The sequence below is a fragment of the Abrus precatorius genome, unplaced genomic scaffold (genome assembly GCF_003935025.1).
Source record: "Abrus precatorius isolate BTA unplaced genomic scaffold, Abrus_2018 Scaffold6, whole genome shotgun sequence".
Lineage (NCBI taxonomy): Eukaryota > Viridiplantae > Streptophyta > Magnoliopsida > Fabales > Fabaceae > Abrus > Abrus precatorius.
In genome coordinates, this window is record NW_020874406.1 from 4,385,115 (window position 1) to 4,457,203 (window position 72,089).

The window sequence follows — 72,089 nt, forward strand, 5'->3', positions numbered from 1 at the left end:
GACCGACGGTCAGACAGAGAGGACCATCCAGTCCTTGGAGGATCTACTAAGGGCTTGTGTGATTGAGCAGCAAGGGACTTGGGAAGAATGCTTGTCGTTGGTAGAGTTCACATACAACAACAATTTTCATACTAGCATTGGGATTGCACCATTTGAGGCCTTGTATGGGCAGAAGTACAAAACTCCTCTATGTTGGTATGAAACTGGAGAGGCAACTCTGTGTGCATCGGACATGATCCAGAAACAGAAAGAGCAAATCAAGATAATCAAAGAGAAGATGAAGGCTGCACGGGATAGGCAGAAGAGCTACTATGATAAGAAGAGGAAGCCTTTGGAGTTCCAGGTGGGTGATCATGTGTTTTTGAAGGTTTCACCTGTGCCTAGATTTGGGAGAGCTCTAGAATCTCGAAAGTTATCTCCTAAGTTCATTGGCCCTTCGAAGTGCTGAGTAGAACAGGTCTTGCAGCATACCAGATATCATTACCTTTGAATCTCTCAAATCTACATCCAGTGTTTCATGTATCTCAACTCAAGAAGTATGTGCCGGATCCTTCTCACGTGATTGACCTTGACTCAGTTCAAGTGAGGGAGGACTTGTCCTACTTACGACATATACACGGTGAGAATTGCGGACCACCATGTTAAGTTGTTGAGGGGCAAGAAAATCTCGTTGGTGAAGGTAATTTAGAGCTAAAGTGACGAGGGAGATGCCATATGGGAAATGAGAGTAAAATGAGAGAGTTGTATCTAGAGTTATTTGTGTAAATTTCATGTTTGGTTGAATTTCAGTGATGAAATTCCCTAAAAGAAGGGGAGAGTTCTAATGCTCGAGTTTTGTAATTTATTGATTATTAATATAAATACGTAAATTATTGTTTGAATGTTTATTTTATATATATATATATATATATATATATATATATATATATATATATACATGAATTGTCATATGTTTGTGTATTCGAATATGTGTTCGATGATGGTGGGAATACATGTGTGTGAATGTATGTGGATATCAATATTGGGCTGAGATTGGACATGTTTGACTTGTGGTTGGTCAGGATTGATTGAGAAGTAGGCTTAGTGTGTACTGTGAAGGCGTGAGACTGTTGCACTTTTGCTGTAGCGAGAGGTCCCTCGTTGCAGAGAGAGACCAACAGAGAGGGGTGCATTTCTGGGTGCAATCTCGCTATAGCGAGGTTCTGCAGAAACTAAAGAGCAATTTCCTCTGAGATTTTCGCTGTAGCGAGAGGGGGTATTGCTGTAGCGAGGTCCCCTGGTTGTATATCTCGTTATAGCGAGAGTGTCACTACAAGAAGAGTATTTGAAGGGTTTAGGGTTTGGAAAAGTCATTTCCCACTTCTCCCTTCGAGCCCTCTCTCTATTCTCTCGATTCCTAACCCATTCTTACTATTTAAATTGCCTCCAAAGCTGTTAGAGAGCTAGATTGAAGGTTGTAATCACGTTTGGAGTATTTGGAGGTAAGTGTGAGGGTTAGGTTTATGTTTTCCATCCTTTCTTGGTTCTTTTCGGTTTCTCATCAATTCCCTTCATGTATTTAGGCCGAGATACTGTGTAATGCCCCTAATTTTGTAATATTAATTATTGTTATTTATATAAATCTAAATATATATTCATGTGTGTATTTTCAGATATATGTTGTGAATATGTATATATATAAATGTGTGTATGCAAGACTGGTTGGGCTGAAATGGGTTAAGTGCCTAAGTGCAGGGCGTATTACTAGGCTGTTCTCGCTGCAGCGAGAGGGCCTTGGGAGAAGGACTGAAACTGTCACTTTCTCATTGTAGCAAGAAAGCGACAGTTTGGGGTGCATTTCTGGGTGCAGTGTCGCTGCAGCGAGGGGATCTCGCTGTAGCGAAAGTATCGCGACCAGAAAAGGATTTAAAGGGGGTTAGGGTTCAGGGAGAGTAATCTCCCTTTGAAATTCCTTGGATTCACTCATTCTCAAACCCTTTTCCATCGATTAAATTGCCTCCAAAGCCGTTTGGGAGATAGATTGAAGGTTAAATCCGTGTGGGGAACGCTTGGAGGTGAGTTTTAATGGTTAGGATTTCAGTTTTTCACCCCTTTTCTATGTTTTCGTGGTTTCCTTGGGTTCTCATGGAATTTCTCCATGTGTTTAGGACGAAATCTGTGAGGAGGAGCACTTCTTGGTGGATTTAGTGTGTGGGACGTCAACCTGAGGTAAGGGGGGACTCTACCCTATCTCAATGTATTGTAATTCTTGTGTATTTCAATGAATAATGCAATGTGGCTTAAATAAAGAGTAGGAATCGTGTGTTTGATGGAAATTGGTGTGCAATGTGATGTGTGCTGGAATAGTTAGGCCCCCGTGTGAGTGATTGTGTGTTATGGAATGCCTTTGATTGGTGAATTAATGATATTGTGAATGGATGAAGGCTGTGTGCCGTATATTGTGGATAAAAATGGATGGGCTGTGTGCCGTGCGCAAGCATGAATATTGCATGTATGAATGAAATGTATGTGAATGGGGCATGTAGCACCAATGTAATGTGCTGTGAATGGTTCAGCGATACATTGGGGGTATGGGAGATGAGGACGGTAGAAATACCTTGGGGAAAAGGGAGTGGTGGTGACACCGACTGTGGAACGAGTGCACCACGGGCCACACACTCTCTTCCTGACTAGACCTCTGACCATTACCTTTGCTGAGCGATCCGTGATTGCCCACGTGGTATCAGTGAGGCGGGAGTAACTGGCGACTATTCATGGTCTAAATCTGTGATCGTAGTGTTGCAGTGAATGTGGCTGGCGTGCATATGCATGAGTTTATGAATTATACTTATGGATGTGAAATGTTGCTTGTGATTGTGTTTGTTTAATGCATTGGAAATGTTCTGGAGGTGAGACTCTACGTTTATTGTGTGTTTTTTGGTAGTGTAGAGTACTCACCCTTACATTCATTTTTTAGGTAACCAAGACGATAAGCACCAGGCTCAGTGAAGGGACAGATGGACTACTATAGGACTTAGATTTTATTTTGAAAACATTGTAATTGAACTAGTCCTGTAGCGGGTATTTGATATTAACTTGTAACTCTTCACTTATTTCGAAATCTTTTATGAAAATTTGGTTATCCGATTTGCAAAATCATTATTTAATTTAAATTAAAATTAAGGTGTTACATACTGCGTGGGAGACATTTTCTACCTTTAGATTGGATTAGGTCGAGGTAAGGGGGGACACTACCCTATCTCGTTTTACTTAGAATTTGTTTATTGTGTTGGGTATTGTGATGTGATTAGAATAAAATGTGGGATGATGTGTATTTGATGAGAATGATTTGACTGTGACTGGATTTTGATGGAAATTTAGTGTATAACATAATGTGAATGAATATTGGACTTGTGTGTGATGAAATGTTTGAGTGTAGTGTGATTGAATGTTAGCATACGTGTCGTGTGTGAGTATGAATACTTTGACATGCTTGAGATGTGGGTGATTGAATGTGATTGTATGCCATTTGGTAATGATGAACAATGTGGAATGGCTGAATATGTGTGAAAATGACATGTCGATTGTGATATTGACTGTGTTTGAATATGTGGAAAGCTATGGATGGTTTAGGGATACACTGGAGGTATGAAAAATGGGGGCAATAGAAATATCTTGGGGAAGAAAGGGTGGTGGTGACACCAACAGTGAGCGTGGGTGTACTACAAGTCACAAACTCTCCTCTTGACTCAGCCTCTGACTAACACCTTTACTAAAGGGCCCGTGACTGCACACGTTGTAAATTATGGAATTTTGCAGCGTACTTTCCCACGGATAGGCTTCCTTGCTTCAGCTCAAGGAGCTCTTTAAATTTCTATTTCTTTAAATCTCTTAGCAAATAATTTCCTAGGAAACTTGCCTTGAATGTTTCCCACTGAATGTATCCTTCTTCCTATGGTAATGTCTTACTGGCAAACCTTGACCATTCTTCTGCGTCTTCACTTAGCATATATGATAAATGCAGATTTTACTAAGTTTTTATGTAGTTTTCTAGATTGTTTTTGATAGAAAATGTAATTTGGAATGTGAAAACTTCACAAAAATATATAAATGTTCAATAAAGTAAATTGTTGTCTTTAATAATTCAAATTGTGTGAATTTAATAGAATTTTGATGTAATTTAATAGACCCTTTCAACAAGCACAGGGGTGCTTCGAGCCCATGCACGGTCGTGCTTAAGGCCTTGCACGACCGTGCTCATCTGCAAGAAGCCCAATTATCAAGAGTCTTTAGTATTTTCAAACCCTATTAAAAGGAGATCTCAGGCATTGTAAAGGGGACCGTTTTTTGACATCCAGTGTTTGGCTTTCGGATACACTTCTCATCTCGTCTCTCTTGCACGAGATCCTTGGCACATGCTTGGCGAGACTTGGAGCTTGAAGCGATCGTACTTGAAGACCGGGAACATATCTCATACTCTAGTTTGCTATTTCTTTTGATTATGTCTTTGTTTATGATTGTTTTAGTTCTTTTCTTTAGCATGAGTAAGTAAGTCCATAGCTAGGGCTATGGGAACTATTGTTCATGAATTTATGAAATTTTGATGTTTGAATCTAAATTTGATTTCCGTTTTGTGATTAGATTTTATCCTATTGCGCTTCTTTCTTAATCCTAATTAATTATATCGCCAGGCAACCTTACCTCGGTTAATTAAGAGATCTATAGGGTAAAACGAGACAAAAGATTAGGTGGACCAAACCAATCTTTCTCTTCTAATCGTTATTAAATTAACAAGTTCGTAGGCTCCTAAAGCTTGCTTAAATTAATGTCTTGCATGACCATTGGGGATGTTGATTTAGAGAAAAAAATATTAATATTGCATGACCATTAGATATTAATAGTATTCGTATGAATGATTGGTAATCACAAGGAAATCGAATTTAGAGTTAGACAGAAGAATAACATAAGGGATTGAATGAGAAAACCCATATGCCTTAGGTTCCTCTCTGATAAGTTTAACCAAGATGTGCATTGTATTTCTTGCCCTTAGTTTTATAATTGATTTTATAAATTCTTGTTTTTAATTAATCTCGTATCTTTGAAGCTTAAACAATTGAATTAGGAAATTCTTAGTAATTGGAAATCAATCCTTGTGAGTGATATTTCAGGAACTTAATTTAAGAACCCTTTATTACTTCTCGATGGGTACACTTGCCCTCCGAACAGGGCGACTTCCAAGTTCTGGACCTTGAGGAATCAGGCTGGAGATTGGATTTATGAAGAAATTTTGCAGCTCCTCTTCTTCTACTCTTTCTCTCTCTTTTTCTTTTAGGAACATGTTCTGATTTGTTTTTGTTATAGATTGATGGATCCAATTTTGATATTGTAAATTGATTGTGGATCTGAATTTTAAGATCTTGATTGTATTGAACGTTTAATTCTTTCCTTAATGCAATTCTTGAACTAGCTATTCAATTGAATTGAACCTAGAGGATTTTCATCAATGGAAGTTGAGTTAATTTTTGAGATCTAAATTGAATGTCAAGGTTATGGATATCTTAGGAATAAGAATTTGTGATCTTGTGATCTCTTAATTTCTAATGCCTAATGCAATGTTTGACTGAATTACACCTAAGGAATTAAGGTTGTTTAGTTAGATATTAGGATCAATAAGACAAGGAATTGTCCTTTGATTAATCTAGTGAAATTGATTATCAATCAATTAAGGAACTTAGAGTTTAGATCTCATTCAGTTTTGCAATTGGTAAAGAGGTGAAATCAATCCCAACTTCATTCACATATAATTTCATTACTAAAATTTGGAGCTTTGTTTTGTTGTGATTTTCTTATGTCTACACTTTATTGCTTTTATTTGCAAATGCTCAAAACACTCCAAAATTCATTTAGCTCAACTAGTTATTGATTTGTGAAGTGGTAATTGATAGAATTAATCCTTCTTGCTATAGCGAGAACACCCTTGCATTACGCATTTAGTCTATATTTCAAACAATTCCAATCCAATCACACTATACGACTATCTTTACAATCATATTCACATCTATTCATATCATCATATACACCAATACACATTCAAACAATAACTCATGTATTTATACTAATAATCAATAATTTACAAAACTCAGGGCGTTATAGGATCAAATTCGATTACATGAGAGGGATTAGGAATGTATTTTCTCAGTTAATATACATGTAAAACTAGGTGCAAATTTAAAAGGTTTGGTGATAGGTAATTGAATAGGCCACAGAGCCAATTCTTTTCAAAATTTCAAAGTGTCCAAGGAATTTGGGTGATAGTTTTTTAGATCTCAAAACTCGACTGACTCTAGTAATGGGTGAAACCCTAAAAAACACATGATCACCAACTTGAAACTCTAAAGGCTTCCTCAGTTTATCTTAATAACTCTTCTGTAACATCCGTAATTTTGCTTTTATTATTATTGTAGCATTTTATGTGGTTTATTAATGCATATTGTCTAAAATTAAAAGGATTTAAATGGTGATTGATAAGTCTGTAATTAGGCCCTCTTTTACAGACCATATATTCATATTTGACCTTTATTTTATTTGGGTTTTACACTAATTTATAAATTAATTGTGTAGTTTGGTATAAAGAGGCCTCAAGTGAATTTTGGGTGCATTCTGCGCCCAAATTGATGGAAAATTAGAGATTCACAGCATTCAGTACGCCAGACCCATTCAATAAGCACGGGGGGGGGGGTGCTTTGAGCCCATGCACGATCGTGCTTAAGGCCTTGAATGACCGTGCTCATCTGCGGGAAGCCCATTTATGAAGAGTTTGTAGGGTTTTCAAATACTATAAAAGGGAAGATCTTAGGCATCATAAAAGGACCGTTTTTGACATCTTGTCTTTGGCTTTGGAATACACCTCTTATCTCGTCTCTCTTGCACGAGATCCTTGGCACATGCTTGGCGAGACTTGGAGCTTCGAGCGACCGTACTTGAAGACTGTGAACTCATCTCATTCTAGTTTACTTTTCTTTATGGCTTTTTTTATGATTGTTTTAGTTCTTTTCTTTAGCATGAGTAACTAAGCTCATAGCTAGGGCTATGGGAACTATTGTTCATGAATTTATGGGATTTTGATGTTTGAATCTAAATTTGATTTCTGTTTCATGATTTGATTTTATCCTATTGCACTTCTCTCTTAATCCTAATTAATTATATCGTCAGGCGACCGTACCTCGGTTAATTAATAGATCTATAGGGTAAAACAAGACAAAGGATTTGGTGGATCAAACTAATCTTTCTCTTCTAATCTTTATTAAATTAACAAGTTCATAGGTTCTTTAAGCTTTCTCAAATTGATGTCTTGCATGACCATTGGGGATGTTACTTTAGAGAAAAGAATATTAATATTTCATAACCATTGTGTATTAATAGTATTCGTATGAATGATTGGTAATCACAAGGAAATCAAATTTAGAGTTAAATAGAAAAATAACATAAAGGATTGAATGAGAAAACCTATATGCCCTAGGTTCTTCTCCGATAAGTTTAATCAAGGCGTGCAGTGTATTCCTTGCTCTTAGTTTTATAATTGATTTTATAAATTCTTTGTTTTAATTAATTTCGTATCCTTGAAGCTTAAACAATTGAATTAGAAAATTCTTAGTAATTGAAAATCAATCCTTATGGGACGATATTTTGGGAACTTAATTTAAGAACCCTTTATTACTTCTCGATGGGTACACTTGCCCTCCGAACAATGATAGTTGTAACGTCCAAAATTTTAAATGTCTGTTTTATGCTATTAATTGATTTTCTCGATTAATTTACATGAATAAGGTTAATAAGACATTAATTGAATATTTATTAGAATTCAAACTTATGTTAATTAGGTAGACTAGAATTAAAAATTTATAGTAGAATTTTCTCTTAGGAGAGAGACCAGTATAGTTTTAGTAATTTAAATTACCATAATAAAATATATTATTTGCCCTAGATCCAATGGTGGGGAAGCCATCCACCACACCTTGATCCAATGGTTCATAATCCACCTTATGGCTCATTTGAGACCACAAAATTTATGAACCAATCAAAATTTGTCAAGTAACTCCATTCATCATGACCACTTGGATATTTTGCTTTCCCTCATCTCTTTATAAAATTGATCACTTCTCTCCCTCATTCTCTTCTCCATCTTTCTCCTTTTCTTACCTCCATAAGCTTTTCTATCAAGCTCACCTACACTTGCAACTTAGAAACATCTTTGGAATGAAATTGGTGCTCAAAGGAGGTAGGGTCTATCTATGTTGATATGCTTATATGGATGTGTGTGCCTATCTATTTCATGTTTTAAATCTTTTAATACATGATATATGTGGTGTTTTTATGATGTATAGTTGGATTAATGGTGGTTTGGGTTAGTTTGAAGGTAGATCAAGTAGAAAAACAAAGAAAAGAAAGAAAATAGCAAGTCTGAAAACAGAATTTTCTAGGGTTTCCGTACAAATACACTATGTTGACCAATTATTTACATTTTAAATATTATTAAAATATTTTTAACTTAAACTAGACATCCAGAGCTTTCTATACATATAAATTATTAAGCAATTGGATTAGTATAGAATTAGTTATGAATTTTTGAAGTTTGGGTTAAGTTTCAAATTTTGATTTTGGGCAGGTATGCTTGCGTAAGACATAATTCGTTCCACATAACTTGGATTGAGGTGAAAAAAAATTTGTTAAAAATCTACAATATAATAGTTTATACCATAAACATTTCACAATCCAATTTTTTTGAGCAGTTCCCAGAATTTTTCCGAAGTTACCCCTAGTGCTATTGCGTAAGAAACAGAGCAACCTATAATAACCAACTTTAGAACCTTATAACTTGAATTCTATTTAACCAAATGAAATGAAAATTTTTGGATATTAAAATTTGATTTCTTAAATTTAAAATGACATGAATTTCACAGTTATACACTAAGAATTAGAATTTTGGTGGATTTTAACATTTTTGAGTGCTGTTCTGGCTAATTACAGGACAGGTCATAGTAGAAAGCAAAAATCTTGAGTTGTATTTGTCAAAACTGAATTGGACCAATTAGGTTAGAAAATAGACAAATAGGGCTTCAACATATAAAAAATTCAGGTCTATTGAAGTCATATAGCAATAAACGTAGTAAAAATAAAATAAGGCAAAATTTATCACTTTAAGGAAAGAATTATGAATTTAAAGGTTTTGTTTATTTATTTATTTATTTGCTATGATATGTGAATGATTGTTTGTTAGCTGGCACTATTCATTGAAAAGCAAATATGATCTGTTATTCTACACATATTTTGTAAGAATTATGGATAAATTGTAAAATTTCAAAGAGATATGTGAGATACAATATGAGAGTTATGAAAGTTTAAGATGATTAAAGTTATAAGAAAGTCCTAAATCACTTGGGCTAGCCCCGGATAAATAATTAAGGGGAATAAGTCGGTGAGAGTGTTGGGGAAAGTAAACTTGACAAATCCTGTATAGGAACGAGCTCGATCCTGATAAGCAGACTATTACACAGGAGTCGTATGGCCAAGAACTCCCATGGGACCAAGGATAGGAACATATATGAAAATTAAGTACCTTATTATGTGATTGAAAGTATTTTAATTAATATTAATGCATTTCAATGTTGCTTTTAATTAAAACTTTAAATACTATTATGTCACATGTATGATTCATGTTGAGTCCTTTAATTATTTATTTAATTTCTTGTATATGTGTATCATAATCATTATGATCTTGTATATTACAACTATTAGACATAAAATTTACTTTGGTTCGGGCCATGTTTTCAATAATCATAATGGAAAAATTTCCTTATTGGTTTAACAACCTTTTATTTAAATAAAAATCGAAGCAACTGAGAATGAAAGCGATGTCACATAGAAATACACAGCCCCACTGAGAAATTTTAAAATTCTCATCCTACTTAGTTTCCGTTTCATTCTCAGATATGCATGATGAACGCAACAACAATGATCTACATTGAGTTCCCGGATGTGCAGTGGGCCACGATAGTAGTTGTAGGACAACCTTGGTTCTAAATTGTTCGGTGAGAACTTGTTAGGACTGCACTTTGATGACATTGAGCCACTGATCTTTTTGTATGTAGTGGTCCTTATATGTATTCCTGATTATATGTAAATAACATGGTCTCCTATATATATAAATATGTATGGTTATCTTTCTGTAACATGTATGAGTTAAATTAATTACTATGTTTATCTAGATTATTCCATATTCAATTTTCTTTTATTTTTGTTATTATAACGTCTCGCTCTTTTATACATCCGATAAATACTACTAAATCAACACGAAATGAATGAGTGGAATAAACAAAATTCTTATTACTGTAATGCAACTACTGTATTTAGTAATTATGACTTAAGCATAAACTAAATTCAGCAGGGTGTTACAATAGTCGTAGGAAATCTCGCTCAGGTGTGATTGAACATTTTAGACCAGGTGATTTCAGAGCATTCTCGCTGAAGCGAATAAAGTTGCCCTAACTTTTCTTTTGCCAAGTGAGATAGAGCTCACTCAGGTGAGGAATGGTAGAAAAAATGAGTAGCTTTCTAAACTTTTTCTTGCTTAGGTGAGAATGACTTTGCTCAAGCAAGAATATTAGAAAAATGAAAAAATTCCTCTGTCTAGTTTTCTCATATAATCGAGAAGGGCTCGCCTAAGCGAGGATGTCATTGTTTAAGTGAGAGCGCGCAATATTTGAGGGGGGTATTTTAGGGATTTCAACTTAGAAAACTTGCATTACAATCCAAGAATGATATTGTGTGTGTTTCTTGTTCGTAGATATGTGTTGAGTGGAATTAGTTATTTTGGTGAAATATGATTTTTTTTTTCTTAATGACTTAAATGAGATGTTGTATTGAATATATATGTATGTATATTTTGGATTGAGTTTGGAGGTGTTTGACCTTCGGCATGATTGACTGATATATGGTATAAATAATGGACTTGAATAAAATAGGAAAAGAAAAGGATGAAAGATATGTTATCATCAAAGTGCAAGTTTAGGTTATGATGAGAAATGGAAAAGAGTATAGTCATAATGAGAAATGAAAAGTGATAAGAATAAGTATGGATAGTTTAGAGATATACTGGCGATGTGGAAGATGGAGATGATTTTAGAAATCTTGTGAAAATGAAGATGGTGGATGTTTTTCTTTGATTTACACATAACTAATGAGAGTAAAAGCATTATAGGCCTCACACTTATTCCCTAACCTAAACTCTAATCATACTTTTGCTAAAAGGAGCTGGGTAAGCACACGTTGTATTTGTGTTAATGAACAACTATCTATACTAAGGAAAACCTCAAGGGATCATAGGGTGAATGATTGAGATAAGGAATTCAGGAATGTTATAAGTGACAGTAGAATGAAATTATGAGATTAATGAATGTTAAATGTATATGAAATTGATGTGAAATGTTTGTCATTTTTGAATGTTTGGTGTGTTATTTATTATGTGTGACTTGACATTGTTATTACTCATGTTTAGTAATGAGAAAAAAGGCTCATCCTTACAAAATATTTCAAGGAAGCAAGACAACCACTCCCTAGAGAAACATTAGAGTAGAGGAAGGATTTATAATTAATAGGTTACATTTTGTATTTAGGGAGTGGCAGTGGTTTTGTTATTGCAAGTTTACTATAGATTATAATGATGAATTGGGTAATGTATTTACATACACTCAGCATGTACATATATTGAGGAATGGTTCAAATACCAGGTGCAGTGAAGTGCTTGTACACTTTTCTCGATAATGACCATATAGGAAGACCCACTCGGTTCACCTTCGAACGAGTGACTGGTACTAAGGTGGTGGCAAATATGGGTGATCTTTGCGAGGATGAGGATCTGTCCTCGGAGGAGTTAGTTGAGATAGAGGGTTGGCATGGAAAGGATGACTAGGATTGTCCTTAGTATTTTGGTGTGGAGATATCTGGTCATTAGGATTAAGTTATTTTGATTTTTGTAAATGATGTATATGAGCCCTAATTTATTTTGAAATTATTTGTAATTATTAAACTCTTATATACTAATGAAGCTGGTATACATGTATTTTATTTTAGTTTAAATTTAAATTTATTTATTTCTTATTTCTTTACTACTTGAATATTTTATAAGCTTGAGTAATAAGATGAAGGCTCAAAATTTTATTTAATTTTGCTTTATGAATATAAGAAAAATTATTATTTTTCTCTTTTCAATATAGAACTATTTCACAAATTGTATTAATAAAATAAGGATGTTACATCTTTTTTCTATCCTATGCAACCTCAATATTCTCTCTAATCATTTTGACTTGGTCGTTCTGCTGCTGAACCAAATCTGATGCATATAGAATTGCTTCTTTAGCTTTGTACCAACATAGGGGTGTTCTGCACTTCCTTCCATACAATGCCGTATATGGTACCATTCCAATACTAGCGTGATAACTGTTGTTGTAAGTAAATTCTACCAAAGGTAGACATTCGTCCTAAACTTCGTGCTGCTCCATCACGCAAGCTCGTAGTAAGTCCTCCAGAGATTAGATAGCTTGCTCCATTTACCTGACAGTTTGGGGATGATGAGTAGAATTCAGTTTCAACTTGGTTCCCAAGGCTCCTTGCCGACTTCCCCAAAACTTTGATGTGAACTTTAGGTCTCTGTTTGGCACAATGCTCATACGCTGATGTTCCGCTTTTGACTTTTGGCAGGTTAAGCACTTCTCAACATATTTGACTACTTCTTTCTTCATCCCATATCGCCAAAAACTCTTTCGTAAGTCTTGATACATCTTTGTTGCTCTTGGATGAAAACTCAACTTACTCTTATGTGCCTCATCTAGTATCATCTCTTTTAGCTATTCATTTTGAGGAATACACACTTGATGTAACATATGTTAGGTTTACATTTATAATTTTATTTTGATTTATAAACACTTTTAATATGCTTTATTTTTAGAGTTTTTACCATTTTCTACTTATTTGAATAAATTGGGCTTATTACAAATAAATGCTTTAATTTTATATTTTTGGTTATTTTAACCACTGACTACTCTTTCAGACATAACTTTTTCTATAGATTTCGTTTCTAGCTGATTTCACTTGAATTAGATTCTACACATCCAGGAATTCAAAATGCATATATGGATCGCTGGATTTGGAGTTGTTTTTTTTTATTTTTTTTATGATTTTTTGAAGTTTAAGTAGATTTGCTGAATATTGTTGCGAGATTGCATTTGGACCCTTTGTTATTAGATAATTGTATTTGGTCTTAAAGTTATAATTAAGGCTCAAATTTTGGCCATATAGTTTACCCTAATTAAAACCTATAAATAAACTAATAAGGTTATGAATTAGGTAAGATGTGTGATTAGACACTTTGAGTTTTTGAGATTTGCACGTAATAAAAATCCTTATTTTTTTACCTTCTCTCGAATTCTCTCATTCTCCTCTCATTCTTGCTTCAGTTAAGTGCTTCGATGGAAGGATAAACTTCCCGTTCAATCCATAGAATCTAGATGCTGTAAATCCAATTTGAGTTTTGAGGCAAATTGCTCCGAGTTTGTTATTTTTTTTCTCTAATCTTAGATTTATATATTGCGATTATGATTAACTTTTCTGTGGTTAGAATTCAAATTAGGACTCGATTGATACTTTGATTTGATAATTAATGCGGATTAGGTTAAATGATGATTTGATTTAATTCGTAACTTTATTCAATTAAGTTATTCGGTTGAATTAATAATTGAATCGGGTGATTGTTCAAGCGTTGATTAAAATCTTTAGGTACTATGATAATCATAGTTACACAAATTTGGTATTTTGTGGATTAATTTTCTTAAATTTTTTTACTTAATTTTATTTTGTTCATAATTCAATTTAATTAATTTATAGTTGTCGAACTCCTAAAATTTACTCAAATTTTTAAAGAACCTAAAACTGAATTTAATGAACCCGTAAGGTAGAAAACAAGTATTATTATCAAGATAAACACACCCAACGCATGGAAAATGAAAACTATATTAATGAACTAAAATACTTAGAAAGTTAAGATTACATCCAATCTCCTATGAAGTTCTAGCCACTCATAGTGTACCAAATAACAAGAAAATACATGGAAAGAGGATAGAAATTAGCCCTCTAATGGTGTAGTCACTCTCCCATGCTTCTTCTCTTGTTCTCCAATCTGAAAAGCCCACTTAGGTCTATGAATGAACTCCATTCTTGTGCATGAGCTCTTAAAATTTAGGGCATTTATTGAATTCTAGCTCAAGCGAGAACTTCATAGAGGTGCGTTCGAGCTCTAGTTGGTATTATGCTAGATATGACATGAATTAAGAACAGATTTAAGAACTTGAATAAAATGAGTTCATAGCCATGAGTGTCAAAGTTGTAGAGGCGTGGAAGAAGAAGATATGGAGGAACGGAGAGCAGAGAGCAGAGTAAGTCTTGACAGGTGGAAGAGGAGGAAAAACATACAATCTATCCCTAAGTATGCCTTAAAGAAGGATCTCCTTAGTATCCTAATGTTTAACATTATAAAAACTAGGATAAAATTCAAAGAAAACATAATTATCAATGGCAAACTTAGAAACACTTAACAATTTTTGGAAATAGAAGGCATATGAAGTAACTGATTAATGATAAATCATTTTGAAGAGTTAGAAATTTGAAACTTTGTTTTACCAGCATGAATAATTAACAATTCTATGCCATCACCAATTTTAACTGAATCTAAACATGTGTAAGGTGATTTGATAGTCATATTGCCATCATTATTGGTGATATGATGAGATGCTCCATTACCCAGGTACCACAAAGGATCAGCAGTGGTGGAATGAATAGCAAGACTTGGTGTGTGTGACAAAACAGAAGCTTGACCAAGATGTTAAGATACATTTGCTTAGGGTGTTCCCTGAATTTCCTAATTATACCTATGCCTACGATCAGTAGCCAAATGTCCACTCTTACCATAAATTTCATAATATGTCCTTTATTTACCCCAAGAATTATGTGGAGAAGGATTCTAGTTATTTCAACTACGACCTCTACCAATATAGCTTCACCTCCTCTTTGAGAATGAAGAACTCCTCTAGGAGTAAAGGTTCTACCTCTATTCGAATAGCCTCCTCTATCATCCCTATTGGAATGTTGGAAATTGGATGGCCCTGAAGCCACATTTGCATGAATCCACAATTTTCTTTATGTCAGTTAGATAGTCATTAATGGAGGGATCTTTCTTGGCCATTCTTAATTGTGATTTCAGCTTCTTGATCTTTGCACATGTTTGTAAAGTGTAATGAACTTCTAATCGATTCCAAATTTGATGAGCATGAATCAATCCTATGATGTAGTGGTTCGAGGAAAAATGAACAATGGAAGAATTGAAACAAAAGGGATTCCAATGAAAAGAATGAGAACCCAATAATTGTATTGATTGAAGGAGAAGATACAAGGGAATTTCTTACACAAACTGAATGCTAATCAATTATTTTTGTTATCCAGCTATATATAGTTGGTTCATAACTAATAATCCCAACTAACTCCTATTTTTTTGGGACTTAACATAAAATGTTACCTAACTCACTTACTAACAATATTTGTATAGAAAACTCATAATTCACTAATATCCTGCATCATCCTACCATCTTTGTCAAGATAGGTGAGGTCATGGAAACCAGCAGCTAGGCAATGATAAGTTGATCTTGTTATTCGTGATTAACATATTATGCATTGATTTTGCCTTTAGTCTCGTCATTTTGATTTTTGTATTCTGCTGAAAGATGCATTATCTTTGAGAAATTTGGTGAGTTTCAAGCCGCAGAATGTAGCAGTAACTTGTTATCTTCAGATAAGGAAATTATCATTATCTAATTTTAGGGTTAGTGGTGTTTGGAAGGTGTGTGGGGTGAAAGGGGTGGTGGTTGTGTTTGCGTAAGCCATGGCTAAACTTCTCAAGCTCTTGATACCATATTGGAGTTATTAGGTAACAACTGACAAAAAGTAATGCAAAAGAAGATTGTATTAATTTGTGTCTCCAAAAAGAATATACAATTTGCTATATATGAAGGAGGTTACATGATCAACTAATTGGATCACCTATAACTAACTGGCTTGACTAATTTGTACTCTTAAAAACAAAAGATCAAGACGTGAAGAATGTGTAGTTTATTCTTATTCTTAGGAATAAGAATTTTCCAAAAATGAAGAGAAATAAGAGGCTACTATCAATATGGAAAAACTAGGTAATAACTTACCTGACTTAAATTTTGAGGAAATAAAAGAAGCACACATTTACTTTATAACAGAAACTGATTCAAACAAAGAGGTAAATAATGAACATTCTAAATTATAAACAAAGTTGAAGTATTGAAAGATGAGAATTGTGAGTTGCAAAAAAAAAAAAAACTACTTAAAGAAGACAAAAACTTTAGTAAGAATTAATCATATGGTAAAGTTATTAAGCCTTAAAAGAAAATTGATGAACTAACTAAGGACATTTCCATCTTTGTTAGTGGAATTGATAATCTAAACAAGATTCAAAAACCCAAAGACACCTAGGTGATAAAACTATAATAGGATTTGTTACTAATATTTCACAATAGTTGGAATACTGTGATATTAACTATACTAGAGACATAATAAAGAGAAAAAGAATCGAAGAAAGATGTCATTTCATTGAAGCAAATCTTATATCATAGTCAAGCACAAAACACAACAACACTATAGTTCTATGAAAAGCAGAAGCATAATACATATCTATAAAGGATCTTATTCACGGCTTCTTTGAATAAAAATCAATTATAAGATTATGATATACAAAAATGAGATTCACATTGTGTCTAATAATACTATTACTGTTAACTTGTTAAAAAGTCTTATTCAGTATTCACATGTCAACGAAATTAAAGCAAAAGTTATTTAACCAAAGATAAAGCCATTAACTGAAGAAAGATTTAGTTTAATTAGAGATCATCTGAACATGATTTCTCTTAAATTGACATAGTATCAATTTAAGCATGCATCATCTGTATCCCCTAATCATCTGATCTTAGCTATATATCATTTGATATATGTGGCAATATTTGTGAGATAAATGTGTTTCAAAAATTCATACGTTTCTAAATTTTCAAATCTTTTTTATCTTTTCTTTATTACATCATTATTTGCAACGTTTCCTTTCTTTATATATATCTATATGAAAAAGATATCATGTAATGAGCAAAATTTTTATTTGCACAAATGATACTTTAAACTTGGAAGGAACATGAAGAAATTAATAATACTTTTGTATCTTTTGAGTTGTTCAGCTAGATCGGTCGCTTAAGACTTTTCATCTCCACCCGTTGAGAATAATTATGTCTTGTTCATGGGTTATCTATAATACACACACACACACACACACACCTGCTTATTACTCTATGCATTAAATTTTGAAATGTATAAAGTCATTTTTATATACGTGACTCCACCTACTTATTACTTTATGCATTAAAATTTAAAATGTACAACTTACGAATTGAAATTATATTTTATTGCATTCAAATTTGGAACCTATAAAGTCACTCCTATTGACTGTACTTACTTATTACTCTATGCATTAAAATTCGAAACGTATACTTACAAATTGAAATTATATTTTATTCATACTTATTATCTTTAAATTGTATTTAAAGAATGTTTATTAGAATTGATGGTTATATTATGTTACAAACGGCAATCTTAAATTACCATTTATTAAAATTAATTATAATACTTTTAATGATTTCTCAATTAAAATTATATCTGATTCATACTTATTATGAAATATATTTAAGAAGAATTTATTAGAATTGATGGTTATATTATGTCAAAAATTTAGAGTTACCTTTTAATTGAATTATTTTATTAATTAATTTAATATAATTTATATTTTAATATTTACTTCAAATACTAAAATATAATTTTAATAAAAAAATACATTTACATAATTATTAGTTTATATTATATATTGTTAAATCAAATTTCTAATGAAAAAATAAGGTTATATATTTAAATTATTTTATTAATTAGTTTAATATAATATATAGTTCAATATATATTTCAAAGACTAAAATTTACTTTAAAGTAAAAAATTTGTTAAATTGAATTTCTAATAAATTTTTTTACATATTTAAATTATTTTATTAATTAGTTTTATATATATATATATATATATATATATATATATGTATATATCAATATTAACTACAATACAGATGAAAAGACAACTTTTATTATACCAATTTCATATTTTCTAACTTTTCATAAATCTCCAAGTAGGACTTCATTTCTACCTATATAAGTCATATTTAGTTGTTTACACAAACTTTTGAAAACTTGCTCATGGTTTTTCTATTGTCATCTTTTTTTTTTTTTTGGTATTTTGCAATCCTGTCAACAATCAAGAATTACCTATCCACGTAAGTACATGTATTTTCAAATTTGATATTTTTTTTTGTTTCACTAAATTATGTTTTCCATGCTTTTGTAAGAGAACAACAAGTTCCAATGAAGATAAATAGACTTTTTTTAACGATCTAAATTCAACAACAGATGATTGGAAAATAAAAGTGCAAATATTACAGTTGTGGGATACACTATATATATGTCGCAAGAAAGAGTTAATTAGTACTAATACGGTACTAATTGATGAAAAAGTATTAGATTTGTATTTTTCTTCTCAAAAATTTATTATTTTTAATAAATTATAATTATGCTTTCTTTTATATGTTGTTCTATGATAACTAACTAACTTAATTTATATTTAAATTTTCTAATTGATTAATTTTTTCTATAGAACAATTACATACATGCTTCCATAGGATGGAGTATTTCTTACAGGTTTAATGATATATTAAAAGAAGGAAAAATATACTCCATAACAAATTTTTCAATGACAAACAATAAAGATAGATTTGTTGTGGTTGAAAATAATTCTTTCACATTGCAATTCTATGTCACAACTATTATTAAGGAATTAAATAATGATAACATAATTCCTTTCTATATCTTTGAGTTTGTGAACTTTGAAGATCTAAAAAGTCATTGTGAAAATAATGTCTCAATAGGTATTTTGCTGTAAAACTTTACTAAAATTTGCTATATAATTTGTATTTAATTTATCAATTAGTTTCTTAAAATTATTTATTTTATGAATAGATGTGATTAGAGTGGTCATGCACAGAAGTTCTGTTGAAGAAAAAACAACTGCTCAAGGCAAGGTTAATGCTATGACGCTTCAATTGGAAGACATGAGTTATAAACAACTATTTTAAAATTATTATTAATTAAAAAAGTATTATAATTTTGGTTAAATTATTTGCAGAGAAAATAGAGTGAAAGTAACATTGTGCAATAATTATATTGCACTATTCAAAGAAATAATAAAAGATAATTTATCTAAGGATTCAAAAATCAATGTTGCAATGTTCACATCTACTATTGTAAAAAGAATTTCAAGATATTTGTATTATTATATTTTTAAAAAAAATTATTTAAATAAATTATATATATATGCTTCATATTTAATTATAAAAAAAATGAGTATATGTATTATAGGTAATATTTCTATTTCCACATCAAGATCAACAAAGATCTATGTCAATATTGACATATTAGAAGTTACTCATTTTATAGATTCATTCAAGTATTGAAATTATTTAAAATCTCTCTGTTACGTTAATTATTGCTAATTCTTTACTTTGTATCTTAACCACGTTTTCAATTATTCATTATCACTTTGTTGTAGGAATTTTAATGATTTGCATATTGCTTATAATGTTGATAATACAAGATCTACGATTCTTTTTAAGTTAGAAAATTTCAAAAACATATCTAAAATTTTGACAATGGCAAAATCAAAGAGTGATATGGTAAATTTAATTTCACTTATACTTTGTTCTTCTTATTTAACTTTTAAACTAATTTTTCAATTAATTTTCAGTATGCCGTAATTGGTTGTATTGCAACTGTGAACGATATATTGCTTAAAAATTGTTGGTATTATATTTCTTGTCCCAATTGTAAGAAGAAAGTTTCTTTCACAACTACAAATTTTAAATATGAATTATGTTATAAAGACGTTGAGTACTCAATGACAAGGTAATTAATTTATCACTATGTATTTTAATTTTTAATTTTTCATATTAAAATAAATTAAATTATATATTATTACTTTAATTTATATACATTACAGATTTCGTCTTAAGCTTGATGTTAGAGATTCTACATATTCAACTATATTTGTCTTATTTGATGAAGTTGTTGAACAATTAGCACAAGTGAAGTTAAAAGATCTTATTGCAACATCTGAAATTGTAAGTAAATGTGTTAAGTTCTAACTTATTGAAAAATCTAATCAAATGATTTATTATATAAATAAAATATATTAAAACATATAACTATTTTTATGTGATAATTTTTTTAAAAGTGATGGTGAAGGATTAAAGTTGCCTCCACAACTTTTAAAGATTATTGCTACTTCACATATTTTTCAAATAAGAATGAGTATTTACTTTGAAAGTCGTGGAAGACAAAGTTTCACGGCAAATAAAATTGTGAAGCTGACAGTGAAGGTAATATAGAAAATTAAATTGGAGTTTCATTATTTTCATTTAATGTGTATAATATGATGATTAATAACTTTATTTTTATTGTCTAATATTTACAGATTGAGAAGGAAGAAGGTTTAGACAATATAAATGTAAAAAAATAAATGAAAATGATTTGGCAATAAGTTGTTCACCTATATTTTCAACCGTGGAAACACCAAATTTACCAAAAAGAAGTAAAAAATTAATGTATAAATTATAAACTTATAATGTATTGTTCAAATTTTTTAGATCATGCTATAATTTATATTTGATATTTTCTTTTAGGTTGCAACTTGAGAAAGACAAAGTAAAAAATGGTAAACATAAGGCAACAATAGAAGATTTAGAAGATTGAACTATTTTTATTACAATACTGTATAAATACTTTTAATATTGTGTAAAATCTAAAAAGCAAAATGTCATCAAACATTTAAGTCTTTTATAAAATAATTTTGTTATTTTATTATATATCTCTCTTATTTTATTATTATATATATTATGTATTGACTTTTCTCTTAAACAAATCTTATATGTCACTTAAACTTTATATTATATTAATATCTCTAATTTTAATTGATATAAAAATTAATTTTTATATTAAATACAATCATTCTTCTCTTTTAATTTCTATCTAAATCTTAATTGAAAATTTTTTAACTACTCTTTTTTTCTTTTCTTCTATTATTTTGATTTTTTAAAATAATTTAATAGGAATTGATATATAATAATTATGTACAACCTATTAATGTAATTAATGTAGATGATATGTTATATTATAATAATTATGATGATAAATTTATTTTTTTAAATTAAAAAATAAACAATATTTATACTTAATGATTTTGTTGCAATATTTCTTTTTATAAAATGTTATAATGAGGATGATAAATTCAAAATTCTCCAATTAAAACTAATTAATTATAATAATTAAAATAAATTAAACATTATTAAATATCATAACAATGAAAATGAGTATGATTTGATTCTTAAATTTTTAGGTAACTGTTCTATTTCTATATTTAATAATTTTATATCGTAATGAATGAATAAGTAAAGAAAATATAACATTTTAACTCTGAATTAAGTTCAAATATTATATTTAATTTCTATATATATCATTTGTTTCAAAAATTAATAAACATTTCTTTTTACGTACTTTTAAAATTTTATGAGTAGAAAGTCTAAATCTTCACAACTATCAAACGACTTTCAATCCGAGAAAGATAGAGATTAGTGTTTAAAATGTTATAAAAATATTTTTTATATTAACATATCAAATTATATTTATTTAGTGGAATTTCATATTCTATATGATTATTCAAAATTTTTATATTGGAATATAACTTCTAATGCTTTTAAAAATTTTTCTAAGAGCATTTAATTACAAACATAGAGAATATTGTTTTCTAATGGAAAAATTTAGTCATTTTATAGGCTTATAACTAGTTTTCAAGATATAAATCAAAATACAGGTATTACACATAAAAATATGAAATCAATACAAATATTTTTTTATTAATATAATTATTTATTATGTTATATTCTTAAAATTATATATTTTTTAATTTAAAAAAGAATATTTAAATCAGGTTCATTGAATATTGATTTTTTTTTTATGTAGAACCAGGTAATGTAGAAGAGAGACAAACACAAACACAGGGATATCACACAAAAAATATGTATCGCCCCAGATTTTGTAATATAGTTTGTTTATTAATATAGGTGTTTACGTGGACTTTGATGTGTTGTGTATTTATTATATATGTACATATATGTATGAAGTGAATGGATTGGATTGACTGGAATGGTAGATTGAATATATATATATATATATATATATATATATATGTGTGTGTGTGTGTGTGTGTGTGTGTGTGTGCGTGTGGGCATGTGTGTGTATACAGGCTAAGTGTGGATGTTGTTCTAGGGCATTCTCGCTGTAGCGAGAAGGCATTGGGAGAAATGGGTAAAATTGTTGCCTTTTTGGGTTGCACTTTTGGGTACAGTCTCGTTGTAACAAGATTCTGCAGAAAGCAGAGTGTAGTTTTCTCTAATATTTTTGCTGTAGCGACAGGGGGCGTCGCTGCAGCGAGGTCACTACAGCGAGAGTGTCGCGACCAAAAAGGGATTTAAAGGAGTTAGGGTTTGGGAAACTCATATTTCCCTTTTCCTTCTTCAAGATCCTTTCGATTCTCTCGACTCAAAACCTTATTTCATTGATTAAATTGCCTTCAAGCCGTTTGGGAGTAAGATTGAAGGTTGGACTCGTATGAGGAATGCTTGGAGGTGCGTTTTAATGGTTAGAGTTTCGGTTTTTCATCCCTATTCTCTGTTCTTTTGGATTTCCTTGATTCTCATGAGATTCCTTCATGTATTTAGGACTAAGTTCGTGTGAGGAACACTTCCTAGAGCTAAATTCGCGTGTGGGTCTTCAATCTGAGATAAGGGGGACTCTACCCTATCTCATTGTGTTTAATTTAGCGTTTATTTCGTTGAATGTTATGATGTGATTGAGATAGAGAATAGGAAATGTGTGATTTGATTAAAATTTTTGTGTGTATTATAGAGAATTGTGAATTGATTGTGGGGTTGACATACCCTTGATTGAGAATGTGTGTGAGCATGTTGAGGAATGACGATTGAATGATGTAAATGGATATGGATGACCTGTTGATATGTTGTGTGATGGAATAATAGCATATGTGCCGAGTATTGTAAATGAATGTGGGTCTCTGTGCCGTGTAATGTGAATAAATATGGGAAAGTATGCTCTGTGTGATATGCTATGAATGGTTCAACGATACACTAGAGGTGTGGAAGATGAAAACAGTAGAAATACCTTAGGGAAGAGAGAGTGGTGGTGACACCAACAGTGAGCGTGGGTGCACACAGGCCACACACTCTCCTCCTGATTAAACCTCTGACCACTACCTTTGTTGAACGACTCGTGACTGCCCACGCGGTATCCATAAGACGGCGGTAACCAACGACCATTCATCGTGTGAAACTGTGATCACAGTGCCACAGTGAGCATGGCTAGGTGCAGTAAGCGCACGTGTGCAAAATGTTAGTGCAGTGAATGCACCGATTATGTTTTGAATTGGAATAGATGATGAATGATGCTTGTGAATGAGACTGAGATGCTTGTATTGTGGATGCATGATTTAAATTATGTTAGTAAATGTGTAAAATTTGATGTGAGTCTCTACGTTTATGTGTATTAGATAGTGTAGAGTATTCACCCTTATATTTATTTTTCAGGTGGCCAAGACAATCACCAGACTTAATGAAGGAAGGGATGAACTGCTATAGGACTTAGATTGTATTTTGAAATTATAATGTAACTAAATTAGTCCTGTAACAGTCTTTGATATAAACTTGTAATCCTTTATTGTTTTGAATCGTTTATGAAACTCTGTGATGAGATCCTTTATTTAAATGAAAATTTTTATTACTCCCATCTTTCGAAATTATTACTTGAAAATTAATTTAAGGTGTTACAAAATACATCTAAAAACAATCATCAAATCTCAAATTCACCATATCTACGTTAAAATGATTAGAACACATCTATTTTTTAAATGGAGATATAATATTTTAATGTTTATATTAAAGTTATATTTATATATCTTTAAAATAATTACAGACCTAATAATAATATACTTATTTTTAATTCAATCTGCAAGTTTCCTTTTATAAAGCATTTTAAATTTATTTTATATTTTATTTAAATTAATATTTATTCTTTTAATACTTTTTTAAAATATTATTACATCATTAAATTTTTTTATAGATACATTTATTTTTATTGATTCTTAATTAAAATGATAAATGATAAACAAACCAAATTAAATATTTTCAAAAATTAAAAAAAAATTAATAGATTTATTATGTTAATTTTATGACCCAAACAACATATAGTAAAATGCATGAATAGTTATATAGTGAAATTTTATTAATAACTTTTTAAATTATAATTATAAATAGATAGTCTATCATGTAAATTTAATTCAATAGATATATACAAATGCATGAATAAAAAAATATTATATTTAATAATGTATTGTTTTAATTATTTGTTTCAAAATTTTATAATGATGAATAGTTTATGATATCATGAAACAATATAAGTTTTATTTTTACATTTTAATAATAAAATACTTTATGCTATTTAAAATTATTTTCTTAATTATATCATAAATTTTTTTTTAATCTATCAAACATTTAAATATATTTTAACTTTATAATATTTTAATTATACATATTTTAATTTTATAATATTATTCGAATATGTATGATATTGTTTGTAAATAAATTTGTTTATATAACAATAAAAAAATAATATATTTTAATTTGCATACATTACCATATAATTTTTTTATGTATTTATACTAAAATTTTTATTATTATCATTTTTAATAAAATTATGACAATAATAATTTATTCATTTATAAAATAAAATATTTGTTAATATCATCATTAAATTTTTTTAATTAATTTAAAAAATTTTAAAAAATTTGTAAGTAAGTTGGTATTTATTTATTTATCTTTTAAAATTTATTATAATTATTACCATATGAAATTTATTTATCATATATATATATTAAAAATTCACTTATTTATTTATTGGCCTTTTTAAGATACAACATATTATTAGTTTTATTATTATCTTAATAAATATTATCTTAATTTTATTAATTCTATTATTATTGCATTTACAAATAATTATTTAAAATTATTTCATATTTTAAAGTTAATTTAATTTTTTATTTTAATTAGAGAATAACTATAAAAATTTATTCATGCATGTATTAGTATTAATACTATAAATTATGGTGATATTTGCTTATTTATTTATTAATATATATTGATAGTACACGTATAGAGTTTATCATAAATACTCTTCTAATTAATATTATATCATACAAATCATAAATTAAAAATATGCTTACTTATTTATTAATATTTTTTTAAAAATTGTAGGTGATAATTCAGAATATATGAATTTAGGATACCCAAGTTACACCTATGAATATTGTGGTAGTTCTATGTGGTATGCAAAAACAGAAAATAAACCACGATAATCAAGAAAGCATAAGTTTTCTCTTTGTTGTCAACAAGGAAAAGTTTGATTACTAATCCTTCAAGAACCACCAGATGCTTTAAAAAATCTTCTTAGTTATGAAGGTGATCATCACTCAATGAAATTTAGACAAAATATTCGAGCATATAATTCTACTTTTACTTTTATATCGATGGGAGCAAAAATTGACAGTACAATCAATTTAAGACCAGGGCTGTATGTTTTTAGAATTAGTGGTCAAAATTATCACAGGATTGGAGCACTCATACCAAAAGAAGGTCAACAACTGAAATTCTCACAACTTTATATACATGATACAGAAAATGAAGTCCAAAGTAGATTACATTCCTTTAATAATGGAGAAAATCTTGACGACACTATTGTTCAAAGTTTGAAGGATATGTTGGACATGCATAATCCTATTGACCTGGTGTTTAGAATGACAAGAGATAAATTATCTTCATCTGATGATAAAAATATACGAATCAAGTTGTTTGGTATAATATCAAGAGAATCTCGACAGTATAACAAGTCGACCTCAGCTGAAATTGTTGCACGTATTGTTGGAGATTTTGGCCAATCTAATGGAAAGAGAGATATAATAATAGAGCATCAAACAAATGGGTTACGAAGAATATCAGAGTTGCATCCTTCTTTCATGTCAATGCAATATCCATTATTATTTCCATATGGTGAGCATGGATTTCAGTTGGATATTCAATATTCTTATAATGATGGAAAAAATAGAACAAAAAGAAACAATTTGACAATGATAGAATACTGTGCATAATGAATACAACAAAGAAACTTTAAAGCAAAGACTATTCTTTCTGCTGGTAAGTTATTCCAACAATATACTGTTGATGCATATACAACCATAGAAGAAGAGCGACTACGATGGATTAGGAAAAATCAAACAATTTTACGCATAGAGTTGTACAAAAATGCTTGTGATGCAGTTGTTCGTAGGGATACAATAGTTGTTGCTACTAGAAAAAGAATTGTATTGCTGTAACTCCTAAATTTAATTTTCTAAATAAATGAATTTTGTAAAATTCAGAATGATAAAAGTTTTCATTTAAATGGTTCCCAAATCGTGGTTCAATAAAATATTTCGAAATAGAGATAGATTACAATTTGTATCAATCATGGCTACAGAACTTAATTAATACATCAAATTTTCAAAATAAATTTCTAAGTTTCATAGCAGTTTCATCCATCCTTCACTGAGTCTGAGGCTGATCATCTTGGTCACCTGAAAAATGAATGTAAGGGTGAGTACTCTACACTATCTAACACACATACACATAACATAGAGACTCACCTTGCACATTCCACATGTATTCTCACATATTCTATTTAATTATAGTCAATCACACGCAACACTTTCAAGCATTTTATTTCACTTCACAACCGATGCACTCACAGCACCAAAATATTTTACACATATGTGCACTCATTGTAAATAGTCATGCTCACTGTGACACTGTAATCACAGTTTCACATCATGGATGATCGCTGGTTACCTCCACCTCACGGATACCGCTTGGTCAGTCATGAGTCACTCGGCAAAGGTGTTGGTCAAAGGTCTAGTCGGACAAGAGTGTATGACCTGTGGTGTACCCATGCTCACTGTTGGTGTCACCACCAATCTCTTTTCATCAAGGTATTTCTATCATCCCTATCTTCCATACTTCCAGTATATCGCTGAGCCATTCATAGCATATTCACAACCGCATTTAACATGCCTTATTCACACACATTTTAATTGCACACAATATTCATGTTCATACACGGTACACAAGCCCATATTCATTCACAGCACACGGCACACAGACCCACATTCAAATCACCTTATTAAATCACCAATCAATGGCATTTCACAATACACAACCACCCATAATAGGTTCAACTATCTCATCACACATCGCATTATATTCAAACACACAATAATTTCCATCATCACACATTTCTTACCATCTATCTCAGTCACATTGCAATATTTACCAAAATAAATAGTAAATCAAACACAATGAGATAGGGTAGAGTTCCCCTTACCTCAAATTAGAGACCCAACACGATATAACGGTAGAAAACGTTCTCCACACAAATTTCAACCTTAAAACACATGGGAAACTCTATGAGAAATCAAAGAAAACCCAACAAACAGAGAAAAGGGACAAAAACCGAAACTCTAACCATTAAAACTCACCTCCAAGCATTTTTCACACAAATCCAACCTTCAATCTTGCTACAAAAACCGAAACTCTAACCATTAAAACTCACCTCTGATTTCTGCATAATCTCGCTACAACGAGACTGTACCCAAAATTGCACTCCAAACTGTTGCTTTCTCGCTGCAGTGAGAGACCTCTCGCTACATCGAAAAGGTGACAGTTTCACGCCTTCTTCCTTAGGCCTTCTCGCTAAAGTGAGAATACCCTCCACCAAATACTTAGCCAAATTTTTATCAATCAAATCAGCTACAGTCTAACATTCTCAGCACACACACATATATATACTCTTATAATCATATATTTATCCACACACATCATCATTCAATATTCATCACGCACTCAAGTGTAAATTCCAACATCTATTCACACACACACACACACACATATATATATATAGAACAATAATCAATATTACAAATATTTGAGGTATTACAATTGCCTTCTTCATTCACAGGTGGTCCACGATATATGGTCCAAAACTATAAAGATGCAATGGCCATATGTAGAACGTTTAGGAATCCTGATATTTTTATGACTTTTACTGCTAATCCAAAGTGGCCTGAGATTCAGTATATGCTTGATCAAATTCAAGGACAACCAGCTAATGATAGGCCAGATGTTAAAACAAGAATTTTCAAGATGAAACTTGATCAACTAATGAAACACATAGTGGATGCATAGTACTTTGGTCAAGTTATATCAGGTAAAGAAAAGTATTACATAAATTTTTTAATTTATAACTTTAATCTATTCCTACTAATTACTTATTATATTTTTTCTTCTTTTAGCTATACATCATTGAGTTTCAAAAAAGAGGTCTACCACATGCTCATATCCTACTATGGCTTCACCAAAATAATAAGTATCCAATACCACAAGACATAGATAAATTAATATCAGCAAACTTGCCATCTCAAGTGGATAATCCAGTTGGATTCAATGTTATTTCACAATTCATGATACATGGACCATGTGGAACTACCATAAAAAATGCACCTTGCATGGTTGATGGCCTTTGCAACCGAAATTATCCTAAAAAGTTTACTAATGAAATGACCATAGATATGGATGATTTTCCTACTTATAGAACACGGGATGATGGCAGACATGTCAAAAAAGGAGATATCAACTTGGATAACAGGTATGTGATTCCATATAATTCAGATTTATTACTCACATTTCAGGCACATCTAAATATTGAATGGTACAATAAGTCTAAGGCTATAAAATATCTCTTCAAATATCTCCACAAAGGTCTAGATAGAGCAACCATGGTAATTGAAGAAAATATTTTTGTCTAAAATACAAACAAATCAATGCAGTAACACAAGGCGATATGATCAAAACTTATTTAGACTACAGGTATGTAATTTTATAAATAAATTTATTTAATTAACTATTTAGTTAAAATCATTATATATTCTTTCTTTATGTTAATTTCTCTGATACCATAAATTTATCTATTATTATATGTATTTATAACGAATTTATAATTATTAAGATTTAGAATATTTAAATTCACTATAAAATATATTGCATAAATAAATTTGCTATAAATTGCATTAGATTACAATTTATTAAAATTATTTATAATATTTTATATAACGTATTAGTTGAAATTATAATTGATTCATATTTATTAAATTATATTTAAAGAAAGTTTATTAGAATTTATGCTTATATAATCTTAATAACTGTAATAACAAACTATTATGAATGACAATTTAATAAATAATTATTAACATTATATATATATATATATATATAAATAATATTCTATAATTATAATTAAATAATATTATTAAACTATATATTTATTATTTATTGTATATTTATTAGGTGTACGAATTTTTATATAATTTTTATAAATAAGTAATGCTAAATAAATAATAGTAGTTGTTATACGTATAAATTTTTAGTCAACTTTATTAATTAAATTTCATTTTGACTTTGATATCAAGTGTTATATTATTTTTATTTTTATTTTTTAAACAATATTTAACATATTTTTTCCTTTCTTATATACTTAAACTTTTATGAATTTCATAAATATTATAACTATTGCTTATATTTTAGATATGTGTCAGCATATGAAGCAAGTTGAATAATTTTTAACTTTGACATACATTATAGGAGTCCAGCTGTTGAAGAATTTTTAACTTTGACATACATTATAGAAGTCCAGCTGTTATGAGATTGATCTTCCATTTACCAGGACAAAATTCAGTTATTCTACAAGATTCAGAACATTTGCCAACAGTTATCAGAAGAGAAGTAATAAAACAAATAATGTTTACAGAATGGATGAAAATGAATTCTATAAATTCTGAAGCACATATGCTTACATATTCTTACTATCCTACAAAATTTGTTTGGAATGATAGAAACAAAAAATGGAAACAAAGGCAGACTGAAAGAACAATTAGAAGAATTTATTATACTTACCCAACATTTGGCGAAGGATATTATTTAAAAATTTTGTTAAACATTATTCAAGGACCAAAATGTTATGAAGAAATCAAGATAGTTGATGGAGTGACACAAAACTTTCAAAGAAGCATGCTATGCTCTTTGTCTTCTAAATGATAATAAAGAGTGGAATGATGCACTAAATGAAGTAAGTCATTGGGCCTTACCTTCTCAGTTAAGAGAATTATTTGTTACAATTCTTCTTTTAGGTAAGGTTACAAATGTCAAGAAACCGTGGGATAACAATTAGCAGGCACTATCTAATGATATTCTTTATAAAAAAAAGAAGGTTATTTCATCACTTTGGTTTGGAACTCACGGAACAACATATCCAAACTTATTGCTCGATTAAAATTGACAAGATATTAATTAGAAATGGAAAGGTCCTCTCTGACTTCAATGTAATGCCTTTACCTAATAAATCAGCAATTAAAGTAATGGACAATAGACTGATTAGAGAGGAAATTGATTATAATATTAAAGAGTTGAAAGTGGAACACGAGAGATGCTACCCATTACTAAATAACCAACAAAGATAAATATACAATGAAGTTACTAATGTAGTCTCTGCTAATGTAGGTTGTTTGTACTTTGTATATGGCCACGGAGACACTGGAAAAACTTTTCTTTACAAGACTATCATTTCTAAATTAAGGAGTGAGAAAAGAATAGTATTTGCTGTTGTATCTTTAGGTACTTAACCATTTCCTTATACTTGATTTTATATTTTTAATTATATATTTCTCATATTTAACATTTTTTATTATATTTCTCATATTAATGATTTATTTTTATTGATAACTTTTGTACTTACACATGTAGTATTTTATTTTTATTTTTCAAATTTTAAAATTTACAAATATAAAAATTTTAAATCTAATTTTTTTGTTTTATTATATTAATATAAATTAAATTTTTCATTAATACTTACAATAAAAAAAAATACATTATCTATAAAACATATAAAATATTCATTTATTAAATAAAATAAGACGACAAAAAATATTATTTGATTAATATTATACACATAAATATTCTAAAATTTAGTATTAGCATCATCAAAATTATTTTTTATTTGTCATAAAAATTATAAAAATATCCATTAAAATTAATATTTCTTACATTTTAACTAATACTTTCATAAACTATTATATACATGATTTTATTTATGTCTCATTTATTATCACTTTAAAATTTTATAGGTATTGCATCATTATTGCTTCCGGATGGTAGAACAGCTCACATTAGATTTCAAATACCATTAGATCTTTTTGAAGAGAGCACATGTTCGATTAAACAAAATACTCAACTTGCTCAATTAATAATTCAAACAATCTCATTATTTGGGATGAAGCACCAATGATAAATAGATTGGCTTTTGAGGCTCTTGATAGGTCTCTCAAAGATATTGTTGGTTATAAATATCCAACAGTACCTCTAAGCCATTTGGGGGAAAAACAATACTTCTTAGAGGAGATTTTAGATAAATATTACCCGTAATATCAAAAGGATGACGACAAGACATGGTTCAAGCATGCATTAATAAGTCTTATTTGTGGGATCATTGCAAAATTTATATGATGTCCAAAAATATGAGAATTATCAACAACTCGTCTTCAAGTCAGGAAAATTTTTTGGCACATGAATTTAATAAATGGCTCATACAAGTTGGAGATAGAAATATAACAACAATTAATAAAGAAAGAGAAGACATTCCCATGTGAATAAAAATTTTAAGCCAATATCTACTCAAGCCAATGGAAGATTCACTCAAACAAATTTTTGAAAACACATATCCAAATTTTCAACAACAAATGTAGGATGAAAAATACCTTCAAGAGAGAGTCATACTTACTCCTTTAAATTACATTGTTGATGATATTAATAATTATATCATAAACATGGTTGAAGGATCAATAAAGTATTACAGAAGCTCTAACAAGTTTGACAAAGTAATTGATAAAATAACTGAGTAGGATCTTATGTATCTCGTAGAATTCTTGAATACTTTAAATTTCAATAGATTTTCTCCCCATTGCTTGCCATTCAAAGAAGGAATGTTAATTATGCTACTTAGGAACATCAATCCCACATTAGGAATGTGCAATGGGACAAGACTCCTTATCATACGTTTAGGAGAGTGGATAATTAAAGTAAAAATAATTATAGGAAGCAACATTAGTGTTAAAATACTTATTTCACGAATAATTTTAACAGTAAGTGACTCCAAGTAGCCTTTCCTTTTAAAAAAAAACTAATTTTCAATAAAGGTATGTTATGCAATAACAATAAAAAAAAAGTCAACGACAATCGTTAAATTATGTTAGATTATATTTGCCAAAACCTGTATTTAGTCATGGTCAGTTATATGTTACATTGTCTAAAGTAACATCAACAAAAGGAATAAAAATCTTTATTATTGAAAAGGATGATAAATATATAGGATATACAAAAAATATTGTATATAAGGAAGTATTTCATAATCTTCCTCAATGTAATTATATTTAACATAATAATTTTTTAACTATATTTATATATTTTTATATTTAAATTATATATTTATATTTTAAAATAAATTAATTTAATAAAAATTAAACAAACTGGTGCAACGAAAGGACATATTTTCTAGATAGAAATAAAAGACGCTCTAATAGGATTCTTATAGACAAAAAAAAAATTGTAATTAGTTTGATAATGATCGAATGATATTGCTTCTTTGGTTCAAATCAAGGAATCCTTTAAATATGATTCAAATAGATCTTATTTTATCGATCAAATATTTCTCCATGAAAAATATGAATTGGAATTTGAAGAAACCGACTAAATCTTTTACCCTTCCAACTCTTATAAAGATTATAAAATGATCTTGTAAATTATGGTCAATACCAGCTATTGATTACAAATCCAAATATTAAGCATATTTTAAAAACTTCACTTAAGGGCAGAGTTTGATTTTTAGGGTGTAATAATAGAAAAGTTGACATATAAGTCATCCATACTACCACTCTACAAAATAAAACTGTACATAAGATTTTCACTTTATACACCTCCTCATTTCAAAGAATAACTAAAATTAATTCAGTCATATTTTCAAGTTCCAATTGAACACTTTTCTTATTTTATTATTTTAAAAAAAAATTATTCTTTTTACTAAACATATATGAATCCAATCACAAAAACAAGAAATCTTTCTCAAACATTCTTTCTTTCCTTGAGAATCAAAAAATCCTTTTCTAAATTTGAACGACCCTTTTTTCTATATTTTTATCTATATAAATCGATATTATTACATTCTATTTCCTTCCTGAAACCCCTCAAAGAAAATCCCAAATTAGATTCCAAACTTTCCAAACTGACGTGTTAATGTGAACTTATCTATGCAGTTGTGCATCCTTCGAACAAATTTTTTTTTTTTTCTGAAAAATCTCAACTTACGTGCATTAGTGAGTCTTCGAGATCCTTTCAATGACCTATGCTATTTTAAAGGGATATCTATATAATCTAATCAATTGCGTAAGGCATGCAATAGCAACGGAACCGAGGAAAGCATAAAGAAAATATAGTTCTATTTCTATTCTATTAGTAATATATTAGTATTAATTAGTAATCTCGTTTCAACGAGTTACTTCTTTCACGAAGAATTGTTGAGACCAACCTTACATTTTGTTGACCATTGCTCCTTTTTTGCAAGAGAGGGTTATTTAAGATAGGACTATAAATCTATCTTATGACTCTCTTATCACAGATTTTGGAATTCTGTCTACTAATAGAGGAACTAGATGAAAAATAAAAAAGGACAAAATAAATTAGCAAATTTTTAAGAAACTAAAACCTTATATAAACCTTATTTTTATATCAATTTTTAACTCTCTACTTATACACATTGATTTTAGATACAAAACTTTGTTTATCAAACTAGAGAAAATATGCATCGACAAGAATACCACTCGTCCGCCCACAAGAGTATATTTAGAAGGAGAGTTTTGTAGGGAAATGGGGAAAGAATGGGTTATTTTCAATTTTAAATTAAGAGAATCGTTAAATATTTTAAAATGAAAACAGATGCCAATAAAGGAAACACCCTCTTGCCATATATATACTCATTAATAGAAAATAAATACTTCAGATTCATTGGATCTTCCAATTTCTCTCTAACGCAATGCAAATCCGCCTGAGGCAAGTCCCAGCACTCAACGGATAAGCTGAAACTATACAACACAAAACAAAGAACTTTAGAAATAAAATAATAATACTTGAACTACGGGATTAACAAGAATGATAATATCAACACCAGCACAAAGTATCATCAATAAAACTTAGCTGAAAACACTTAAATCACAAAAGCAAAGAAACAGAAGGATGTGATGCAACCAACTATATACCCTCCAAAAATCAAGAATCAACATGTATTCTCCATCTTAAAATAAAAAGTATGCTCAGTTTTAAATCTATAAAGTATTATTGATGGAAACCAAAATGCAAGTATTACTGATAATGGGTGTATTTTAAATATTTAGAGTAGCAATCATCTTGCTATCCACTATTCTCCTATAGTTGTTCTAGGGTTGGCATTTGCAATTTTACCAATTTCTAATTCTAATTGCAAGCAAGCCCACACAGGTTGAGGGACTAGGATCATAGTCTCATGATATGAACAGGCAACTAATTTGAAAAAAAAAAAAATCACTTTATGTTCTGTGTACATAATCACAATAGACCTTTTCTTAACATGTGAAGCTTTACAAGTTGTTTATTTTTGTTAAGAAGAGAAGAGTTTTATGGATGTTGTTCCTACCCCAAGTATGAAATTATAAGAATTTCACCATGAAACTACAGATAATGCATCTATTCAAAATTTTGAATTTTCCTATCCAAATCTTATTCAAATTGCTAAACAGTGAACCAACAATACATTCACTAATTAGATTGGATCCTATATAGAAAACACATACCAATCACTATTAACAATACACATCATTTATTCTATCTTAGACGATATGACAAAACATTGTAGCCACAAGTTAAAACTTGAATCTCAAATAAATACAGAATTATTTAAGAATAACCTGATATAAGATCATCAATGTAGTCAACATCAATTTTTCCATGAGCCATTGCACCAACCTAAATAATTGTTAGACAAGTCAATTAGTGAAATAACAGAATAAGCCTCATCTTAAAAATGCACATGATGGCTCACAAAAGCTTACCACAAATACAACGTTCTCATTACAATTAATGGCACTAGCATAGTCCCTTAAGTGAACTGCCTTGGGTGAACTAAAAGAAAGACCTACAACATTACAAGGGCAGCGCATAAAATCTCTTCATAAAAAACATAGGCATTGTAGCATTTGCCTAATTTTAGTACTCACCTATTTTACGGGAGTTGACAGGAAAGTGATTAGTCACAGGGTTTTCAATTAACCTTAGAAGCTTTCCCTGACCATTCTTTGACTTGATACTGAACTTTTGCAGCAACTCCGCTGTAATAATTATTAAATATTTCAAAACAAGGGATAGGCAAAGATGTTAATATGATGACAAGAACCAGGAATATGGATAGATTATATAGTAATATTGATGCAAACTGGTTAAGCCAACAGGAAAAATAAAGCAATTCAAACAAGGAAAATAGATGATACTGGTATTATTTGATATGAAAAGGAAAATCAATAGAATGAGTACTACTGCCTAAGAGCTAGGCTCTACAGAGAGCTAATGCTCTCCATCCATAACCAACTTCTCAATTTTGAAAAGATTCCCCCTCTCCCCCCTCCCCTCTCTCTCACAAACCAATCCTACTATAACAGACTCCTCCTCACTCAGCTAACAAACTCGCTAGTACATTTTTAATTTCTTTTAGTGTAAACTCTCCATAGCGTGGGCTTGGCCAATTGACAGACCAACTGTATTTGAGTCCATATTCTCAACTGCTGTCCTAACAAATACAGTAATATAATTATGAATAGAAAAACTTACCCATCATATTACAAAAGCTTCCCAGTGTTTTTGGTATTTGAGTTTGAGGTTCAACTCTGATAAGAATTCCTTCGTCAGTCCTGATGAATACAGCGCGTAATCTACCAGCCATGCGAAGCCGACTACTCATAATTTGAAGGAGAGCCTATAGTCATTAACATTTAGAGTCAACTTAATCAAGAAAAACAAGATAAAATTTCAAACCGTTCAGGTGGTATACAATACTTATTCAAGGAAAAACTATAATGGAATAGAATACAAAATAAAATTATTCAGAGAACCAACAAACCGCTAGGTTGTAATTAGATTCATACAGAATACAAGACCAGAAAATTCATAGTAGGAATTATTTCACATCCAACTATTGTGCAAATATTACCATTCTACCAATTTCATGTTATAAGTCATAACTCACAAGGAAAGTCTATAGCCCTTGTCTCCACATTGATGCCTTTGGGCAATTCAAGAATAAAATACCCAAAACATAAAATGAAGACACCAGCTCAGCATCAAGGAATGAAAACAGTAGCTAACCTCGTGAACAATATCAGGCCTATAATCATAAGGATTCAAATTTTTCCTCCGCAAAAAACTGGCATGCTCATCTGGATTCAAAATCTGGTATTTCTGAAATAAGCCATGTAATTGCAATGATTACAAAGAAAAACTACTTAAAGGTAGAGTTTGAAAAGATGTTAGATAGAGAATCTCTCTTGAAAATAAGCTTAGAGAAGAAGATACTTTTGTTTTCTAATCAATAGAAAAGCTTCTCATAAATTTCAAAAGCATTTTATCAAAAGCTTCTCATATATATATATATATATATATATATATATATATATATATATATATATATATATATATGTATGTATGTAAAACTTTCACTCAATGTTTCTCTATTCAAATACACAATCTAAATATAGAGCATTTATTTTCAAAAATTACTGTTTGAAGCTGATGCTGATTTTAAATACTGTATTTCCTATTTTTAAATGGAAAAACGATTACCAATATTAACACTCAAAAATGCTATTGACATTTAGAAAATAAAATTTTCATTTTTTTCAGTGAAAACAGAACATGAATATGAGTAATAGAGAGGGGCATGGCCCAGTTAGGAAAGAAAACTAACTTTGCCAACATATGCAGCAACCAGTGAAGCTTTCTCAAGAATGAAGTACACTCCATTTTTTGAACTTTGGCCGTGAGGTGCCAGTGGAATTCCCGGAAGTTGTACCACTGAATTATCATCCTCTTCATCCACTTTTAATTCATTGTGTTTTGAAGGCATATTCTGTTGAGAGAAAGTGACATGATTTTGGACGCAAACACCCACTTAATAATAACAAAAAATCATTAATTTTATAAAAATTATATGAATTATAAAATATTTTTCTTACGGCCCTACAATGAATTTACACCGTGCAAGGAAGAAAAAGCATAAACTAGTTAATGTAAAACCGAACAACAAACACAGTTGGGTTTCGCTATAATTCAATCGAAAGACATAGACAATGTATAAATAAGACCCTTTTGTAAACAAATGATAATCAATCAATAATATAATGACTTCTTGAGTTTCATCTTCTGTCTTGTGAGAGAGAAAGAGTGAGTGTGTTGAAGAACAATAATTTCTTCACTGACAGTTTGGCTACCGAAATTGATGTTTTCATCATAAGGAAGCCATCGAAGGCTTTCCACAAATTGAGATTTGGCCGTAGAAGGATCGAATTGTATCCGAGGAACAGGGGAATACAAAAAAGTAATAAGAGAGGCACACAGACCAATCAATCGTGTCGGTCGTATTCTTGAGTTTGGAATGAAAATAGGAATAATGCTTCCTAGCACGGGACACAGAATAGGACCACATCAGAATAGTTGAACCAAGTAACATTGCAAAGGCATAATGATAGTAGGGTCGGGATATCCCTGCCCTCCGAACCGAACGTGAAGGTCTCCCAGGTCTCCCCTCATCCGGCACTCTGAAGGGAATCTCCACTCACTGCTTCCCCTAATATCCTCCCTTTACCACATCATGGGGGTTTACAGGAGATCCCCCAGGCTCGCTCGGAAAGCATTAACAGCAAGATACCCTCTCCATAGAAAATCAAAAGAAAAAAAAGAACCCACATTTTCCGATTAAAAAAACCAATCAATTGATTTCCTTTCAACCAAAGGATCGATTTTCCCTTCAGTTTCTTCACAGGCACCACAAAAAATAAAACCCAAAAGATGGCAGTAATAGAAAACTTAAAACACTTTATGAATTATTCGGGAGAATAATGGTAAATAAAAAACTGAAAAGGAAGGACATACCTAAAATAAGAAGAAATTGTCGAATTTTGGGTTAAACTTACAGAGTTGTCTTCTCTTTTAGTTTGCAAAATTGTGTTTAGAGGGGGCGCGTTTACTTATGAGTTGTATGGGTTTAACCATCCCTTTTATAAAATAGGCTGATTGGGCCAATAATAAGATTTTAGATATTAGTCCATAAATTGTAATGTTTGAAAGTTGGTATAATATTTTATATTATTAGCATTTTTTTTTTTATCTACACAAATAATTTATTTTTTACTAGACAAAAATTAAAATAATAAAAGTTATTTTACAACTTGATATTTTGTTATATTAATATATAATATGTGTATTGTACGGTGATAAATGTTATTAAGAAAATATATCAAAATATTTACATTATATATATAAAAGTAAGTTTTACTTTGTTTAACATATTTTATAATTATTTATTAACATAAATATTTAATATTTATTTTTATAAAAAATTAATTGATATGAAATTTTAGCAACCATGTAAGAGTGTAAAAACAAAATATTGTACGAATTTCATGTTAAGTTTATTAGTAGGTAGATTTATTTATTTAACACATCGTATTTTTATCTTCATATAACAGTAGATAAAAAAGTATATCTATATCTATCTATATTTATATATTTATCTAAAATTATCCACACTTATTTATTATTTTATATATTTATAACAAAATTTATTATTAATATTTTGAATGTTTAAAGTTACTTTTGTACGTTGTTGTATTTATTTATTATTTTATATATTTATAATAAAATTTATTATTATTAAAATATAAAATATTTATAATTATTTTTATATATAAATAATAAATTTAAATATTACTTTATTTTTTATAAAAAAATTCATTATTATTAAAATTTATAAAGTTTAAAATTACTTATCGTTAATAATACAAACGTTAGTTCACTAAAAATTATAAAATATAAATAAGTTCATTAAGTTATATTTAATTAAATTAAAATTATAATTGCTTTATATTTATTATTTTTAAATTATATTTAAAAAATTATTAAAATTGATTGTATATAAAAATTTTACATCAATGTTAAAAATACAATAAGAAATTTGTTATAAATGATATTTAATAAAAATATTATTAAAATTTATTATATATAAAAAGATTAGAAAAAATCACTATGAAATTTTAAAAATAAGAAGAAATATTAATTAAATTGTATAAAACTCGTAAAAATTTAATAAAGTTCTCGAATTATTTATTAATTAAAAATAAAATTATATAATTATTTTAAGTTCTATTTAAATTTGAATAGTATTTATTTTGAGTAAGAATATAAATCTAAATCTAAATCAACAATGGTTGAAAAAGAAATCTAAGATAAGAAAAGGAAAAATTTTGAGTGCTTATCAAATTTATGTCATGATTTGTCTTTCTTTCACTATTCTTATGAGATAGTTTACGATACAATGAAGATGTTTAATGGTTTAAAAGTTGAAAGAGTGTCAATGGTACAGTCATGGCGTAGGATAGTTTAAGAGTCCTGAAAGTGTTGATGGTGCTATGAGAGTGTATGATAATTTAAGAGCTGTGCGAGTGTTTCTACGAGAGTATAGATGATGTTATGAGCCCTAACCCTATATTTATTTGTCTTTTTACTTAATTTATAAAAATACCATTAATGAAAACTAAATTCTTCGTGTCTTCAAAATTTAAAAAAAAAATTAAAAATTAAAAACAACGAAAGTTATTCTAGATTTTATTTTAAAAACTAAAAATAAAAAATAATTTTTAAAACTTAAATTAATAAACAAGTTTTTAAATTTTTTTAATTTTAAAAACTAAAAACTATATTTAAAAAGAAAAAGTAATCAGCCCTAAATCTTAAATTTTTAAAGTTTTAAGACTAAATTCCAAAAAAAAAAAAAACTTCAAAAGAAGTTATTAAAAAAATATACTAATTTTTATATTATCGCAATTGAGGTCACGACGGGACGACGATGACAAGTAGTTGCCACCAAAATTTATTAAAGAAAACGTTAAAAACTTTTGATAAAAAAAAAATATTCGAAACTAGATTTGGACTCGGAAGTCATTTACGTGTAAGGAAGGTATTAGCACTCTACAACGTCTATTAGTTAAAACAGTTTCCAATTAATTGTGTAAAATTTTATTTTAACTTTAACAACATTTATTTCATTCAAAAAGAAACTAATTAATATTTTACAATTTTTAAATTTTTTATTATTATTATTATTATTATTATTATTATTATTATTTAGATTTATTTCTAATTTTTACAATTTTTTTGAAAGATTTAATTTAATTTTTAAAAAAATAAGAAAACACAATAAAAATTATTTAAATTAAAGGAATGAGTTATTTGTAAAATACTATTCTTTTTTTATTTTTTGTATTAAAGAAATATATATTAAAAAACATTTATCCTAACACTTTATTTTTTATTTTTTTATTTTTAAAATAAAATAAAAATTTCGTTTTTAATTTTTATAAAGAAAATATGCTAGAAATTAATCTTAGTTTAAAACAATTTTAAAAATATTTTGAACCTAAAAATTTTTTTTTTAAAAATTGGACATGACGGGTCAGGTTCCCGTTCCTACGTATCTTCCATATGCAATGAAAGAATCAAAGCTACCACATAGTTCTTTTTCAAAAATTGCATTTTGAATAAGTTTCAAATCTTTTTTTTTTTGTGAAAAACTTGATTTTTTTTATTATTATTTTTTTAAGTAAATTCATTCATGCACAGGATTCAAGTTAGCACATGTCTACTCAATAAACCTTTACGATCTAAGCAACGTTGAAGGTGGATCTTCCACTTTGTCAAAATTACTTAACCGTTGCGTGGATTCAAAAGAATCCTTTATTTTTAATAATGAAAAATTGATGTACCTTTTAATATGAGATTTTTGCAATAAAAAAAGGAACAAACGAGAGACATACAGAACAAATAAACAAATATAAGAGCAAACAAAAATAATGAAAAAATAACTCTTATTTGATTTAGGAATTAAGTTTTTTTTAAGGTTAGGATATGCAAAGAAATTAGGATTTTTAGAATTTACAAAAAGAAAGAATATTTTAAGATTTGAAAAAATTAAATTTTTATAATTTGTAAAATTGTTAGGGTTGAAAAATAGTGTGTTTTAGACCTTGCAAAAAATTGAAAGATTTTGGGTTAGAAAAACAAATATTATTTTTAGGATTTGCAAAAATAAAAATTTAGTTAGAAAAAATAGTTTGTTTTTAGGGTTTGCAAAGAGGTAATACTCAAAGTTAGAAAAAAAATTAATTTTCATGGATTTGGATTTATTTTTTTTAGGGTTTGATTGAGGGAGAAGTAATTTAGGGTTAGAAAAATTATTATAATTTATAAAAAAATTAAAAAAAAAGGAAATTTTATTGAATTTTCTCTTTTTATTTATTTATTACGCTTGCAAAAAGTGTTAAATCATGAAAAAGAAGAGAAGAACATACAAAATAAATAAACAAAGAAGGAGAATCCTTAATAAAATAGGAAGGATAAGAAATAAACAAAGAAGGAGAATTTTTATTAGATAAAGGCAGGATGGAAAATGAACAAAGAGGAAAATCTTTAGTAGATAAAGGGAGGATGAGAAACAAACCAAAGAAGAAAATCAAGAATACTTACTTGATGAAAGTTTTTTATTTTTCCCCTCATGGTTGGATCTTTCTTTCAATTTATTCTCTGTAATTGATCTCGAGATGTGTTTTAAGATTTTTGGCGTTGTTAGATAGTTTTTTCTGATCCCCTCTCCTCCTTTTTCTCTTTGTTTCCTAGACTCTTTCTGAAACACTCTCTCAAAGAGGTCTCATAAAAATAAAAGATGTCCACCTAAAAGTCTCCTCTTGGAAGACCTAAGCTTCTTATTTATAAGCATTTTCTAAAACTCTAGATCCTATTTATTTATTTTAATAAAGGCTCCTTTATTTTCTAATGACTAATAAAAATCTACAAACTACTTTGACCATTTCTAAATCTAATTTTAAAATTAAAAATTGAAAATTTAAATTTAAATTTTAAATTAGTTTTTTTTTCTATTTTCTTAACCTCTTAAAATATTAAATTATATTTAATTTTTTTATTTTAAAATTTATTTTTGAAAGGGACCCAGATAAAATTGGGTATTCACAGTTACCTCTCTTTAATTATTTTTTACTAAATAATATGAATAAATTTTTTTTTCATATTATTATATTAAGAAATAAGTAAAAAAGTGAATTAATTTTATCTGTGGATCTGTGTAACACAAGCATTGTATACGAGCCAGGTTTTGTGAAGGAGAACTAGTCAGGTTCTAGACATTATGAAAATGTAAAAGGTTCAGTCAGGTTTTGGACTTTTGGAAAAATGTAAAGGCACTAGTCAGAATCTGGACTTTTGAAATATGTAAAGGTGCCAGTGAGATTATGGACTTTGATAAATGTAAAGGTGCCAGTCAGGTTCTGGACTTTGGAAAAATGTAAAGGTGTCAGTCAAGTTCTGGACTTTGAAAAAATGTAAAGGTGTCAGTCAGATTCTGGACTTTAGAAAATGTAAAGGTGCCAGTTAGGTTCTAGACTTTTGGAAAAATGTAAATGTGCTAGTCAGGTTCTTGACTTTAATAAAAGTGAATGTGCCAAGTTCTGGACTTCTAAGAAATTGAAGGTGTTAGTCAGATTCTAGAGTTTTGATAAAAGTAAATGTGTCAGTCAGGTTCTGGACATTCAATGAAAGTGAACGCGCCAGTCAGATTCTGGACTTTAGAAAATGTAAAGGTGTCAGTTAGGTTCTAGACTTTTAAAGAATATATAGGTGTCGGTCTGATTTCAGAGAAAAGTATAGCAGCCAGTCAACTTCTGGACATTTGCATTAGTACAAAGAGACCAGTCAGATTCTGGGCCTTAACAAGAAAGTAAAGAGGGGAGAGGGGAGGAGTTGTTTTGCCTGCTCTGTCTTTCATTTGATGGTAGGTCAGGAAGAGGAACGAGGTCTGGTCCTGTTTCTGGTCTTGTGTCTGAGTGTCAGATTTTGGACATTGATAAGAAGTAAAGGGGTCGATAAGATTTCAAGCTTTAAGAAAAAATTAAATATACCAGTTAGCTACTGAGCTTTGGTAGAACAATAAAGAAGCTAGTCAAGTCTAGACTTTTGGTATGAGAAAGGCATGAGAGCTTTGGAAAAGGAATAGGAACAAAAGGTCCATGAGGCATGCTAGGCATGTGAGCGTATGAAATGAATAAGCACAAGGCCTACAAAATGAGGTATGTATGAGGCTCATAAGATGATTCAAACATGCAAGGGTATAAGATGAGAATAGAACATAGGCATGTGAGATAACAGGAAGCCTTGCAGGATCCCACTAGAATGAGAGTAAAGTTTATGAGATATAAGAGGAATGAGTGGTGGAATGAGCATATGGGCCTTTAAGAAAAATTGGTATGAGTGCCTCTGAAATGTGAAGTATGAGACTTGTGAATTACAACAAGCACAACATTCTTTGATGCACAAAATACATGAAGCTTATTGATGAACGAAAGATTTGTCGCAAATCCTCACCAAAATATAAATAGAAATTAATGTAATACTAGGATACTAACCTAGATCATCTCCCATGAATCATTGGATAAGTAATCAAATATCAAACATATGGTGTGCAGTGTATTCAGAAAGCAAGTAAACAAAGGAGTTTTGTGATTTCATGATCAATATAAAAAGCAAGAAACAAAATTATAAAGTTCAATCAATAAAAAGTGGTAACCCCTAATTCATTCAAGTAGACTCTATTCCTATTCCTCTCAAGAATTAATACTCTTCCTCTCATCTGAAAATTAGGTTAATTTAATAAGCAAAAACCAACCTTAAATTTCCATACAAAATTAAGCAAATCAATGGGCTCTAATCTCTCATCCCAAGATTAAGCAACCTTAGAAATAAACCTAGAATTAAGCAAACTAAGTTTAGAATCTCATTAAAACGAATTTGGGTTAATTAAGCAATGTCCCCCTCATTCAACCATCAATTCAATTCACGAGATTAGGAAGAAGAAATTCATGAAAGAAAAGGATTTACATTAACATTCAGAAAACCAAGAATTCAATAATCCATATGAACTCACTAGAGATTACAAGAAAATTAACCCTCCATGAGGATGAGTCTCACAATTACAAAATGAAAATGAAGGGAAATCAATAACATCAATGCAAAAATCAAAGAGAAGTAAGGAGAAAATGGAAATCAAACCTTAGGTTGGACCCTTGGCTGTCACCCAAGGCCACCCTAGGCTCTGCAAGTGTTCCCTAAAATGGAAAAAGAAGCCAAAAGTGTGTAAAAAAATTCGTACCCTAATTTCTCAAATCCTATTTATAGTGCAGAATTTTCGCCCAAAGTAACTACTATGGTTTCATAGTGATAACGCGCAGTGTTCCATAGTAGTTACTCTCGCTCCTTAGTAACCACGCGTAAGTCTAGTGCTTTTGACCTCTCTGGAGTTGTCACTTTGGTATCAGAGTGATAACTTTGGTTGCTCCAAAGTGTCTACTATGGTTCCAAAGTAAACACGCGTAGCACTTTCTCAAAATGGGCCTCTGTAGTTGTTACTATGGGTTCATAGTGATCACTTTCGTCTGCCCTTCTGGATTTAGCTTACTGTAGTGTTCATTATGGGATCCAAAGTGATCACTTTCATATCAAATTTTCTCAAATGCTAAAAATTCATTGAAAAAGTCTAGAAATTCCTGCACAATTATTCAAATGATCAAAATTACAAACTATATCTATGTAAATCAATGTAAATTAACCAAAAATTAAGAAACCTATGATATTTGACTAAAATGATGTTTTTATGTTATTTACACTTCCTAAGTTTACTTTTTCTATTAATAAACATCAAAATAACAAGTAAAAATCCAATAAAATGTGGATTCATCACAACTCCAAACTTAAACTTTTGCTTATCCTCAAGCAAATCAAAATTCAACAGAGTCACTTTGTAAGAGGGTTGGATTTATCCAAAAATTTTCTTTCAAAATTTTCATTCCAAGATCAGACTCTAATCAACACTTCCAATGTTTCCAAAATCATGGACTCATTCAACAAAGAAATCATGCCCAAATCAATTATTTTCAAGCAAAAGTCTCACTAAACTGAAACAAAAATCCAACAAGGTTTCATGTAATCCACACAATGTAAAGAAATTATCTAGCTCACAAGATGGTGTTTCACTCTTCACTCATCAATATTTTAGGCTAAATGTTTTCCCTCAATTCATGCATTTTGCCTCACCCTACCATATGCTTGCCCATATTCTCAATCTCCTTTGCTTAGATACAATGAACCACCTATCAAGAGGACTTTGTTGGTTACAAATGAATTAAGTTAGGTTCAATTTTAATCAAGGAGGGTCAAAAGCTCAAGTGGATTTTTAAGAGGAGGGAATTTCTTTGAGTGAGTGAGTATAACAACTAAGAGTGGAATGCATTAAATGATGCAGCAAGTGAGATTCAAGCACTCTTTCACCATATTTTTCATTTGCTTTGCCTTTTATGGAGAATACTTTTTCTATCAAAAAAACTTGCTGTATTTTTCTTTTTCTTTTTCTTTTTCATTCATTCACCATCATTTTTTTTTTTTTTGGACTTTGACAATCATTCTCTTCTTCAAATTCAAGCAAAAATATTTTTGACATGTAATATTGACATGTAAAATGCTCACCACCACAAACTTAAGAGCTTGCTTGTCCTCAAGCAACTACAATCATGATTAGCACTCCAAACTTAGTTTATTGCATTCACTCTTGATGTAACTCAAAAGAAATACCTCTCTTAAGGTAAGAAAAATATTTTTGCAGACTAAGTTTGGCAAAAGAAGGAATGTGGAATAAGGGAAATTAGGTGCAAAAGGTGTTGAAGGGTGGGTGGGTGTGTGCAAAGATGGCCTCAATCATCTAAATGAAAAATTGCACAATGCATATTCAATTAAGAAACAGGGCAAGTTCTAGAGGATTGATGCAACAATACATGTAAATTGCACACAGAAAAGAATTTTTGAGGCTTAACTCTCTATCATGGTAAAAGGTGATAATTACTTAACAACATGTGATCACAACTCACCTTACAAGAAAATATGCGCAGCATGGTAGGAACGATAATATTCAAAAATAGAGAATGATTATGAGTTGATTGGGAAGTGCAATCAGAATATAACTATGGAATTACAAAACTGGACTAAATTAAAAGAGAGAGAGATAAGGAAAATATTTTTGTATTTTCATTTAACACTGTGCAAGAAAATTAGACTAAGAACAATGGAAACAGAGGCAAAGAGATCACTCCCCTTTCATAGATGATGGCTCACAGTTCAAAGATGAAATTCATGCTCCTCTTGATAGGACTGAGGGCACACTCTGCAGAGAGACGCACAATGGATTCAGCACAAAAAGGAAGTATGGAAACTAAACAGATAATTATATATAAAAAAGAATGAAAGCATCCAGTAACTATTCAAAGATAAAGCAGTAAGGTAAAAGTAAAGCAAGACAAGAAAAGTGATAAAGTGCAATAACTACTAGGAAATGGTGGATAATATATAGAAGGAAATGAAAGAAAAATAGCTAAAAAATAAATAACATAAAAGAAACTAAAGCTAGATGAAGTCTTCATTCGAGTTGGAGGAAGAAAGACTATTAGCTACATCCACTCCTTCTTCCTCTTCTTCCTCCTCTTAGGAGCTGGAGCTGCTCTCATCCTGATGAGCCTCCTGAGGTGGTGGCGTAGTGGCAATCCACAACAACTGAATTGGAGTGTAAAATCAGTGTAAAAATGCAAGGGCAAGAGGCCCTGGTGTTGTGGAGGTGACCACTCCCCTGTGTAATTGGACTTCCTTGAATTTATGCATAAATTTAGTTCAAGATTTGTAATCTCCCTCTGCAAAGTTGAAGTTATGCAGAAACACGTGTCATTAACAAGCTTACTGCAAAGTGAAGTGTTTGTGCAGCAAAATTGTGTAGCAAATTCATGAATTATCACAACTCAAATGCAAGACCATTATTGAATATAGAAAATAAATTCAAAACTTCCAAGAAAATTGTGAGTTGTCTCTCACACAACGCTCTTTTAACGTCACTAGCTTGACGCCTTATTTTCTTTAGCTCTAGGAGATACTTTTGATGGTAATGGCTTCAGTTGTATCCTTAGATATTCCTCCTTTTTCTCAAATGCAGAACGTGGAAGAAATAACTGCAGAGGAATTTCCAGTTGCTTCATGAACTCAATAAGCTTCTCTTCATTGCCATGATGTGCAGAATATTGTGTCCTTCTGTTGTATTTAGGTTGTTGCTCTCTTGGATATACAATGATGTAATAGTTATACTTCAACTGCTCAGGAAAAAACTTCAACTCTGAGGCAAGAGGCAGCTTTAGAGAAGGAGGCAATGTAAAAATTGGAGCTGAATCTATAGCTTGCACTTCAAAAAAAATCACCACGATTCATTTCCTTAGAACTTGCAATGACTGCATCATGATTTACTTTCTCATAATCTGCAATAGCTGTATCAAAATCACCATACACATATGTATCAATCTCAGCACAAAAGTTACATTTTGCAGAATCAGTACATGCATCACAAGTAAAGGAATCAAGATAAGTGGCTAAGCTAGGATAATTAATACAATTTGAAAACGCAAAAGACTCAGCCAAGTTATTATCAACTAAATCATTCAACAAATTATCATGTAAAACCGAATGAAATGCAAGAGGAACAGGTTGCTCAATATTTTCTGCTGCATTCATAGAAGTGACATGAGGAGTAAGAGCAAATTCTACACTTGTTGGACTGCAATCACTTGCTAGAGCAGCGGTATTAAGATCTTCATTGATTGGTTGCTGCTCTTGCAAGTCTTGAATGGTTTCTCCTGATCTCAAGGTAACATTCTCTGGATTGACAACTGGTTGTGCAGATAGATTACTAGAACCTTGAGATTGCAAGTGATTCAAAGTGGAAGCCAACTGTCCAATTTGATTTTCCAAGTTTTGAATGGATGATTCTGTTCTTAGCTGGAAATTCAAATCGTTAATTGTCATTTCCCTCATCAACTCTTCCAAGGAAGGCTAATTTTTGGAAGGAGCAACAATTTGTAGTGGAGGCTGATATTGTTGCTGCGTAAAATTACCCCATCCCAAGTTCAAATGATTCATCCAACCTGCAGGCTCATGCAATGTAGGACAAAAGTGAGTGGAATATTCAGGTGAAGCACAAATCTCACATAACATTGCATCCATCTATGATAATGTCAATTGTTTGATCAAAGAAGCTAAATCATCTAGCTTGTTTTCTAGTCTTCTATGATCAGCAGCATGAAAAGTTCTCTCAGCCATATTATCAAAATTAGAGTGAAAAGATAAGAGGAAGAAGTAGGAAAAGAAACGGAAATAGAGTTACTATATAACAAAATGATGCAGAATGGGAATTTATGCCAAAAAATTATGCAACAGAATGTAGAAAAACAACAAAAAATAGAGTAGAAATCTGCAGAAAATAGAAAATTATGCAGCAGAGTTAAACAGAACAAGAGCAACACAGAACGCAGAAAAAGATGCAAAATGCAGAAAATGTTGTAGCAGAAAATTATGCAGAATTATGCAGCAGAAAACTAAAAACATAACAAAAATGGAGCAAAAAATAAATGCAGAAAAATGCAGAATGCAACAAGCGAAGTGCAAAAAATGAAAGACAAAAATGAAATACAGAATTGTATAATTTAACAAAACAAAAAGTGCAAAGTTTATGCAGAAAAATGCAGCAGTTTTCATCCCCGGCAACGGCGCCAATTTGATGAACGATATTTCATTTCGTTTTGCAAAAAGATTTGTCGTAAATCCTCACCAAAATATAAATAGAAATTAATGTAATACTAAGGTGCTAACCTAGATCGTCTCCCATGAATCATTGGACGAGTAATCAAATATCAAACATATGATGTCTAGTGTATTCAGAAAGCAAGTAAACAAAGGGGTTTTGTGATTTCAAGATCAATGTAAAAAGCAAGAAACAAAATTATAAAGTTCAATCAATAAAAAGTGGTAACCCCTAGTTCATTCATGTAGACTCTATCCCTATTCCTCTCAAGAATTAATACTCTTTCTCTCCTCCCAGAATTAGGTTAATTTAACAAGCGAAAATCAACCTTAAATTCTCATACAAAATTAGGCAAATCAATGGGCTCCAATCTCTCATCCCAAGATTAAGCAACCTTAGAAATAAACCCAGAATTAAGCAAACTAAGTTAAGAATTTCATTAAAACGAATTAGGGTTAATTAATCAATATCCCCCTCATTCAACCATTAATTTATTTCAAAGAGTTGGGAAATGTAAATTCATGAAGAAAAGGGAATTATGTTGACATTTATACCCAGAGATTCAAGAATCCATGAACTCACTAAGGATTACAAGAAAGTTTAGCCCTCTATAGGGATGGGTCTTACAAATTCAAGATGGAAACAAAGGGAAATCAACATCATGATGCAAGAATTATATGTCAAAAAGCTCCGTACCCTAATTTCTCAAATCCTATTTATAATGCAGAATTTTCACCCAAAGTAACTAATATGGTTTCATAGTGACAATGCGCAGTGCTCTATAGTAGTTAATATCGCTCCATAGTGGTTATGCGCAAGTCCTGTGATTTGGGCCTCTCTGGAGTTATCACTTTGGCATCATAGTGATAACGCTTAGTGTTCCATAGTAGTTACTCTCGCTCCATAGTAACCACGTGCAAGTATGGTGCTTTTGGCCTCTCTAGAGTTATCACTTTGGTATCAGAGTGATAACTTTGGTTGCTCCAAAGTGTCTACTATGGTTCCAAAGTAAACACGCGTAACACTTTCTCAAAATGGGCCTCTGTAGTTGTTACTATGGGTTTATAGTGATCACTTTTGTCTGCCCTTCTGGATTTAGCTTGCTGTAGTGTTCACTATAGGATCCAAAGTGATCACTTTCTTATCAAACTTTCTCAAATGCTAAAAATCCATGGAAAAAGTCTAGAAATTTCTGCACAATTATTCAAATGATCAAAATTGCAAACTATATCTATGTAAATCAATATAAATTAACCAAAAATTAAGAAACCTATGATATTTGACCAAAATGATGTTTTTATGTTATTTACACTTCCTAAGTTTACTTTTTCTATTAAGAAACATCAAAATAACAAGTAAAAATTTAATAAAATGTGGATTCATCACTTATGATTAAGCATATGTATTGGCTTAGGCCTCAGGGATGTATGAACATAGGTACTTGTAAGATGGATGGGCACTATAAAATAAGCTAACATAAAAGCCTACAAGGTAAAATAGGCATTAGGCCTAAGATTACAATAGGCACTAAGTCCTTGGAGATGAAGTGCACATAGAGACTTATGAGATAAACTTGTATGAGGGCTTAGTTGGTAAGAGAGTAAGAATAGACATATGTAGCCACGAAGGCTTGCACGATAGGAAGTGAGCACAAGGACTTGAACAACATGAACAAAGGCTTATGAGATGTGACTAGTAAGACGATCTTTGAACTAAGAGTCATTGGTGTGCTTGATAGGAAGTAGGCACAAGGACTTGAATGATAAGAAATCTTATGATGCAACAAGTGTGTTTATGAAATGAAATTGACATGCACGTTTATCATATGCAACAAGCATAATGAAGCTAAAACTATGGGTGGCTGAGAGATCAAGATTATCTGAGCACTATGAAAGGCAATACTAGTTGAATTAATTGATGCATGATGATATCGATGGTCCAAGATATCAAGATGATGCAAAATGCAAAATGAATATTAACAAATTATTTTTATTTTGAAATAGTTTGAAACAGATCCTCTTTACAAAGTCATGCACCCTATAAATCAAATATAAATAGTTATGATGATGTTCAAAGTGATGCAAAACAAATTATTTTCATTTTCAAATAGTTTGAAGCCTATCATCCTTACAAAGTCATGCACCCTATGAATCAAATATGAGTAAGAACTTGTGATTTCTTTGCTTGGTTTGTGACTAAAGACTTGGCCAATGTGCTTTAAGATTAGCTTTTGTTAATATTCTATGAGCTGAAATGATGATATGCTTATTTTTTCATGTTATATTTATCGATAACTCAATGAACTTGCTATGACTCAAAACAAATCAAAATAATTGTAATGTTCTTTTTTTTTTTTGTGAACACATGTTTTTCTTCAATATATGTTTATCAAAATGTAGAATTAATTAATGGTAGAACAAAGAAAATCAACAATTTATTTAAAAGAGAAATGAAACACATTGCAAATAGGGTAATGTATGGTGGATGAGAATGAAATGCATATAGTTTAAAGTGGATGGAATATGAATGATTACAATGATACTAGAGTAGTATTTTTTTTTTATGAACAATGTTAGTAGCACATGTCAGTAACATTGACCACTCATTAACAAGCTTTGAAGTAGGTTGACTAAGCTTGAAGTCTTATCAATTATTCTAGTTTGAAGTCTTGCACTTCAATTGACTCTCTTTTGCCCCAATTTGCATTCATGTCTTTTCATTTTTTTCGTCTCAAAATCATTAATTGCCCCGATTTGAAAAGCTTAAAACACCATTAACTTCAATTTAGGGTTTGACACTTATCGATTGCCTCTATTTAAATATATCATGCCAATTGTCCCAGTTTAAAGATTTCAGCACATCAATTGATCCAACTTAAGCTTCTATCATGCTTGTCATTCGCATTTATGATCCCTTTCGGTAACTTTTTTTTTATTCTCTTTTTTTTTCAAATCTAACAATTAAATCTCCCTTTTTCTTATGCCCTAACTTTTGCCTAGGTTGTTCTTTTGAGTTTTCAACCTAGCGAACATCTTTTTTTCTTTTCTTTCCATTTGCATTTATGATCCATTTTGATAACTTTTCATGAAACCTTTTTCCTTTTTCCTTTTTTTTTTAGTATTTTTCAAATCTAACAATTAAATCTTTCTCTTTTTTTTTTGCCCATCCTTTTTTCTTTTGTTTTTTTCTTGCGTCTTTTTTTTTTCTTTTTAAAGAGATCTCAACTATCATATATGGGAGAAGTAAAGTCTAATCAGGAAATCTTTACGGCATAATGTATTCAATCCTCTGATGTCCAAGTGGAGTCTAATTTATAAGTATGATCACATTCTTCATTTTCAAACCTGTTTCCATTTGTACTCTTAAAAATAAGGTTTTGTCATCTTTTGTAAGGAAAATTATTTTAATTCCACACAAAGTTGCCCCATTACACTTATTCTTCTTTGATTCAAACCTTTTTCTTTCTCCCAAAATAATTGTCCCAATTGCAATCTAATCTCTATGAGCGTTCATTACACCGATATTCATATATCAAGATAAAGCTCCAAATACATGCATTTTTCTCATTTGCTTGAATAATGACACAGTCAAAGTTACTTGATATGATACTACCATTGTTGCATTGTTTGGGATAAAAATTATGGATATTGAACTTAAAATGAAAGATAATGGGTAAGGAAATAAAGTTTAAAATGTATCTTAACATTCATACAAAAAGGAAACATGTTAGTTCAAATTCCAAAAAAAAAAAAGGGATACCCTAAAGCCTTAGGTAAAGCATTAGAATTATTGCAAAATTATTTTGAAGAATTAAAAATCAAAGGAAGATTGATGGTTTCTCAATTGTTAAATTTTGATCTGGCAAACAAGCATAGAAAAATGTCTTCCTTGGGGTATGACATTCCATCTTAGGACTCAGTTCAAATTAATGAAGTAAAGCTGAATAGGCATTGGAGATATATCTAAAAAGAACCAATTTACTCTATTTCTTTAGAGATCGTTGTGGTTTTAAAATCCTGGTCACTTTTACCTTTGGTTGGTTGATATCCCTCTTTATCTCTTGGTTATGGTATTCTAACTCATTGATCATGTCCAATTAGGAACGTTCAATGTAAGGATGTAAGATTTGAAATTGAATTATATATATATATATATATATATATATATATATTTATTTATTTATTTACAAAAGATAGGAATTGGTGGTGAAAAGATTTTATGTTTATTTTTAATTTAAAGAAGTTCTCCAAATTCTAACACTAGAAGTATGCTTCCTTTTAGGTTAGAAAATGGTTGACTCTCATTCTAAAGGAGCATTCACTCCTCAATGGATGAGGTCTATCTACTAGCAATGTGTAGAACATCATATAATTTCAATCAAAAGACTATTTTTCATCAATGGATATTGTTTAAATCAAACTCAATAATGAACAAACATAACCTTGATATTTCTCATTTGCTAGTATAACATTGAACAACTTTAAATATTTTTACTCTAAAAGTAATTTTTTTAAAATAATTAGAAATAAGAAAAATTCAACTTAGAATGCTTCTAAAATATTATGTAAATACACATTATTTTGAAAAATGAACATATAGATAAATGCATGAATTATTTTTGAAAAAGTGAATGCACTAATGACTTTGGAATATATGACTAGAGGGATCATTTTTTTTTTGTTTTACAAGTGAATGCATAAATCATTTTTTTTTTGTATATGCGGATGATGGAATCAATTTTTTTTACAAGTGAATGCACGAATCATTTTTTTTTTGTATATGCGAATGATGAATTATTTTTTTATATGCGAATGCATGAATCATTTTTCATATGTGAATGCATTAATTATTTTTTTTGTATATGCGAATGCCTGGATCATTTTTTATGCAAATTCATGAATCATTTTTTTTTGTATATGCGAATGCATGAATCATATTTTTATATGTGAAAGCATTAATTATTATTTTTTATATACGAATGCATGAATCATTTTTATATGTGAATGGATGAATATTTTTTTTTGTATATACGAATTCATGAATATTTTATTTTTGTATGAATCAATTTTTTTGTATATGCAAATGGATGAATATATTTTTTTTGTATATACAAATTCATGAATATTTTATTTTTGTATGAATCAATTTTTTTTGTATATGCGAATGCATGAATTTTTTTTTTTTTTGTACAAAACATGTAGGATGAATAATTATGAATGTGATTTTAAACAAATAAAGGAACATGATAAATTTTGTAAAGAAAATATATTTTATTTTTATTTATTTTGATTTTTCTACATTCCTATGGTAAAGACTCTAATTTTTGGAGTTCACTATGTCCATTTGTTGGTGCATGATTTCATGGGTGGATCTAAATTTCTAATGGTCTGATATGGCCCACAGATTTCCCTTATTAAATAATAAGGACTTAGCTCATAACTTAGTCATAAGTAAGGACGTGCCCTCTCAATATGAGTAAGTCTATATACTAGTAACAATCTGAGTGGTAACTTAACAACTACCAAGTGGGCATAAAGCCCCTTAATAGTAGTTGTTAAGGCACCTTCTACTCCTAGACTTGCATAGGCTCGGGTATAAAGCCCAAATGTATGTGAGGTAAGTGTTAGTGATGTGTGTGCATGGAGCAAACAAGTCTTTATCCTATTAATTACCCATCCAACATGGACTAACAAATACCAAACAATGTACAAGATTCATCTACCCTAAGATTCACCATCTAGCAAGAGAAACAATAGTAACAAATATTTACAAAAATAAATAAATAAACAATAAATGCAATAAAGATGAATACATGAACAAGAAGAGGAGTGAAATTAAAAAAATGTTAAGAATATTGCACAATTAATTAAATTAGGCTTGACTTTAAAAAATATTTTCGGTGGAGTAGCCATCTGTCGCAACCGAGGTCACAACGGGGACGGCGATAACAAGGAGTCACCACCAAAGTTTATTAAAGAAAATGTTAGAAAAACTTTTGATAAAAAAAAATCTTTGAAACCAGATTCGAGCTCGAGAGTCATTTACGTGTAAGGAAGGTATTAACACCCTACGACGTCCGTTGGTTAAAACAGTTACCTTCTAATTAATTGTAAAAAAATTTGTTTTAACTTTAACAACATTGATTTCACTCTAAAAGAAACTAATTAATATTTTACAATTTTTAAATTTATTATTATTATTATTATTTAGATTTATTTCTAATTTTTACAATTTTTTGAAAGATTTAATTTTATTTTTTTTAAAATAAGGAAACACAATAAAAATTATTTGAACAAAAGGAATGAGTTATTTGTAAAATATTATTCTTTTTTCATTTTTTGTATTAAAGAAATATATATTAAAAAACATTTATCTTAACACTTTATTTTTTTTGTTTTTTATTCTTTTATTTTTTATTTTTTAAAATAAAATAAACATTTTGTTTTTAATTTTTATAAAGAAAATATGCTAGAAATTAATCTTAGTTTAAAACAATTTTAAAAATATTTTGAACTTGAAAAAATTTAAAAGAAAAATTGGACTGAACGGGTCAGGTTTCTGCTCCTATATATCTTCCGTATGCAACGGAAGAATTAAAGCTACTGCGTAGTTCTTTTTTGAAAATTGTGTTTTGAATAGTTTCAAATAATTTTTTTTTGTGAAAAACTTGATTTTTCTTTAATATTATTTTTTTAAGTAAATTTACTCCTGCACAGGGTTCAAGTTAGCACACAGCTACTCAATAAACCCTTACGATCTAAGCAACGTTGAAGGTGGATCCTCCACTTTGTCAAAATTACTTGGCCGTTGCGTAGATTTAAAAGACTCTTTTTTTTAATAATAAAAAATTGATGTACCTTTTAATATGAAATTTTTGCACACAAAAAAGGAACAAACGAGAGACATATAGAACAAATAAACAAATACAAAAGCAAACAAAAATGATGAGGAAATAACTCTTATTTGATTTAGGAATTAAGTTTTTTTTTTAAGGTTAGGATATGCAAAGAAATTAGGATTTTTAGAATTTATGAAAAGAAAAAACATTTTAAGATTTGGAAAAATTAAATTTTTATAATTTTCAAAATTGTTAGGGTTGAAAAAATAATGTGTTTTAGACTTTGCAAAAAATTGAATGATTTTGGGTTAGAAAAACAAATATTATTTTTAGGGTTTGCAAAAAAAAAAAAATTAGTTAGAAAAAAATAGTTTGTTTTTAGGGTTTGCAAAAAGGTAATATTTAGAGTTAGAAAAAAATTAATTTTCATGGATTTGAATTTTTTATTTTTTATTTTAGAGTTTGACTGAGGGAGAAGTAATTTAGGGTTAAAAAATTATTAAAATTTATTAAAAAAATTAGAAAAAAAGAAATTTTATTGAATTTTCTCTTTTTATTTATTTATTTATTACGCTTGTAAAAAGTGTTAAATCATGAAGAAGAAGAGAAGAACGTACAAAATAAATAAACAAACAAGGAGAATCCTTAATAGAATAGGAAGGATGAGAAATGAACAAAGAAGGAGAATTTTTATTAGATAAAGAGGGGATGAAAAATGGACAAAGAGGAAAAATATTTATTAGATAAAGGGAGAATGAGAAACAAACCAAAGAATAAAATGGAGAACACTTACGTGATGAAAGTTTTTCCTTTTTCTCCTTATGGTTGGATCTTTCCTTCGATTTGTTCTCTGTAATTGATCTCGAGATGTGTTTTAGGATTTTTTACATTGTTAGATAGTTTTTTCTGATCCCCTCTCCTCCTTTTGCTCTTTGTTTCCTAGGCTCTCTCTAGAACTTTCTCTCAAAGAGGTCTCATAAAAATCAAAGATATCCACCTAAAAGTCTTTTCTTGAAAAACCTAAGCTTCCTATTTATAGGCATTTTCTAAAACCCTAGATCCTATTTATTTATTTATTTATTTTTCATAAAGGCTCCCTTATTTTCTAATGACCAATAAAAATCTACAAACTACTTTGACCATTTCTAAATCTAATTTTAAATTTAAAAATTAAAAATTTAACTTAATTTTAAATTAGTTTTTTTTCTACTTTCTTAACCTCTTAAAAAAATAAATTATATTTAATTTTTTTATTTTAAAATTTATTTTTGAAAGGGATCTGAATAAAATTGGGTATTCACATACATTGACTAAAACTATAATTAAAACAAAAAATAATCACGGTAAAAATTACATGTTGACATTATTTAGTTTATACTTGAATTAGTTAAATTTTAATTATTTGTGAATAAAAGAAACACTATATTATGAAAATTAAAAATAAAATAATTAATTTAATCTAAACATCAAAAATAAATTTAATTAAATTTTTACATTATTCTACAAATCTATGGTTAGATTTATTTAGTAATTGGTTTGGTTGTTTTGAATTTGATCGTCCTAGTTAAAGAAAACCAAGTTTTTGGTCGACCCAACTATTTGAGTCTAATTAGGAAGTGGAAGTATGGAGAGAAGGGTCATGAAATTGAAGTTGAAGTCGAAGCAGGGAGCAATAGCAAGTGTCTTTTATTATGCTTCCTTGTGGTGCAGAGTGAATGAGCTAAGGAAGTGAACGTGGAAATGAGACAATGGCAAAGGCATAACATGGAGAATAACAACGCTTACTCTTCTAGTTGTTGTGACCAAGGTGCTCTCAACCAAGAAAAATCGAATGGAATGTGGATCTACAAAAGGTTGCAACTGTACTGATGGATCTTGATCTTCAATGCTCCAAAATGCAAGAAAATTGAGAGATATGATGGTGGATATATGCAGATTTTTAGAGACAAATTGAAATAAAAGAACAAATGGTATAAAGAAGGAATGAATGAGGTAGAATGGCACCACCTAATAAGAATTAGGATAAGCCTAAGTGCTCTCACCATATGGAGGAAACTCCATGATAAACCTAGGTAGGTATTCTAGAGAGAATGGCCTAAGAGAAATTCACTCACTCTTAGTAAAAATTACACAAATGACTCATTAGCCTCAAAATATAAGCGTTGGAGTCTTTATATAGGCCTTCCAAATTCGTCTAAAAGAAACTAGGGAATGGGAGAGTGCGCAGAAAATACAGACCCATGAAATGGTGGCCCAAATACAAGCCAAAAAGGAATACAAACACACAACCCCAAGCCCAATGGGACCCTAGAAGATCTCTAAGCTTTGTGTCTCTGTCGGATTCTCTGGATGGATCACATCACTAGTGGTCCTCCATCCATTTTACCATAGCTCCACATGCCTACCAGACCCAATTAGTTTCTCCCCTTCCATTTTTTAACTTCCCAGTTGACTTTATATTATTTCTTATGTTTAATATATTTATGTCAAACATTTATATAAATTTTCTTAATCTGTATAAAACTAATAAATATATTGTATGGATTTGTTTATATTTTTTATTAAAATATTTTATTTTAAAATAAATAAATAAATTATAATTTAAATAAAAAATATATAATAATAAAGTTTTATTATATTAAATAGTATCGAATATAATTACATTGTTTTGTATATTTTTCATCCTTTTAAATAATAAAAATTTTCATTGACATTCCAAACTCTATAGAGTAGTTCTTCCTTACATTCCCATTGAGAGTGTGATCCTAGATCAGTCAATTTTCTTTAATTTCTTCAAATTCATTTCCTAAAAATAGTTAGTAAGGGTGAGTATTCTCTACCTCACTAAATCTCTTATTTAACAAAAGAAATATATATATAATACTGAAAATATTATCTAATATACATTAGTTAACAATAACACTCCAATCATTCAAATCATTATCACAATGAATCACATACAACAAATCAATTACCTTTACAAATATTTATAGCATACATTTTCACACAAATTTGCATGTCATAATACATGTATTATATCACATCAATCAATATGTCATAATACATGTATCCTAGTTGCACCTGTCGATATATTACAACACATAACAACATCAATTGATATGTTACAATACATATATTATAATAACACAATTTCTATATTATTTCATATCCATCATCATTTCACAATAATTTCTCCTAAGATTCCTTGAGGATTTCATAGCATAGATAGTTACTGGTTAGCTAATACACATGGATACAATGTGTGCCAACCCAGCCCTTTTTAGCAAAAGTGTAGTTAGGGGTTTATGTCAGGAAATGAGTGTGGGACTTGTGGTGTCTTTTTCCTCTATTGTCATAAATTATGCGCATTTCATAGAAAAATATCCACCACCCTCATTTCCCCCAAATTTTTACAATCACTCCTCGTGTATTTCTGTAACTATCTATACTTATTCTCAGCATTTTTCATATTATTCTCTTTCTTAGTTTTTCTCATTTTATTTCCATATTCTTTTCACAAATCAACATGTCATAATATGTGAGTTATGATCATATAAATCCATGTTTTACATGTATTATAAGTACACCATTCGATGTATTATAATACATGTATCATAATTACACCCCTTAATCTGCTATAACTCACGCATCACATAATTCTTCGATCATATCACATTATTCTTTCATGTAAATAATACTCTCTTTTCATCCAAAAACATTTAAACATTTGTCATCAATAATATAAATCTACCAATTTTAGCATGCCGTAGTCGTCACACACCATCCATATTTATCATATCATCTAACATAGAAAGATCATCAATCAATTTTACATCACATGGATCAATACATTATATCAAATGTCAGACACATCCGGACTCAGATCGATTATACAATTCAATATACACACTTTCTGAGTATTGAGAAAGCCGTCTATCCTAAAGTTTAGTATCTTCTAATACATGCATCATATAAATTATTATTCAATATTACTTGTACATACTTAAATAATATTAAAATCTTAAAAATCTCTCAGAAACTTAGTTTCTCATAATTTTTAATATAAAATTTTATTGAGATAGCCTTCGGAATAAATTATTGGTTTCTTATACTCAAAATTCTATTTTTACTATTAAAATCTTAAGAGTCATTAGAGTTCTATTACCCAAAACAAAAATATTGGAGTTAGAGTTTAAATTAGGTTTTTCTCACCCAAAACTTTGTTCTTACCCAAAAATCTAAGGCCATTGACCTAACTTGGTTTTTAGGAGTATAGAGCAAGAGAAGAACATGAGAAGGTGGCTACACCATTGGAGAGCTAATTTTTATCCATTTTTCATGTATTTTCTTGTTGTTATGTATACCATGAGTGGCTAGAACTTCATAGGAAATTGGATGTAATCTTAACTTTTTGAGTATTTTGGTTTATTAATATAGTTCATTTTTCATGAGTTCGGTGTGTTTATCTTAATACTAATGTTTGTTTCTACCTTACGGGGAATGATACCTAATTTGGAAACTTGGGGTGAGTTGGAAAACTATCTTGGGACCTGGTTGGGATAAATTCACACAATAAGTTAAGATTTTAGGAATATATTTTAATCTATTGTATGCTAAATAACTCTTGATATTAATGTTAGATTATTTATTGTTTAGGTAAATAATTATCATTCAATTTATATATCTTAGAATCTTGGGTGAAAGGAATCCAATGAGTAAATATAATGGAAGTGCATCGTAAAAACTTGGTATTTGTTCAAACTATATTATGACTAAAATATGAAGTTAGTGATAGATGAAATCCAATCTCTGCTTTTTATCACTGTAGTAAATTTGTATTTTATCATTTCATCTTAATTTCCATGAATCCAATCAATCAAAACCAAACAATTAGTTGTAAATTTGTGAATATTTAGGATTTGTTAATTTTGATTTGGATATTAGAAATTGCTCAAGTATCAACACTCCCTATGGACACAACAACCACTTATACTATATTGAAAACTTGGTACACTTGCTAAAATCCTTAACAACAGATTTATGATGATATTGATAAAACCTGTAGAGCATTCCTTTAGGGTCATTCTAATAATCAATGTAGGATGCATGCAATTGCTTGGAAAAGTATTTGTTGTCTCTAGGATATAGGAGGTCTACGCCTAAGGGAATCACATAAGGTTAATTCTTGCTTCATGATGAAAAATTGTTGGCAACCATGCTCTCAATCGGACAAACTTTGGGTTAAAGTCCTCCGAGAAAAGTATGGTTATGGAAATGATAAAATTCCTTTAGTCAAGAAAAGGGCAGTTGCTTTAAACTATTGAAAAGGGATTTGTTCAGTTTGGGAAGAGTTTAAACCTTCTATTGCTTGGAACATTGGTGATGGTAGAAGGTGAAGTTCTGGACTGATTGCTAGTTACCTTCTCGTCAAATTCTTGTTAATGTGGCAGTAGCTTTTGTTCCCTTGCTGGAAAAGATAAAGTTGTGGTTGAGTATACAAATGAAGATGGAGATTGGAATTTGGAGTTAGATTATGAGCTAATTCCAGTTACAGTTTTGCATGAGGTAAGAGGTGTTGGACCTCTTTCTGCTGATAATGAAGGGAATATTCTGGTATAGAGAGGGTCTTTAGATGGTCACTTTTCAATTAAAAATGCTTATGAGGTGTCTCAATCTTAGTCTGTTACTGGTCCATGTCATTCATTTAATTCAATCTAGAAATAGAACGGGCCTACGCGTATTAGATGTCTGCTATGGGGATTGCTCATGATAGTCTATGTTCAAATGAGTGGAGGCTTTCAAGAGGTTTAATGATAAATGCTAGTTGTCCATTGTGGTGTAGCTCATGAAACATCTCTACACATCCTTCAGGATTATATTTTTATTAATATAATTTGGCATAGTTTATTTGGTGGAGTTTTGCATGGTGATTTCTTTAATATGCAATTGAAACAGTGGCTGGATACTAGTCTGAATGATCCAAACTAGGTATGGAATACAATGTTTGCAGTAGCATTGGACTCAATCTGAAAGGCTAGGAATTTGACTGTGTTTAATCAAGTCTAGTTTAATTCTTGCCAAGTGTTGTATGAGATACAAGGTCGGGTTAGTACTTTTCAAAGAAAGAATGATTTTACTGCTATAACAATCTCTGCTAGTTTGACAGCTGCACCTATTATTACTGGGTTCAACCAGTAAATAGAGCAGTGAAGCTCAATTGTGATAGAGCTGCCTTCTCATCAAAACTGGCGGCATGTAGAGGTATTCTCAAAAATTATCTTGGTAATTTTTGTAACGCCTCAAATTTTAGTAATATTAATTATTATTATTCTTATATATATATATATATATATATATATATATTCATGTGTGTTTTGATTTATTTGAAAATGATGTTTTATGTGTATTAAGTACATGGATGTGTATATATATGTGTATGTATGACTGGATAGGCTGAAAATGGGCTGAGTGCCTAAGTGCGAGGCGTAACACGGAGTTGTTCTCGCTGCTGCGAGAAGGCCCTAAGAGAAAGGACCAGAATTGTCGCCTTCTCGCTGTAGCGAGAGACGTCTCGCTGTAGCGACAGTTTAGGGTGCATTTCTGAGTGCAATCTCACTGTAGCGAGATTCTGCAGAAACCAAAGTGTAGTTTTCTCTGGTTTTTTTGCTGTAGCGAGAGGACGTGTCGCGACCAGAAAAGGATTTAAAGGGGGTTAGGGTTCAGGGAGAGTTATTTCTCCCTCTCCCTTCAAAATTCCTTTGATCATCTCGTTCCTAAAGCCCTATTCCACCGATTAATTGCCTCCAAAGCCGTTCGGGAGCTTGATTGAAGGTTAAATCTGTGTGGAGAACGCTTGGAGGTGAGTTTTAATGGTTAGGGTTCCGTTTCTCATCCTCATTTCTCTATTTCTCGATTTTTGGAGTTCTCATGGAGTTCTTCCATGTGTTTTAGGCCGAAATCTGTGTATGGAGCATGTCCGTGGTCAAATCCGAGTGTGGGTCTTCAATCCAAGGTAAAAGGGGACTCTATCCTACTCTTATGTGCATGAATTGTTGTTATTTTGCTGAATATTGTGTTGTGGCTGAGTTAGTGGGTAGAAAATTGTTGAGAAATATAATGTGGGTCATATGCCGTGATATGTGAACATGATGTGTGTTGATCCAAAATTGATGGATGTGGATTGTATGTAAATGTTGTGTGATAGATGAGTATGGGCACTTGTGCTGTATATTTGAATGAATATTGTGAAAATGTGGCCCAAGGGCCGTGTAATGTGAATGATAATTGTGGGCTGTGTGTCATGTGTAAGCATAATTACTGTATGCGTGAATGGAATATGTGTGAATGGGCATGTTAGCGCCGTTGTAATGTGCTGTGAATGGTTCAGCGATACAGTGGGGATGTGGGAGATGAGGACGGTAGAAATACCTTAAGGAAGAGGGAGTGGTGGTGACACCGACTGCGGAACGGGTGCACCACGGGCCACACACTCTTTTCCTGACTAGACCTCTGACTGCTATCTTTGCTGAGTGACCCATGACTGTCCACATGGTATCCGTGAGGCGGGGGTAACCGGCGACCATTCATGGTGTAAATCTGTGATCACAGTGCCACAATGAGTGTGGTTGGTGTGTGTGTATGCACGAGTTTTGTGTATTGTACCTATGGATATGGAATGTTGTCTGTGATTGTGTTTGTTAAATGTATTGGAAATGTGCTGGAAGTGAGACTCTACGTTGATTGTGTGTTTTTAGGTAGTGTAGAGTACTCACCCTTACATTCATTTTTCAGGTAATCAAGACGATAAACACCAGACTCAGTGAAGGAGTGGATAGAACTGCTATAGGACTTAGGATATTATTTTGGAAAACTGTTGTATTTGTATAAGTCTTATAGCAACTGTTTGATATAATTTGTAACCCTTCCTTTATTTGAAATGGTTAATGAAACTTGAATTAAAAATGAAAATTTTATTATCTCAAAAATTTGCAAAATTTCTTATTTATGGAAATTAAATTTAAGGTGTTACAATTTTATCTTTGCATATTCAAGAAAGGTTAGAGCCTATTTTATCCTCCAAGCAGAATTGTGGGTATTTATCATGGCATTCGCTTAATCAAGGATCATGAAATTGAGATTGATTTTATTATTAAATCAAATTCAGCTGTAGCTATCCAGTTTCTAAATGAAGGTTGTCTTTGAGATCATTCTTGTTACTCTTTAGTCAACCACATTGTAAGAATGGTGGGTGGCATTCAAAGCATGGAATGTGTTCATACCCTCAGAGAAGCTAACTAGGTGGTTGATGACTTTGCTAAGTTTGGTCCTTTCAATATCAAATGGTGTTATTTGTTTTGAATCTCCACCCAATTGAGTTCATTTATCTTTACTTGCAGACAAATATGCTATATTTTTCTCTCGTAGTTTTTAGTTAATAATATGGGCTTTTAAGCCCCTACTTCATTAAGGAAAAAAAACCATTATCTTTACTGATTGTATTATACTAACAATTACTTCCACTAAGAATCTTCATGTTGCTCCCATAATCATACAGAGTCCTATTAGGATTGAAATTCCCTTTCTCCTTTACTAGGCAACAACTTATTCATGATGCTCCTCCTTCAAATGGGTTAGAGGAGATAAGGGCAAATTGCTAGAAAGAGTTATATGTAAAATTATGTATGTTTAGAATTTTTAACTAGACCTTCATTTTTTTTTATTTGTAATATGTTTGAATAATCTAGAAAATTTAGGAAGTTTATAGAATATTACATGTTTTTAGACATGACTAAGCTATATGTACATATATGTGTACATTATGTGTGTAATACATACTTTTTTATTATTTTTAGAAAAAAAAAATTTAGTCTCTAAATTTTACATAATATTAGTAAAATAATATAAGAATATATAATTGAGATTAAACTATTATCATTATAAAGATGTCTCAATAACTACTCTCAGTTGAAAGATCACATAAATATGTTAGTAGAGCAAGAAAAGTAATTTACATGTAAAAGTAATACCAGAAAGAATGAGAATAACGTGAATGATGATGTTATTAAAAAAGTAATTCATTTTTTAAAATTTTTAATTAAAAAGAAAACATTTTAATTGTAATTTAAAATATAAAAAATAAAAAATTGAAAAGAACTATGATATTCTCCTCTTCCAAAATTATAAAAACAATATAACAAAGGCGTCGAAGTTGATACATAAGTGGAACTTTAGTTTTATCTTAATTATGTGAAAAAATACAAAAACAAAAAAAATATTTTTAAATAGATTAATAAAAAAAATTAAAAAAATCTGAAGAACTTTATTTCTTTCTTCAATTTGCTTGGTTAAAATATTAAAAAATAAAAAGTAAAAATGGCAAAATATATAATTGTTTGCAAATTTAAACGCTTTTAGTTTCCTTTTAATTTACTTGACAGACACAAAAAGGATAAACCTTAAAAATAAAAACACCAAAATATTTGATAATTGATTTTATTTGTTATTTTTATTTTATTTTCTTTGGTGTTTACAAGCCTTTTCGGATGTGCCCAGAGTCCAGAGAGTCTCAAGAGTGCATGTTGAGTATGGTATCGATTTTAACCGAGTGGCTCGCACCCCTTCACTTGATGTAAAGTTTTATATGTCAAGAATTAATTTGTTTTACAATAACTTCGAATTTAAAGTTGGATTGATAAATTTATATTAATACAGAATTATTAAAAATAATATATGTATATATATATATATATATATATATTTTATGCATAATATTATTCTTCTAAATTAAAGTAATTTTTATTAGTTTTACTTCAATAATAAGATAAATTATTTTAATCCTAATATTTACGTTTACTTGTAATATGTGGAATGATGCTATTGGTTTTATTCTGTGTGATAATTATTTCTTTTTTATTTCTTAACCAAAGTTAGTTAATATAAGATAAAATTTATATTAATTAATTATTTTAGTTATAAAAGTTATTTATAGAATTAATTTTGTTTTAATTAATCACAAAAAATCTCTTTCAAAGAATTAGATAACCCGTGCATATCACACGTGCTAATAAACCAAGTACTAATATGCTTGAAAAGGGCACATCTTATGTGATTACATATTTTATTTGACTCTTAAAAATAGTACTTTTGGCTAATTTTTGTTGTTGAAATATTCATTTTTAATTTTAAAATAAGATTATTTTTATTTTATTTTTAAAATAATTATTATCTCAAAATTCATTTTCTATCTTTTCTCTATTTATTTATAGCATACACAAATTTCAAAATAAATATAATAAAAAATCATAATAAAATCAAGAAAACAAAACGAATTTTTTTATTTTTATGCAGAAATTTTAAATCACTAATATTCAGGCAAAGAGAATTTCAATTAATATTAATTAGTGTCGTATAGTGAAATTTTTTTAAAATAATTGAGATATTAAACACAATTAAAATGTATATATATATAGAAATTAATTTAAATTATATATTTTATATATTTGTATGTTTTTAATTAAAAATATAAATTTTTTTTTTTAACTTTAAACCAAAACTTGTGTTCTAATTCTTTATTATTATATGGTGTTCATGAGCATTAATTTGAATCCTAATGTGATATAGTCATGACATGAGCAAAGTTTAAGGGAAGAGGAAAGGAGAACATTTAAGTTTTGAAGAAAATGTGGGGAAATGGGTTTTTAGTTCTAATTTTTCCCTTTCTTTTATAATTTACGAGAATTATACTTAATTTATTATTGCATTGCAGCTTAGCCCTTTCGTTGCTATTGCATTGAAAATCTTGCGGTCTTTTCTCATTTATTTTGGAGCTAAATCGTATTGCTTTGCAACTTTTGTTTCTTCGTGACATTTATTAAATTCGTCTACGTTATTTTTTTAATAATCCTCTTTTTACTTTATAAACTAAGCCTTAAATGAAAAAAAATTTATTATCTTGAAGCATAAAAATTATTTAAATTTTTTCTTATTTAATGATTGCAAAATCTTATAAATATTAAAGATTGAGATTTAGAACTATTTAATATTCGTTTTAGAAAGATGATTATTCACAATTATCTTTTTTAATCTGTATTAATTAATTTGATAACAAGAGATTAAAAATAATTTTAAATACCTATGTATGAGTTAAGTTTCTTGATATTAAGCGTTAAATTTGCATGTATCTACCGCTTAATAACATTTATATAATTATGCTGAATTTAATAATTACGAAGCAATTAAAGGAATCGTGTATTTATTATCTTTAAGGCATTTCACTCTCTAACAATATATATAATTTACTTTTAAATTTTGTTCATATGTATGCAAGGGAACAATAAGAACTTTTATATATATAAGAATTTTTTACTAAAAATTATAGGTTTCAATACATTCACAATATTAAATATTATAAAATTTGGTATTTATTACTCCATCTGTCTTATTTTAGATGCTGCTTAATTTTAATGCATACATATTACAAAAGTAAATTTTTTTACTAACTACTATAATAAAATAAATTAATTTAACTAAAATATAACTATAAAAAATGCTAGAGTTATTGTAGCAATTTGGAAGTGAGAACTATCCTAAATTTTTTTAAAATATTCTAAAGTAACAAATATTGAGACATGGCGCCTATAGTACACATTAGAAAAATCACTTTTCTTTTAACATTAATAGTATGCTTGGTAAAGGGGCAAAGAGGTAAATGTGAAGTAAACATTATTTACATACACTTTCTTAAATAAAATAAAAATATCTATAAACAATGCTCTTTGATCCTAAATATGTTCAGATTGGTCAAATCGATATTCCAGAGATGCAGACACACGTTCATGAATTTGATTTTTCTAAGGGGTGCCGAAACCTGTAAGTTTTTATATGAAAATAATAAATATGATAAAATTTAATACAATAATAATAATAATAATAATAATAAATACTACAATTTTTATTAAAAAATTTTAGTGCTTGCTTTTGTATAAGATTCCCAATTTTGGTTCTTGTACCTTCATGGTTCAGAGTATTTCATTTATTTAGGAGAGGGAGTTCTCTACATGCACATGTAGAAAACTTTGTACTGAGTTCAAAAATGAAATGTTTAAACTTTAAAGCTAAAAAAAAAAAAATAGATTCATGTGTGCACGTGAATAAATTCGTGTTTGTGTTACAAATAATTTTAAGAGTTTAGTTTTTTTCATCAATTAATTAAAAATACTGTAGATATAAGTTTTAAAAAGATAAATTCTGCTATGAGGATTGAGAAACATTCTATGCTATTCTATTGATAAAATAATCGTGACAGTTAATTTTAATATTTTATTTAAAAAATATAAATATTTTTTAATATCTTAATATAATTTAAGAAGACTTTAAATTTAAAGTATCATAACAAGCACCTTTTAAAAATCTATTATTAGATGATATATCGTATAAAAAATAATTATATTATTAGTATATTTTATTTAAGTTCCTTAAAATATTATCGTCGTGAAGTTTTCTTGAATAAAGACAGACTGGTGTCTCCCTTTAGCTGTCTTCCCATATTTGGTTCACCAATTCGCCGATTATATAATACTTCAAAAATATATGCATTTCGACTGTTAGTGAAAGCCAAGCTTATGTCTACGTACATTTAACACTGATTTATTAAAATCAATAAAACAGGGTCAAAGTAAAACTGATGGCATTAATGTATATTGGGTCAACACACACGTGGACTTAAAAATGGAGATTCCAAACCAAGAACTGAATCATACCACTCCATTCAATGCATTCAACTCACAACTTGCAGATAAAAAGGAGGCTTCAATCAAGGCAGAAAAGAGTTGGCAAAAAGTAAAACACCAATTTTATTCCATCCAAGGCTAAAAAGGGGCATCTCCAATCAAATAAAAAGCACTTTATTCTTCCAAGAGTTCACACTTATCTCTGGCTAACGCATAGAGATAACCAGTGACAAAAACAAAACCAGCGAGGAACATCAAAATAAATTTAACAAAATAATAATGAATAAAAATTGTAAAACAAAAAAAGGGTTTAATGGGAAGAAATCTTCAGGTTGAGGGACTTGTTGAACCAAGACTTCCAAGTACCGCTTCCTCTACGTGGAAGTGCAGTAGTCTCTCTTCCATCATCAGAACCCTCATTCTCTGTCTTCTTGCAAAGCATAAAATTCCGAGCTCCATGCGATCCAATTGTATCCCACGGACTCAAAGCTGCAACAACATCAAACCACAAATTCATAACTTTTCCAGATTATTCATCTCAAATGCAAAGGAATCCGCATTTTCTTTCAGCTTTTTTTTCTTCAAAATTAAATTAAATTTATAACTTAGCTCTTACTTTAGAATGTAATATAGATTTTTTTTAGATAACATGATAGAAGAAAAGAAAATTGCATCTAAAAGCTTATTTTTATTTCTTTAAATTAAAAAAATACATCGTCATTCATATTTTCTCTTTTAAATTTTTTCTTCGCATCCAAACAGATTAAAGTAAGGTAAAATGCAGAATTATAATCGTTAATTTAATAATTAACAATGCGACAGCATATATAAACGTAAGTAGCAAATTACAAAATCATTACATTTTACTCTCAAATTCAAATCAAAATCCGCAGCCACATAATTGATATATTCAAAATGGGAGGGGAAACGACGTAGTTTGTACGCAGTATAAAGAAAATTACCATCGGGTCCAAGATGGGGGCAATAGAGAGAGAAGAGGGTGCTGTCGCAGCGAAGCGCAGGAAGGCGACCCTCACGCGCGTAGGACTTGAGTGCGGTGTCAATAACCGCGGCAACGAGGTCTTCCTCGTTAACAACGAATCGAATAGGGCCAGCACTTCCGAGCACGTTGATGCTGATCAAAAGCCTCTTGCTATTAACGTTCTGGTTCTTCTTCTGCTTGCTCAGCAACATGGCGCCTAAATAGAAAAAATTTGGGAAAAGAAGGAGGACGAATCAGCAAATTGCAGAGATGGGTCTGGGATTTATGGAGATTTAGGGGTCGACGCCGAGGCAGCGATAGTACCAGGCTTGTTTGCAGGAAGCGAAAGCGAAGAGTGAAGAAGAAGAAGCGCTCGCCCTTGAAGGCAAAAGGGAGCGCATGTAATCGAAGGAGAATAGGGTTTCTACCATTCACAATCTCCAGGAATTTGGATTCAGAATGCGGAGTCCTTGTTAATGGGTTTGGGATTGAATTGGGATATTTAAATTGGAGCATAGGAGGAAAAAAGAGGCTCGGGATTCAAATTTGGGTTCGGGCTAGGGTTGGTGTTAGGTGAGGCTGCAGCCGCAGGTTTGTTTCGATCTGATATTATTATTATTGAAACTGAAATTGTTGGAATCATTGGGATATCCTAATGTGACGTCGCATCAACGTAGACAATTATCTCTCATTTAAACTGATTCATGAAAGGTATGTAATTCACAGAATTAGCATTAGTTAATTTAAGCCTATGTAATCACTTTAGTTTTCTTATTTTAGTTTTTTTTTTGTAAGTTTAATTTAGTTTTTAACTTAGTAAATAAAATTAAAAAATTATAATTAATATGATAAAATTAATTAGACCAGTAAAATATTCGTGTAGATTAATGCACACATGCTATTAAATTAAATATTTTTAAATAAAAAATTAAGGAAATATTTCTATTTTTTAAATCTATTAATTGTTATTGAAATTAAAAGTAACACCATCAATCGTTTTTATGTTTTTAAAATTGTTCATCACTTTTATACGTTTAAATTGTTCATGGCATTTTGGATTAAAAATCTCACACACAAGAAGAGGCAAAATGGTTATGACCCACATGTAATAAAGGCTCACACGTACCCAAGTATTCACTGATCTCTCATTCTTGGGCCCTCACAAATTTTGGAGCCTCTCCACTGGTCTTCTCTCTTAGCCTCTCTTTTGCAATTTTTTGACCATTAAATTTTATATTGAATGGTTAGCATAATTGGACCAAATACACACTGGTTTGTTCATTTTAAATTTTATACTATGCTTTGGTACATTGTTCTTTCTCTTTTCTACTTTTTGGTTTCTTTTGTGCGTGTGCATGATTGGATTATGGACCTCCCAAAATGAGCCTATTATTTTGGGTAGAATTGAAACTAAATGTTTTTTAATAATATGTTAGAACGGAAACTTAGACTCAATGAATTAGAACTAGTAATACTTGGGGTTCTAATGACAATAATAGTGACTCTAGTTATAATAATTAGTAAATAATGTTATTATTATTAGTAGTAGTAATAGTAGTAGATTAAGTAAATGTTTTCCTTTTAATAATTTAGTTATCTATGAATATACTGTTTTATATCTTGAGTGCATTAGCTAGTTTCCTATTGCTAGTTATAAAATATGAATAAGTGTTAGGTTGGAAATAATACATAATAAAAAAGTTAGGAAGCTTTCATAGCGTGCTTTCAAATAAGTCAATTGCTCCGCGGTCTACATAAAATAAATTTTAGACTAGTAAATGGAATATTAAAATTAAATTAGTGGTTTTGATCTTTCTCTCTTATTAATAACATTGATACTATAGATAAAGTAACTAAATATTTCATTTCGTATCAAATATTGTTATGGATGAAGTAACTAAACAATTTTTTTTATCAAATATAATTTTTTTTTCTGATTTACTATATTATTATTTTATGAAAAATT

The 72,089-nt window shown here is 29.8% G+C and overlaps 3 protein-coding genes and 1 pseudogene across 6 annotated transcripts; 1 reads left to right on the top strand and 3 right to left on the bottom strand.

Moving 5' to 3' along the window:
• Positions 1–12,305: 12,305 nt before the first annotated feature.
• LOC113870043 lies at positions 12,306–12,815 on the bottom strand. The gene is made up of 2 exons (XM_027506641.1): positions 12,589–12,815; positions 12,306–12,474 (listed from the first exon to the last, which is right to left on the bottom strand). The coding sequence occupies exons 1-2, from the start codon at positions 12,813–12,815 to the stop codon at positions 12,306–12,308; spliced, it is 396 nt and encodes a 131-aa protein (XP_027362442.1).
• A 12,821-nt stretch (positions 12,816–25,636) lies between these two features.
• On the top strand, positions 25,637–34,414 carry LOC113870044 (annotated as a pseudogene).
• On the bottom strand, positions 34,265–38,822 carry LOC113869699 (ribosomal RNA small subunit methyltransferase nep-1-like). Of its 3 annotated transcripts, none has more exons than XM_027506150.1 (8): positions 38,724–38,822; positions 37,540–37,701; positions 36,942–37,034; positions 36,408–36,552; positions 35,801–35,911; positions 35,636–35,718; positions 35,492–35,549; positions 34,265–34,633 (listed from the first exon to the last, which is right to left on the bottom strand). In XM_027506150.1, exons 2-8 carry the CDS (start codon positions 37,696–37,698, stop codon positions 34,554–34,556), a joined length of 729 nt encoding a protein of 242 aa, XP_027361951.1. In that variant the 5' UTR covers positions 37,699–37,701; positions 38,724–38,822; the 3' UTR covers positions 34,265–34,553. The 3 variants fall into 3 exon arrangements, with proteins under 3 accessions (XP_027361951.1, XP_027361953.1, XP_027361952.1); XM_027506152.1 differs by lacking the exon at positions 38,724–38,822 and adding an exon at positions 37,827–37,881 and having other exon boundaries at positions 34,448–34,633; positions 37,561–37,701; XM_027506151.1 differs by lacking the exon at positions 38,724–38,822 and adding an exon at positions 37,827–37,881 and having other exon boundaries at positions 34,448–34,633.
• Positions 38,823–69,244: 30,422 nt separating this feature from the next.
• LOC113869634 (uncharacterized protein At4g22758-like) lies at positions 69,245–70,749 on the bottom strand. 2 transcript variants are annotated; one of them, XM_027506063.1, is made up of 2 exons: positions 70,104–70,709; positions 69,245–69,660 (listed from the first exon to the last, which is right to left on the bottom strand). In XM_027506063.1, exons 1-2 carry the CDS (start codon positions 70,333–70,335, stop codon positions 69,452–69,454), a joined length of 441 nt encoding a protein of 146 aa, XP_027361864.1. In that variant the 5' UTR covers positions 70,336–70,709; the 3' UTR covers positions 69,245–69,451. The 2 variants fall into 2 exon arrangements, with proteins under 2 accessions (XP_027361864.1, XP_027361865.1); XM_027506064.1 differs by having other exon boundaries at positions 69,246–69,630; positions 70,104–70,749.
• Positions 70,750–72,089: the final 1,340 nt, after the last annotated feature.

What these genes read in the sequence shown, in the direction of transcription:
- LOC113870043 (XM_027506641.1), bottom strand. Translation starts at nt 12,815, where the DNA reads ATGTATCAAGACTTACGAAAGAGTTTTTGGCGATATGGGATGAAGAAA. An exon ending in CATCATCCCCAAACTGTCAG is followed by an intron (nt 12,475 to 12,588) that starts GTAAATGGAGCA and finishes TTACAACAACAG; the next exon opens with TTATCACGCTAGTATTGGAA.
- LOC113869699 (XM_027506150.1), bottom strand. Translation starts at nt 37,698, where the DNA reads ATGCCTTCAAAACACAATGAATTAAAAGTGGATGAAGAGGATGATAAT. An exon ending in TTGCTGCATATGTTGGCAAA is followed by an intron (nt 37,035 to 37,539) that starts GTTAGTTTTCTT and finishes GGCTTATTTCAG; the next exon opens with AAATACCAGATTTTGAATCC. An exon ending in GGCCTGATATTGTTCACGAG is followed by an intron (nt 36,553 to 36,941) that starts GTTAGCTACTGT and finishes TAATGACTATAG; the next exon opens with GCTCTCCTTCAAATTATGAG.
- LOC113869634 (XM_027506063.1), bottom strand. Translation starts at nt 70,335, where the DNA reads ATGTTGCTGAGCAAGCAGAAGAAGAACCAGAACGTTAATAGCAAGAGG. An exon ending in CCCCCATCTTGGACCCGATG is followed by an intron (nt 69,661 to 70,103) that starts GTAATTTTCTTT and finishes AATCTGGAAAAG; the next exon opens with TTATGAATTTGTGGTTTGAT.